This window comes from Terrapene carolina, unplaced genomic scaffold (assembly GCF_002925995.2).
Source record: "Terrapene carolina triunguis isolate 2854851 unplaced genomic scaffold, T_m_triunguis-2.0 Scaffold58, whole genome shotgun sequence".
Classification (NCBI taxonomy): domain Eukaryota; kingdom Metazoa; phylum Chordata; order Testudines; family Emydidae; genus Terrapene; species Terrapene triunguis.
Window position 1 is genome coordinate 50,525,680 of NW_020664409.1, and position 72,089 is coordinate 50,597,768.

The 72,089-nt window shown below is 42.6% G+C and overlaps 2 protein-coding genes across 2 annotated transcripts; one reads left to right on the top strand and one right to left on the bottom strand.

Annotated features, from left to right (window-relative positions):
- Positions 1 to 1,966: 1,966 nt before the first annotated feature.
- Positions 1,967 to 15,394, top strand: UBXN2B (UBX domain protein 2B). The gene is made up of 4 exons (XM_026659670.2): positions 1,967 to 1,989; positions 3,559 to 3,696; positions 12,541 to 12,702; positions 13,619 to 15,394. The coding sequence occupies exons 1-4, from the start codon at positions 1,967 to 1,969 to the stop codon at positions 13,779 to 13,781; spliced, it is 486 nt and encodes a 161-aa protein (XP_026515455.1). The 3' UTR covers positions 13,782 to 15,394.
- Positions 15,395 to 52,680: 37,286 nt separating this feature from the next.
- Positions 52,681 to 67,432, bottom strand: LOC112110645 (cholesterol 7-alpha-monooxygenase). Its single transcript, XM_024205743.1, has 6 exons — positions 67,353 to 67,432; positions 64,101 to 64,341; positions 60,078 to 60,688; positions 58,365 to 58,495; positions 54,019 to 54,194; positions 52,681 to 53,179 (listed from the first exon to the last, which is right to left on the bottom strand). The coding sequence occupies exons 1-6, from the start codon at positions 67,430 to 67,432 to the stop codon at positions 52,880 to 52,882; spliced, it is 1,539 nt and encodes a 512-aa protein (XP_024061511.1). The 3' UTR covers positions 52,681 to 52,879.
- Between the last annotated feature and the right edge of the window lie 4,657 nt (positions 67,433 to 72,089).

A 72,089-nucleotide genomic window follows, 5' to 3' on the forward strand; every position in this document is an offset into this window, starting at 1 on the left:
ACATACACTGTGTGTGAGAGAGAGACGCACATTGCCCCTTTAAGTACGCTGACCCCACTTTAAGTACATTGCCTTTTTAATTAGATCAGCAAGTTGAGACAGCAGCTGCTGCCAGCAAGCTCCCTCCGTCCTGGTGTGTCCCCCCCCTCCCCCCCGCTCTGGAGATAAGGTACAGGAGCGGGGGAAGTGGGGGACACCCTGACATTAGCACCCCCTCTTCCCCCACCCCCCTCTGCACAGCAAGCAGGAGGCTCCCGGGAGCAGCTCCAAAGCAGAGGGCAGGAGTAGCACATGGCAGTGGAGGGAGGGACAGCTGAACTGCCCAGCAGTTGATATCCTGCTGGGCGGCTGCTGCACAGGAAACTTAGGGGAGCTGATAGGGGAGCTGCCGGTCCACCCTGGTTCCAAGCCCTCACCAGCTCGCTCCAACGGGATGCTCTTTCTGCAAGCAGTGGATAAAGCAGCTGCCAAACAACGTTATAAGGGAGCATTGCGCAACTTTAAACGAGCATGTTCTCTAATTAATCAGCAATGAAACAACATTAACCGGGACGACTTTAAGTGAGAAGTTACTGTATATTGTCATAGGGACCTCTTTGCAATGGATCAAAATACAGGTGCACATCTATGCTTTTTACAGTCAGAAGAAAATATCTGAAGTTTTATTATTAAAATATTATGTTTACCATATTTTTATGACGGTTAAACATTATTAAAGCAAATTGTACATTAGTTCAGTCTCTTAGGGCCTATGTACATAGCACCGGCAAAATGTGCCAGAGGGTGGGATTTATAAAATGCTCTAACTACTCCTTGGAGACCTGCTGATTCACTCTAAAAGGTGCCTAATTCTTATCGGACTATGTTAATGTGAACTAATTTCCTTTTAGACTATGCCAGCAGAGTCTACATGGAGGAGTTAGAGTGCAGCATGTTAGAGCACTTTACAAATCACACACCCTGTGATGTGTAGTCAAATGCTAAGATTGAGTCTCCACTTGGCCTGTGCCACAAATAACATAATACTTCAATATGATGGCCACCTCCAGCACTAGGCTCAGAAGTGCCAACTGTGATTCAAAATAATTCACGGCTTATTCACTGCAACAAATGCCTCCTTCTTTTTGAATATTCATATTATGCTGGGTTGAGCAAAACAGGTGTGTTTATTCCTTAACATAAATAATGTTTTAATTAGGGCCGCCAAGCGATTAATTTTTTTTAATCACGCGATTTAATCGCATTGTTAATAATAGAATACCATTTATTTAAATATTTTAGATGGTTTTCTACATTTTCAAATATATTGATTTCAATTACAACACAGAATATAAAGTGTACACAGCTCGCTTTATATTTATTTTAAATTACAAGTATTTGCACTGTAAAAAATCAAAAGAAATAGTATTTTTCAATTCACCTAATACAAGTACTGTAGTGCAATCTCTTTATCATAAAAGTTGAACTTACAAATGTAGAATTATGTACAAAAAAACTGCATTCAAAAATAAAACAATGTAAAATTTTAAAGTCTACAAGTCCTCTCAGTCCTACTTCTTGTTTAGCCAATTGCTAAGACAAACAAGTTTATTTACATTTACAGAAGATAACGCTGCCTTCTTCTTATTTACAATGTCACCAGAAAGTGAGAACAGGCATTTGCATGGCACTTTTGTAGCTAGCATTGCAAGATATTTACGTGCCAGTTGCGCTAAAGATTCATATGTCCCTTCATGCTTCAACCACCATTGCAGGGGACATGTGTCCATGCTGATGACGGGTTCTGCTCAATAACAATCCAAAGCAGTTTTTATATCTCTTATTGTATATGAATATATGTATATATTAGATTGCATCCCTCTTCCCTCCACCTTTTACATATTGATTGTTGTCTGAGACTGTAAAATCTTCAGGGTAGAGGTTGTGTCTTTGTATGTATTTGTACAGCACCTAGCACAGTGGGGCGATGTTACTAATTGAGGGCCCTGGGTACTACTGCAATATAATAATCAAATCAGTTGATTACTTCTCAAGGCGTTTTTCCTCACCTGAATTGGATTATGATCCCTGTTAAGGACTGTGATTGATAGGCAAAAAAAATATATTGCATTAGAGCAGGGGTGGGGAACCTCCGGCCCACAAGCCAGATTCAGCCCGCTACTTAATTTAATCCAGCCTGTAGCAAATCTCCATCCCATGGGCCAGAAACCCTGAGCCTCGGCGCCCTCTCCTCCCACCCACCCCCACAGCTCCCGGGTGGAGTGGCGATCAGGGAATTTCCGCATGCTGCCCCCAGCACCAGCTCCACAACTCCCATTGGCTGGGAACCGTAGCCAATGGGAGCTGTGGGCGCGGCACCTGCGGGCATGGGCAGCATGCTCTGTGCAGAGCCCCCGGCCACCCCTCCACCTAGGGGCCACACATGCCGGCCGCTTCCAGGAGCAGCGTGGGGCCAGGGCCTGCAGGGAGCCTGCCTTGGCCCCACTGCACACCCGACCAGGAGCCGCCTCAGGTAAGTGCCACCCGGTCAGAGCCTGCATCCCAAGCCCCCTGCCACACCTTAACTCCCTCCCAGACCCTGCACCCCAACCCCCAGGTCTCAGCTCCCTCCTGCACCCAAACTCTCCCAGAGCCTGCGCCCCTACCCGCACCCCAACCCCCGCCCCAGTTCAAAACCCCCCTTCCTGCACCCTAACTCCCTCTGACCCCACGTGCACCCCCAACCCCCTTCCCCTGCCCTGAGCCCCCTCCTGCACCCCAAACTCCTCATCCCCAGCCCCACCCCAGAGCCTGCATCCCCAGCCAGAACCCGCACCCCAACCCCCTGTCCCAGCCCAGAGCCCACCGCTGCACCCTGAACCTCTCATTTCTGGCCCCACCCCAGAGAGTAGGGGAAGCCCCAAGCCTCCACGCCCCCTTACCCTCCCCCCCGGCGGGGCTGTGTGTGGTCCGTGACTGATTTTTTTTCTGTGGGTCAGTGGCCCCTGATAGAAAAAAGGTTCCCCGCCCCTGCATTAGAGATTACTTGAGAAAACTTTAAAAATGTTTGATTAGTGAAAAATTATAATATAATATTATCATTCTAGCAACTATTTTTAGACATTATTTCTAAATTCTGTTCCTCTTGATTATTTTTTAAATTCTCAACCAAAATATTAAAAATATCTAAGTATGGGCAATATTCCATCTCACTTTTTTTTAAACACAGAACTCCCCAGTAACTTCATCTGTTTGAACATCATTTGCAAAATGTGGCTATTAAGATTGTACCCTCATTCATTGTATCAGTGCACCCTAGATTTCAACTTGTGACTTAATAATGAACTACATTTATACATCCATTAGTCTTTATTTTTAACTCTAGCTTCTAGAAGAAGTAGGCGCAATTGGATTCCTCTGCATTTTGATACAGATAGGGCACTAGTTTCCACTCTTTATTAAAATATTGTTTAGGCTCTTGTAGGATCCATACTGAAATGTTTTACTGTACTATAATTGGGGATTTCTACTGTGTACTTTAAGGAGACAGCTAAAATGGTTTATTTTTTTGCATTTAAGAGAGATTCCTTTGGAACTTCAACGGTTGGTGCATGGTGGCCAAGTTAACTTGGATATGGAAGACCACCAAGAACAGGAATATGAAAAGCCTAGACTGAAATTCAAAGCTTTCAGTGGAGAAGGACAAAAGCTTGGAAGGTAAAAATAAATTTAACAAATGAATGTTCTCTTCTGTCATGTGCATGTGTAATTTGCAATTGAAGAGAAGAGTAGGGCTCAGGATGGCTGGAAAAGATGCATTTTATTTTTGTAATGTTTTCTATGATGCTATTTGAAATAGTGCTTTCAGACACTGATTTTAATTGAGTCATCAGAGACTTCTGGAGAAGTAACTCAGTGCACTTTCCACTTAACAGTAATTAATACCAGAAATGTTTACTGATCAGTCTTGGTCAGAGAATGTAGTGAAAACAAATACTTTTATTCATCCAAAATATCACAAGTCAAATATGTCAAAACTTAAGAGTTAGACGATCCCAGAATTAAGGTTGCCTTTGCAATGTAATTCTGTCCCATTGTGTGCATGCCTTATTTTACAGTCTTCAAGGCTGCAGAGAGTGTTTTGGGGGTCAGGTTCAAAATCTGAAACTGATGTCCCCATCCAAATAAAAAAAAAAATTACCATGGAAATAAAAGAGTTTAAGAGGAGGGGAGAGGATGGGGGAGAGGGGTCAGCGAGGCCCCAGGCCTGTGTGGTTGCTGCCTTCCCCACAGGAAGGGATGCTCTTCTCTGCATGTAGCCAGTCTTGCCTCTCTCTGAACTCTAGCCCTGCCACTAGCGGGAGTGGTATCCCTGACCTTACTCCTTCGTCTGGGCTCTCAGCATGGTAGGGCGCCTCAAGCCTGGCATGATGATGCCAACAACGGTGACTGTGGGTTCTGGGCCTGGCTGAGATGGGCAATTCACTCCCTGCATTATTGATGGCAGGCATCAAACCTGAGTGGCATTGCAATCCCGTTCACCATGTTGCAACCCCTCTTCACTCAAATTTGGCTTGGCCGTCCCTTTGTCATTTTGTGGGCCCTCTCAAACAGGGGCCCTGGGGCAAACTGCCCCTTCCCCTTCCCCCTCCTCCCATCTCTGGCAGCCCTGCTTAATTACATAATCACATACTCATTTTTGGATAAATTGGTCAAATGTAGGGGGTTTTTTCATGGGAACAGCACAAGCTGCATCCTTGAAACCAGGGTGATACCCCTGCCAAATTTCAAGTCCCTGCTTCAAAGCATGGAGTTTCCATAGTTATAAGATATTTTTTTTAACACTGGCAAAACAACATATTTTACCCTTATCTTTATTCTCATTTGTGGCTGAACAATTTTTGCTAAAATTTTACAAAAAATTCAGCCTGAAGTGGACACCCAGCATAGAACATTTCAGCCTGAATGCTTAACATTTGGCTAAGTTTTATAGGCAACTAAAAACAAGATCTTATAATGGATAGGGTGACCATATTTCCCAAGGGAAAACAGGACACCACATGGGGCTTGCCTGAGCCCCGCTGCCCGGGGTTGACAGCCAGAGCGTCTCTCCCCCTCTCCCATGTGGGGCTTGCCCTAGCCTTTCCCTCCCAGGGTAGGGCTGACAGACCTAGCCCTGCCACCCAGGGCTGGGGCTGAAGCCTGAGCCCCACTGCCCAGGTTTGACATAGCGAGCCTTCCACCACCACTACATACAACCCTCCCCACCCCACCCCCCATGTGGGGCTCACCCCAGCCTTTTCCCCCTCCCCCCAGCACAGGACTGACAACCCTAGCCCCACCACCCAGGGCTGGGGCTGACAGCCCAAGGTCTGACATCTGATGTCGTCACTCCCTCTGCCCACCCCCTCACCCCCCAAAATCTTTTCCTCCGCTTTGGCAAAACTGCATTTGTCCTATTTGCTTTTGTGAGAAATGCACGCTTTTTTGCCAAAAATGTCAGGACATCCTGGATAGGGCTTAAAAAGGGGACTGTCCCAGCCAAAACGGGATATATGGTCACCCTAATAATGGAACATTTTGGGGCAACATTAACAAAGGGTGGTGCTATCAGTTCTGCCTATAATCATTGGGAAAAAATATAAGCAATATGTTAAGATTATTCTATTCAGATTTAAACTTGCTGCTTTATTACTGTTTCTAGAGTATGATGAAGTGGAATTTGACATTCATAGTGGAATGTCATTCCAATCTGCCAGATCAGTTTACCTTGACACTCGATAAATTAATTTATACATAGACCTGTCCTTCCGTTATTAAGGAAATGTAGCTGATTAAAAGTAATGGATTGATTGCCATGCAGATTGAAGCCCTTCTTTTATTGTCTGAATGAGTAGAATGCTGGGAGCCGCGGTATAGGATTCCCCATGCCATCTTGCCAATATGCCTCAACCCTGATCTTGAAGGATTACAGTTTATACATTTAAAAAAAAAAGAAAGAACAAGGAGTACTTAGAGACTAACAAATTGATTTGGGCATAAGCTTTCGTGGGCTAAAACCCACTTCATCAGATGCATGCAGTGGAAAATACAGTAGGAAGCTAGGCATTATTGAGTAAGTCTATAAGGTTGCTCTGGAGCCTATGAATCTGTGTTACATAAAAGCTTGATGACAGAATGTTACAACTGCTCACCATGTTATATAATGTGTATTAATTTTGTCAGCAAGGCAATTCTGATGCCTTTTTGGAAATAGCTTAATTCATTTTTAACTATGTTAAAATAGATCTTATTACAATATAAAATAAATATATAACAGATCTAAGATCACATAAGCAGATTTGTTTAATTACAACAGGCAATAGCTACATGTTGTTGATTCAAAACTCCTCTTCAGTTTCTCACTCTCCAAGTCTTCCTTCTTTGCACTTAACTGACATATTCAAATGAATTTGCTGAAAAACCTTTCATTTGCAGGTAAGGTGTGTGGGATGTAAGTGTCAAAAGCGGATTTCATTAATTGCATGAGTTTTTGATTTGGAGCTTTCAATATAAGCCAGTGGTGGGCAACCTGCGGCCCATGGGCTGCGTGCGGCCTGTCAGGGTAATCCGCTGGCGGGCCGCCCAGACAGTTTGTTTACATTTGTACAGCCGTCTGCAGCTCCCAGTGGCTGCGGTTCGCCATTCCCGGCCGATGGGAGCTGCGAGAATCGGCAGCCAGCACGTTCCTGCGGCCCACACCACCTCCCGCAGCTCCCATTGGCCAGAAATGGCAAACTGCTGCGGGCGGCCGTGCAAATGTAAACAAACTGTCTTGTGGCCCACCAGCGGATTACCCTGACGGGCCGCAGGTTGCCCACCGCTGGTATAAGCTATAATCCATGTCTGATTACTGACAAATTTGAGTAATGTTATCTCTCGCTTTCTCTGTCCCCAGCATCTTTGCACATTTCATGCCATTCAGATATCTTAAACCAGAATGATTTTTCTTCCATTTTAGAAAATACTTTCATAATTTTCATCAAGACTGTCTCAAGCTCTGTGTTTTACCAGCTGTTGGCACCAGAAGGATATTTTTATTCTTCCAAGAATTTCAGATCTGTTTTCCTCCTGCATTGCATCCCCAGTTCTCCTAGCTTCCACTACTTGTTAAGGATTATGGGACAAATTTATCATGTTGTAACCACGTTGACTTAAATGGAGTTCAATTTTGGACTCAGGTTTTATTCGATCTTGATCAGAAAAAATACTCCTCTACCCCGATATAATGCTGTCCTCGGGAGCCAAAAAATCTTACCGCGTTATAGGTGAAACCGCGTTATATCGAACTTGCTTTGATCCGCCGGAGTGCGCAGCCCCGCCCCCCCCAGAGCACTGCTTTACCGTGTTATATCTGAATTTGTATTGGGTTGCGTTATATCTGGGTAGAGGTGTATCTGTAGATAGAAGGGGAAAATTACCTAACGCTTAACGCTCTTCATCACTTCCTAATCCCTGCTACTTCATTTAGTACCAAATTATAGCTGGTCCTGTGCTAGAGGAGGAGAGAGAACCTCTTTGCAGTGCACCACTTTCTTCCCAAGGCAGGTGAAACTTTTAAGAGAAATAAATGGACCTGCAGTGTGGTGTTAGAAAAGCTACTTGTACTTTGGTCTCTAAAGACCACAGAACCTACACTAAATAATGTGTTGTTTATATATGATTCAACACATTTTATTAGGCAGTAATATATAGCAGGAATCTCGATTGTGCATGCACAGTCCATTCCATCATCTTAGTACTGAAGCATGAGTGAAGGAAGAGGTGTGCTAGAGGTGATCTAATTAAACCTCCAGGAAATATTCCATTATAAACACCTATTTCTACATTACAGATTTCCTTAAAATGCTGTCAAGTGAAATTTTTGTATATTGTCAATGGGTAAATTAAGTTAAGTTTGAAGGGAATTGGGTGGGTACTTCTTAAAATTAGACAAGTATAAAATTATTACTTGGGTTAGCTATAGAATCATAGAAATGTAGGACTGGAAGGGACCTGTGCTGAGGCAGAACCAATTATACCAAACAGGTGTTTGTCTAACCTGTTAAAAACCTCCAATGATGGGGATTCCACAACCTGTGTCAGTAACCTATTCCAGTACTTAACTATCCTTCTAATTAGCTTTTCATAATATCTAACCTAAATCTCCCTTGCAGCAGATTAAGTCTGTTACTTCTTGTTCTACCTTCAGTGGACCTGGAGAACAATTGATCACCATGCTCTTTATAACAGCCCTTAACATATTTGAAGACTGTTTTCAGGTCCCACCCCCCCTCAGTCTTCGTTTCTCAAGACTAAACAGTGCCAGTTTTATTAACCTTTCCTCATAGGTCCAGTTTTCTAAACCTTTTATCATTTTTGTTGCTGTCCTCTGGACTCTCTCTCTATTTTGCCCACATCTCTGTTAAAGTGAGGCCCCCAGAACTGGATACAGTACTCCAGCTGAGACCTCACCCGTGCTGAGTAGAGCAGGAGAATTACCTCCCATGTCTTACACATGACATTCCTGTTAACACACCCCAGAATGATATTAGCTTTTTTCACAACTGCATCACATTGTTGACTCATTCAGTTTGTGATCCAGTATAACCCCCAGATCCTTTTCAGCAGTACTAATGCCATGCCAGTTATTCCCCATTCTGTATATACGCATTTGATTTTTCCTTCCTAAGTGTAGTGCTTTGCACTTGTCTTTATTGAATTTCATCTTGGTGATTTCAGACCAATTCTTCAATTTGTCAAGGTCATTTTTAATTCTAATCCTGTCCTCCAAAGTGCAAGCAGCCACTCCCAGCTTGGAGTTACCTGCAAATTTTGTAAGCATACTCTCAAGTCATTAATAAAAATATTGACTAGTACTGGACCCATCATAAATCCCTGTGGACCACACTAGATATGTCCCTCCAGTTTGAGAGTAAACCACTGATAACTACTCCTTCAATACAGTATTTCAATCAGTTTTGCATCCACCTTATGGTAATTTTATCTAGACTACATTTCCCTTTTTGCTTTTGAGAACGTCACGTGGGACTGTGTCAAAAGCCTTACTAAAATCAAGATATATTACATCTACTGCTTTTCTCCTGTCCATTTGTCTAGTAACCCTGTCAAGGGAGGAAATGAGGTTGGTTTGGTATGATTTGTTCTTGACAATTGGCTATTTCTTATAACCCTATTATCCTCTACATGCTTACAAATTGATTGTTTAATAATTTGTTCCAGTATCTTTCCAGGTATTGAAGTTAGGCTGACTGGTCTATAATTCCCCAGATTGTCTTTGTTCCCCTTTTTAAAGATAGGTACTATATTTACCCTTGTTCAGTCCTCTGGGACCTCACTGATCCTCCATGAGTTCTCAAAAATAATCACTAATGGTTCTGAGATTGCTTCAGCTAGTTCCTAAGGTGAATTTCATCAGGCCCTGCTTACTTGAATATATCTAGCATATCTAAATATTTTTTAACCTGTTTTTTTCCCTATTTTAGCTTGTGTTCCTTCCCCTTGTAGTTAATATTGTTTAAAGTATCTTATCACAATTTACCTTTAATGAAGACTGAAGCAAACTATGCATTAAACACCTCAGCCTTCTTGTTGTCATCCATTAGCTCTCCTTTCCTGCTAAGTAGAGGGCATAGTACATATATGTTATGTATGTGGAAGTGGTTTCCATGTGATACATTTCAGAACTATTTTATAAATTTGTTTAATCTGTGTCTGCTCCCCTCACTTATCTTCCATCTCCCTGGACTTAATCTTATATCACAAACCCTTACTCAGCTTTAAATAGCTTTTATTTTTTTAAAATATTAACCTTCCAGCCAAATGATTTCTCTTCCTTTCCTGCAAAATTACACCTGCCCAAGCCCTGGAGAGGCAAGATTTAGTCCTAGGCCAGTAACAACTTTTCTCTCCATAAAAAATGTGATCTTTCAGCCCTGCAGAGTTAGAAGCAGTTTTATATCATTGGAAAGGAGAAACTATCAGCTTCTAGCATTCTTCCTGCCCTTGAAAATCTATTTTAGGTCACTGTCAGATGGTCTGTGGCTTATGATCTTTGGCTTCCTCTGACCCCTTTACACTGTGGACTCATTGTAACAAAGGAATTTGGCTTTCCAGATGGAGGGATATGAAAGGGCCTTACAAGGCCAAATTCTTAACTTGTGTAAATCTGCATAGTTCTGTTGATTTTTAACAGTGATGCCAGTTGACACAAGCTCAGAATCTGGATCATTATGTTTAAAATCGCATGCACAATGTATCACATTGTGATATAAAAGTTCTCAACGCTGGACGACATGCATGTTTTAGAACTCTTGGCTTAACCTCTTCTGAGCAATATGCCCATGCCAAACTCATGCAGATAAAACCTTTCGTACCACACCATTATGTATTCCCTACATATTTTGTGCGTGTGTGTGTGTGTGTAGATACACATATTATATATAAGTAGTAGAATACTCCACATTAGAAAAAATGATTTTATGCTGTCCTTAGATATTTTTTTTTTTTAATGTTCTAATGATGTTAGTTTCCAGTCTTACAAAATTTGCATCTCATCACTCAAGGATGTATAAATAGCTCTTAATTTCTAATACAAAACAGTTTAGTTTGTAGTATGCAAATTTACATTTCTTCATATGTTTAGTGCCTTTTTAAAAAAGCATGGAATTTCTCAAGCACTAAATGGATGGGTTGCACACATGAAGAAAATGTGCTGCTAAGGGCCAGTTGAATTCAGATTTGGCCATTTGCATTTACAAACATTTTGATGGCATTTGCAAACTGATTAATTATGCATAGAAATTGGGCACACAATTGCATTGTTTGTTTTTCTGCATGTAGTTGTATGTACTTCCGATTTTGTGGCCCCTAAGGTCTTAACTCCGTAAACAGTGGGAAAAGGTAATCTAATAGATACTCTCTAATGAATTTTGTATGTGATTAAAAGGCTAACTTGTTTGTCACACAGTGGTCATTTTCCCAAGTTTTCTTTAATGAAGCACCATTTTTAAACTTTTAAGTATAACCATATTGCTGAATAATATTTACATTATTACATTTACAATGGGGGGAGGGATAGCTCAGTGGTTTGAGCATTGGCCTGCTAAAACCCAGGGTTGTGAGTTCAATTCTTGAGGAGGGATCTGGGGCAAAAATCAGTACTTGGTCCTGCTAGTGAAGGCAGGGGTCTGGACTCGATGACCTTTCAGGGTCCCTTCCAGTTCTATTAGATAGGTATATCTCCACATAAATTAAATGGGGCATGATTCCTTACTCCAAATGAGTATGCAATGTAAATTAACCAAACCTAGAATATGAGGCTAGGGAAAGAGAAATCAGTACTAAAAACAAATAAAAATGTAGGTGATGTAAATCACATAAATGTTTAAATTATATACAGACTTATATGACCAAGAGGGAAGAAGTAGAAAGCAGATAAATTTGGCATTAGTGCATTCATTAAAGCACAGCTGCTTGGTGTGTGAAAAATAGTCCAAGCTGTAAACATTACAGTTTCTGAAAGCTTTTTTTCTTTTTAATGTTATCTACTCCACCCTTCTCTATCATGAGATTATAGCACTCTCAGATTCAGATCCTGGCCAGGATGCAATCTCCAACGCAAAATCAAACTCTAGACTACACCTAACCAGAGCCAAAACACTTCCCTTCACCATCTTTACAACAGATTTACCAATCCCTATCCTAATCCGCATTCTTGTGTGTAAAATGCCAAATTCAGAGGTGACTTAAATGGTGGTGTAAATTAAATATCAGTAAATCAGCATAAATAATATCCTGAGAGGGTGAAGAGACTGAGAAAGGTTGTAGCAGGCACAGTCAACGGGGTGTATGAAAGCATAAGCTGAAGCACTTAGGGCCAACTGCCAATGTATAATTTACATAACCACTTACATTATCTCCAAATATGGCCCATAAGGTACAATGAATAAAATTAAAATCGTGCACATGTTGTTTTGTGCTCTAGTATTAACATACACAAAAATGTTGTTTTATGATCCTCTCTCCATATATATAAAATTATGCAATTTGTATTAACCTTCCCTTTTATAGTAGTGATGTGCATTAAATTAGGGATGTAAAATGTTTACCGGTTAACCTGTAAACATTAGTCTTACCGGTTAACCCACCTTAACCGTTAATCCCTGCGCCAGCCCCGGCCCTTTAATCTGTTAACCATTTAAATGAAATATTTTTTATTGTTTAAACAGTTAACTTTTTAAACAATATTTATATCCCTACATGAATTAGTCCTGTATATAAAAAATAATGTACAAGAAATCTCATGTATGGAGAAAATGTTCTTGTGTAACTAAAATGCACATATATAAAATCTTATCCATATATTAATGCAAACAATTTTGACACTTTTCAATACTCCAAGTCAATTAGTATACGGTGCATGATACTGGTTTCAGATAGAAAAGAGAGATAAGAAATGTTCTAGAATGCATCTTTTCAGTTGTGCTTTCTTTCAGTAACACCTATACTTCAATCCTTTAGCCTCACACCTGAAATTGTCAGTACACCTTCTTCCCCAGAAGAAGAGGATAAATCCATTCTTAATGCAACTGTTCTGATTGATGACTCCATTGCAACAACTAAAATTCAGATTAGGCTAGCGGATGGAAGCCGTTTGATACAAAGATTCAATCAAACACACAGGTAAACTAATGCCATAGAGATACAAGTAACCACGCTTCTTTCAGTAAGATTGTTTTGTATCTAGTAGATAGAAAAGGAACTAAAATAGCAGCTGGCATATAAAAAGGCAAGAATGATGGTAAAACAGGTAAAGTGTATAAGCAGTTTATTAATTATGAACGTTTGGGGTAGAGGAACACTAGATGTAGAATAACACTTTTGGAGGTGATCAGATTCAGGCATTTGGTAACTTAACTTTATATAACTTTCATCGTACATACTCGTATTCTGGCTTTTTAGTTTGGATATAGCTTTGAGAAGCACTTTTGTTTGGCTGGTTGATGTGTGGTGTTAGGCAATTACTCATCCGTTCTAAGGGTGCATTTGTTCCAAGTTTGGCAATGTTACGCTGTTGTCACATTTCCTGCTCTACATGTATGTGAGAGCTATGATGGGCAGAGTGAGACAGTTTTGGCTGTGGTGCAATCAGTGAGCAGAGGGACTAGCAATGCGAGGGCTCTTTATTTTAGCCGACATTAATAGTACAACCTCTCTCCTTTCCCAGTATTTGGTTGAGAGCAAGTTGGCTGAAGCTCAGTCCAATTAAAATAATGATGATGCTGGCAGGTTGGGAATAGAGCTGAGCAGGAAACAAATTTCCTGTCCTGTTAAAATTGTTGAGGTTTCAAAAACACTTCCATTCTGCATATGGACAAAACAGTGACATTTTAGGTAGTCGCAAAGAGCCGGAGAGAGATGCACTCCAGAATAGTCAATGCCTGGTGCGTAGGGCACTCACCTGGGATGTGGGAGTGCATGCTGTATTTGCAGTATTCAAATTTTTTACCTTTACTGGTGTTGGCAGCTGATTCCTGTATAAATTAAATCATTAGTAATTTTCAGTGTTTATATAATACCATTATATTTATTCCAACAGGATTATGGATATTCGAGACTTTATTATCCAGTCCCATCCTGCATTTGCAGCAGCTGACTTTGTTCTTGTGACTACATTTCCAAATAAAGAGCTAACAGATGAAAGTCTGACACTACAAGAAGCAGATATACTTAACACTGTGATTCTTCAACAACTAAAGTAATCTTGCACCTGTCAGTGCAATATAGCTTTTGGGGATAGGTATTGTGCCAAACTGTCATCCAAGGATGCTTCCAGTGGTGCAGAGGGAGGGAATCAAATCAACATCTTCTTTCACTTGTACAGATCAGTTTTGTTTTTATTTCTGTTCTGTCTTCCAATGATAGCATATTTGAATCAGATTTTAGAGTGTTTTTAGAGTTTTAAAACTAAGCTTGTATAAATTGATATGTTCCAAAACTCAGCAAAAACTAATAAGCTACTTGAGAAACACAGCTATCACTTTATTATTCAGATATTTTTAGGGCAGAAAAGCAGTTTTTTCAGGGAGTCAGTGTCTTTTTACACACTTGGTAAGTCTTGCACTAAGGAAATGATTTATGCTGCAGTGACAAACAGCCTTTTGAACACTTAACTCAGTAGGTTGAGATATGTTTATTTCCCTTAGCACATAGATTTTCAAGTATTCTCTTTGTAAGTTGACATGTGTACATGCACTAATATGATTTTAAAATATTCTGTTTGTAGTGTTTTGTTGGTGCAGTATAATTATTTTATGTAATTAACCTATAAATATTTTTCCTGTAAATTATCCTCTAACCTTCACTATGAATGGATTAGTAACAAACGAAAAACAAATCTCAGCCTTTCCTGATTATATTTAATATTGTTCTCACTCATATTTAATATTTTTCTCACTCATGCTCCAGTTGTAATTCTCATGTTGGAAAGAATTTACTTTAAACATAAATAGTAGAGAGTAATAGCAACTAATGGACAAACCTCAAGCTCCACATTTTCAAAAGAAATGGCTTGATGATCACATTCAAACACCCATGTTCAATCGAGACCTATGCAGATACACAATTCCATGCGTAAGCAGTTATTTAGGTGCCCAAATAACATTTGTGTGCACAAACACAAGACTTGTTTATGCAGTCACTTGAATACACAAAAGAAGATGTGCAGTTGTGCATGCAGTTTTGTACCTCAACTTTAGCTCTTCATATTTTGTATTTTGGCCAAAAGTGTTATATTTTTAAAGTAGTGCAATGGGGATTTAGTTATGCAATTTTCTTTATTCTCAGTGGCAGCTGCGTGATTAAACCATGGCAATTATTTGAAAATATATTTTTTTCAAAGAGTTTAATCCTGCATTCTGCTGTGCAGATAGAATAGTGTGAAATAGAAAATGAGCTCCTGTACTTACACAGCCACAGATATTATAAATCTGCATACTGTGTGTCAAAAGAGAGGATCAAACCTTAGATGAGGCGAATGGGCTGCATCCCATGTGCCAGTATGTATAGAATGTTATCTTTAATATTATTTCCCAAAAACTTGAAAACTTAGTTCACTATACTTAGCTCACTCTTGGTCAGTAGAATTTATTTTAAATTCTTACCTCAAAGTAGACATTTCCAACTATAAGTAATTTTCAATCATTTGCAACCATATATGAGGTCAAATGGTTTGTAAGACAAATATCTGCATGATTTAAACAATCACAAATACATTGTGTGTGCTAATCAATAAAGAAAAGATTTTAAGCTAAAAATGTCCCAGACAACTTTTTCATATTCTATTATTCTCCTTTATGTTGTGACAAAGAAGCAGTTGTTTGTGTGTTTTGCATGGTGAGTGTTGTGTATTTGGGGTGAGGGAGGAAGGAAATATTATTTTAAATACTAGACCTAAATACTTGGTATATAAAATATAGATTTCCAAGTCAGAGTTCTGATATGGTTCTGAACCACTCCAAACTTTGGGCATGTTTGGATTCAAGGATTAGCTTCACGTCCATCCCTAATAAAATATAAGCAGTGCACAGGTAATAACAAATTAAACAGCTTACTTTGATGCATAAGGAACGGTGGTTACATAAAAGAAATAGGTTTTCATTTTTCAGGGTTGTTCAAAGACATAACTACATGTTGTCACCCTTTCTTTATTTTAAATAGCCAGTGAACTTCTAATGTAAGAGCTTTGTAACATCTGGGTACAAGTCTTTACTTCAAGATTAAAGAGTTCAGAGAAAATACAACATGCATTTGTATTTATTAATTATATCTTTGGAGTATTCAGGCAGCAGTTTTTAAACTTTTTGAGCTGACACCCCACCCCCGAGTTACAATTTTTGATTGCGCCCCCCAACCCAGGCAAAAATAGACACAATACCTGCCCATCCCCCCCCCTAAGGTTTTCAGGCTGGGGGAAGGTGCATGCGATGGTCTCTGGTCATGCATCTGTGCAGTCCCCTGCACAGCACACCTTGATTCTCCTTACCCTGGCTAGCAGTGTGCTTAGCAACATCTAGTCATAGGTGCCAAGCTGCTAAGGAATCCAACCCCCTTTATTATTAGTCTCATGTACTTCTGCTCTGAAACACATTTGGATTAGGTCCTATGTGAGAAATGCCATCTACAGAATCTCACTTTCTCAACCTTGCCTGTTACAGCAACCCGACCCTCTACATACACAAGGGAAAACCTTGGCTGAAAGAAACTCTTTTGAGTTATTTTAAAAGATGGCTGCCCAAAACATTTTTTAAATTTAGTTTAAAAAGCATTTTTGGCATTGTTGGATGGCAATAAACCCTGTTAGATACATTTTGTACTCCAGGCTATACGGTGCTGGTTTTCCACCCTGTGACAGCTCACTTGACAGCTGATACTTAATTTTGTTTTAGTTAATCCAGTAAAACTGGACTTTGATCCCCACTGGTGTGTAAGCAGGGCAAGAGCTTTGCTGATATAGTACTTATTAGATTTCTGTTGTTGCCGATCTAAGCAAATACTGTTCTCAGATCTCAGCCTTAGAGGTGGTGAGGAAGGCTCTGCTTGGTTTTATCCCTTCTTGTAAAACTATGTGGACTACATTAAAAATATAAGTAGATAACTGTTCAGAGCTGTATATTTTATATTATATAATAGGTCAGGCAACCTTTGACAGGAGACAAATTTGAGAGGATTTTGAACACAATACAGGTAAGATATTTCAATAGAAGTTTTACTTTCCAAATCTCTTTTCCATTCCACACTATTTCCAGACATGACAAATATTTTCTGGTGGATATTCAGCTATACCTGACTTTCTGAATAGTCTCAACATTCATGCTGTCTCCATAGATGTTGATCCTGCAAACACTTACGCACATACAAAAGTTGACACACATGAGTAATTCCATTAAAATTGATGGGACCACTTCCATGCATAAATCAGGCATGTTTGCAGGACTGGGAGTTTGGATTGTCAACTGTATGGCCCCACCACCATTGATATCTCTGAGGACCTGGGCCTTTCGACAGGTCTTTGTATGTGTTTGTACAGTACCTACCTAGCACAGTGGTTCTGCTGTTCTGATTGGGACCTCTGGATGCTACTAAAATATAATTATTAAACAATACAGTTTGATAAATTTTTTATTTAGTTTCTCCACCTGTAGCTGTTAATGGGCAAGCAAAATTAGCCAACAGTGTATATTATACTCCAAGAGCTGTCTCTGTGACGCTCTCCAATAAACCAAAATGTTTGTCCATTTGCTTTATTTATTTATTTTTTTACCCTTTTGAAGTGATTGTTTAGCTCAGCCCATAAAAATTCAGAAAATGCCAACCTGGCAAGGTCTGTTTGCCTGAAAGCCTATACAGGCAGCTATTACCCAATCTACTGCGCAAGCAGAGCAGGTAGTGATGACCTGGTGTTAGTGATTTCCAAATGACCTTCAGGAGTGGCCAAGGCGAATTACAAACAAGTTTCATTTTATGACTTTTCCTAGAACTGTGGCATGTGGAGTAGAGTTCTTAAAGCCCCATCTGCTGCAAACTCAGATACTCTAACTGAATAGTCTCTGAAAAGTACAGTAATTAAACCCTCATTAAATGTTGCTGCGATAGAGGTTTAACTCTATCATAGAGAAGTAGATTGTATTTTACTAATACTGAAATCTTTATGCAGAGTATTTACAGAGAACCTTTCCCATATAATAATGACATGACATTCAGTAATACTGTTTCTTGTACTGCATTCTGTATGTTGTATTTCTGTTTAAGGCAATCAAAACAGTATGCTGGTTTTGTAATAAAACTCTCAACCAGGCAAAACAAATCTGGATTAGGGTTTTGTTTCTAAACTCGGTCAGGATTTGCCAAGGCTTGTGCATGTGTTGTTGAAGTTTGGCTAGTTGTCATGCACATTGGGGCTGATTTATGGCTTTGGTTCAAAAAAAGTCAAAATTTGGCTGTTTCGACTGTCTTTGAGTTCATCACTGTGATGGAGCATCTGGGTTCTATCAATAATTTATACTTTGCAGCAATGGAAAAGTGATGGAGCCTTCAGTAAGAGGCCTGGATAAACTGGAGACAACCAGACCAAATAAACTCCACAAGGCTGTACTTGAGTTTGGTGGTTAAGCATTTGAAAGACCGCCATTAGCATCATGCAAGTGTCCTCTTACCCTCACTGGCGCATCCCCTAGACAATGCAGCTGTTCACCAATCCCTAAATTGTATGTCTGTAGCTGGAGAAAACTGGTCTGGGTTAGGAGGGGAGTATCTCTCCAGAATCAGCCATGCAAGGCTCTCAGTTTTGACCAGGGTTGGGTCACAGATAAGACCTGCTTTCAGGACCAAGTTCAATTTTCTTTTCTTCTCTTTTAATGAAGCTAAGGGATGCGGTATATTATATGAATCATTTCTTTTATTTTGATGTGCTTCTCTTTATCTAATAAATCTTGTTTTAAATAAGTGACTGTTGTGTGGGTGTTTCACATAATCCATCCCCAGAGAGAGCAAAGTCTTTTAACCACTAGGGGGAGGTAGAGAAGGTAAAAGTTGTGCCTGGAACCTAACCCACTCTCTTCACTCATTCTTGGTCAAAACAGCATGAAAACCAATGGCCTCTCCCAGTGCAGTGGGTTACAAAAGGCTACAGTGAGTATTAGAGGTAAGGAGCGGGCTTTTACAGACCCAAAAAGGAGACATGAGTTAGCATAGAAGCAGTTGGCAATCAGGCCTTCTCATAATGGAACAGTGCTGTGAGCCCACCCCCCGCACTGATACGAGTGGAGCTTGGGCAGTCAGGGCTAGTAGTTGAAGCAGTGGCAGTAAGAAGCCAGGAACAGCTTCTGTTCAGAGCTGGAATCAAAAACAAGGAGTCTGAGAGCAAGCCAAGAGGCAGGTCCATTGCTATGCTTGGCAGGAAGTCCACCTTGTTGAATGGACACTTCCTGGAACTCCTCCTGGGCTTAAATAAAGTGCCTGGACCTAAGAGAGACCACAAGAGAAGCTGTCAGTCCAGCCTTCTGAGGCAGTACTTCCTGTGGTGTTTGTCTCTACAGGGTCTATGTGGTAATGCATGCAACCCTACCTTGGCCACAGGGTCGCAGCGTGGAGGGGTGAACCATCCCGCAGACCCACGTTCCAGTCCTCTCCCTGTAGGACCTCGCATCACCTTCCCCCCTTTAGGGGCACCCCTAACTGCTGAACCAGGCTTGTACGGTGGTTTTTATGAAAAGGCATCCACAAGGTCAGATGCTTGGATACGGGCAGCTGATTCCCAGGACCATTCTTCAGGGCTGTAACCTTACCAGTCAATGAGATATCAGAGAAGTGTAGGATTGGAAGGAACCTCAATAGGTCATCTAGTCCAGTCCCCTGCACTCAAGGCAGGGCAACATAATAACTTGGCGATTCCTGACAGGTATTTTTCTAATCTGTTCTTAAAAACCTCCAGTGACAGAGATTCCACAATCTCTCTAGGCAATTTGTTCCAGTGCTTAACTAACCTTACGGTTAAGAAGTTTTTCTTAGTGTCCAACCTAAAGCTCCCTTGCTGCAATTTAAGCCCATTGCTTCTTGTCCTGTCCTCAGAGGTTAAGGAGAACAATGTTTCTCCCTCCTCCTTATAACAACCTTTTACATCCTTGAAAACTTATGTCCCCTCCTCGGTCTTCTCTACTCCAGACTAAACAAACCCAGTTTTTTTCAATCTTCCCTCGGAGGTCATGTTTTCTAGAACTTTAATGTTTTTGCTCTCCTCTGGACTTTCTCCAATTTGTCTGCATCTTTCCTGAAATTTTGTGTCCAGAACTGGACACACTACTCCAGCGGAGGCCTTATCAGGGCAAACACCTAGAAGATAATAAGGTGATAAGTAACAGGCAGCATGAATTAGTCAAGAACAAATCATGTCAAACCTGACAAATTCATGCTGACTGTTACTTATCACCTTATCTTCTAGGTGTTTGCAAAATGGATTGCTTGATTATTTGCTCCATTATCTTTCTGGGTACTGAAGTTAAGTTGACTGGTCTGTAATTCCCCAGGTTGTCCTTATTTCCCTTTTTATAGATGGGCATATATTTTCTCTCTTCCAGTCCTCTGGAATCTCTCCTGTCTTCCATGAGTTTTCAAAGATAATCACTAATGGCTCTGATATCTCTTCAGTCAACTCCCTGAGTATTCTAGGATGTATTTCACCAGGCCCTGCTGACTTAGACATCTAAGTTGTATAAGTAATTTTTAACTTGTTCTTTCCCTATTTTATCCTCAGATCCTACCAAGGAGCATATTTACACCTTACGCGCCCCTAAGCACAACCTCTTCAGCACCCTTCCCACCTATAGCTGACCTTGTGTTTTCCATTTAAAAAAAAAATGAAACTTTTAACCCACTTAACTTTTAGGCACCCCTAGAACACCGGTGCCCCTAAGCACGTGCCTACTGTACCTGGAAATCTGGCCCTGATCCTACCTCATTTTCACTGGCATTCACTCTGTTAGACACCCATTTGCCACTAACCTATTTGGTGAAAACTGAAACAAAAAAGTCATTTAGTACTTCTGCCATTTCCTCATTTTCATAGCAGGGTTGGAAGGGATCTTAGGAGGTCATTTAGTCCAACCCCCTGCTCAAAGCAGGACCAATCCCCAACTAAATCATCCCAGACAGGGCTTTGTCAAGCCTGACTTTAACAATCTCTAAGGAAGGAGATTCCACCACCTCCCTAGGTAACTCATTCCAGTGCTTCACAACCCTCCTAGTGAAAAAGATTTTCCTAATATCCAACCTAAACCTCCCCCACTGCAATTTGAGACCATTACTCCTTGTTCTGTCATCTGCCACCACTGAGAACAGTCTAGTTCCATCCTCTTTGGAACCCCCTTTCAAGTAGTTGAAACCAGCTATCAAATCCCCCCTCATTCTTCTCTTCTGTAGACTAAACAATCCCAGTTCCCTCAGCCTCTCCTCATAAGTCATGTGCTCCAGCCCCCTAATCATTTTTGTTGCCCTCCGCTGGACTCTTTCCAATTTTTCCACATCCTTCTTGTAGTGTGGGGCCCAAAACTGGACACAGTACTCCAGATGAGGCCTCACCAATGTCGAATAGAGGGGAATGATCATGTCCCTCGATCTGCTGGCAATGCTCCTACTTATACAGCCCAAAATCCCATTAGCCTTCTTGGCAACAAGGGCACACTGTAGACTCATAACCAGTTTCTCGTCCACTGTAACTCCTAGGTTCTTTTCTGCAGAACTTCTGCCTAGCCATTCAGTCCCTAGTCTGTAGCAGTGCATGGGATTCTTCCGTCCTTAGTGCAGGACTCGGCACTTGTCCTTGTTGAGCTTCATCAGATTTCTTTTGGCCCAATCCTCTAATTTGTCTAGGTCCCTCTGTATGCTATTCCTACCCTCCAGGGTATCTACCACTCCCCCCAGTTTAGTGTCATCTGCAAACTTGCTGAGGGTGCAGTCCACGCCATCTTCCAGATCATTAATGACCTCCATTTTCTGTTGTCTTTCCCTCCTCATTGAGTAATGGGCCTACCCTGACCTTGGTCTTCCTCTTGCTTCATTCATTTGTAGAATGTTTGCTTGCTACCCTGTATGTCTCTGTGACGGGTTGGGTCACAGAAACTCCCTCAGGACTGTCACTAGATGTGCTGAGATACCACTGAGAACAAACCCCTCGCCAGAAAAGGCTTCCCCCCACTCCCGTCTTGCTGAGCTAGACACACCAGTCTACTCCAGCACAGACCAAGAGATTGGCCACACCACCCTGCAGTTCACAAAAACTAAGATTCACTTAGCCCAGGGGCTTCTCAGTTAACAGAGACTTTCCAAGCACTCAGTATTCAGTCTTTCTGGGAGCCTAAACCCTGAATACATCCGTTTTACTCTGTATAAAGCTTATACAGGGTAAACTCAAATTGTCGGCCCTCTATAACACTGATAGAGAGATATGCACAGCTGTTTGCTCCCCCAGGTATTACTTACCTACTCTGGGTTAATTAATAAACAAAAGTGATTTTATTAAGTATAAAAAGTAGGATTTAAGTGGTTCCAAGTAATAACAGACAGAACAAAGTAAGTCACCAAGTAAAATAAAGCAAAAGCAAGTCTAAGACTAATACGTTTAAGAAACTGAATACAGTTAAATCTCCACCCTCAGAGATGGTCCAATAAGCTTCTTTCACAGACTAGACTCCTTCCTAGTCTGGGCCCAATCCTTTTCAGGCCAACATTGTAGTTTATGGCCTGGGTCCAGCAATTACTCACACCCCCGTAGTTACAGTTCTTTGTTCCAGTTTCTTTCAGGCATCTCTTTGGGGTGGAGGGGCCATCACTTGAACCAGCTGAAGACAAAATGGAGAGGCTTACAGGGCCTTTTATATTCTCTCTCTTGTGGGTGGAAACGCCTTTGTTCTTCTGTGCAAAATCACAGCAACAAGATGGAGTTTGTAGCCACCTGGGAAAGTCACATGTCCATGAATGATTCAGCTTTTTAAAGGTAGAGCAGCCACTTCTCACATGCTACCTTGAACGTTCCCAGGAAGGCGCCTCATATGTGGATTGGAGTCTCCCCAGGTCCATTGTCAGTTAAGTGTTTCTTGATTGGGCACTTAATCTGAAGAGTTCCTTCACAATAAACTGGCCAAATGCTTCACTGGTGCTACTTAGAATCAAACACATTGAGATACAAATATATAACCAATATTAATAACTTTAAATATAAAAATGATACATGCATACAAATAGGATGAATATTATTCAGTAGATCATAACCTTTGCAAAGATGTTACATGGCATATCTAGCATAAAACACATTCCAAGTATGTCATATTTACACTCATAAGCATATTTCTATAAAGCGTTATGGAGTGTAGCATCACAGTCTCTAACTAGTTTAATCTCTTTTTGTGCCTAGTTTCCACTTTTTTGTAGGACTCTTTTTTGAGTTTCAGATCATTGAAGATCTCTTGGTTATGCTAGAATGGTCTCTTGCCACACTTCCTAGCTTTCCTACACAGTGGGATAGTTTGCTCTTGTTCCCTAATGTCTCTTTGAAAAACTGCCAGCTCTCTCAAACTGTTTGTTTTTCCCCTTAAACTTGCTTCCCATAAAAGCTTACCTAACAACTCCCTGTGTTTGCTGAAGTCTGCCTTCTTGAAATCCATTATCTTTATTCTGCTTGTAGCCAGGGCCGGCTCCAGCTTTTTTGCCGCCCCAAGCTCGGCGAAGAGAGGTGGTGGTGGGGGGGGAAAGCTGCAATTGGCAGCACTTCGGCGGCTGCTCTAGCGTGCCGCTTCACTCTTTGGCGGCAATTCGGCAGCCGGTCCTTCCCTCAGAGAGGGACTGAGGGACCCACCGCCGAATTGCTGCCGAAGACCCAGACGTGCCGCCCCTTTCTGTTGGCCGCCCCAAGCACCTGCTTCCTGTGCTAGTGCCTGGAGCCGGCCCTGCTTGTAGCGAGGAGGCGCAGCCTCCCGCCCTGTCAGAAGGGAAGAGACCTGAAATCACCCCCTGGTGGACAGAACCAGGCTACCCGTGGTCGCCCCGCCAGAAGCAGAGGGGCAGGACAGGAAGTGGGACTATAAAAGGCCAACCTCCTAGCTCAGAAGGGGGAGAGCTGCCAGAGGAGCAGGATGTTGCTCCTTTGCTGCCAGAGCCCAGAGCTGAAAGAGACGGCTGCCCGACCAGAGGAGTTACCTGAATTGCCGGAGACCAGCAATGCCGATGAACTGCCGGGGCTGCCATTGGCTGTTTACCCAGGGGAGACTGAGGACAACCCAGGTACCCCAAGCTGGGGAGGGTAGGAAGGAGCCCAGGGACACCAAATAGGGTTCGGCTGTAGAATTATTGTGAACTGGCCAGCATGTTGCGGGCGGATCCCCACTGACCTAGTGGCGAACTACCCCGCCACCAATAGGGCCCTGGGCTTGGATGCAGTGGAGTGGGTGGGCCTGCGTCCAGCACCCCACCTGTGAAGAGTGGCCACCTCCCCACTAATAGGCCAGGAGGCCTGAATTGGTCTGGCACTTGCCGGAGCTAGGGCGCCAGGCGCATTTGCTGCCACTCCCGGTTGGGAGCTAATTCCCCACCCTGAACTGCTGGGCTGTGTCGCACAGACTCAGCCTGAGATATAAACTATGAACTGCCCTGAGTGAGGGACTGGGGCGGAAAGACTAATTAAGGCCTGGGCTGATTGCGGACCTGGCCTGCTCACTGCCCTGATTGAGGGATTTGGCAGAAGGACTAACTACTAATGGGACTAATCACCAGGTGGACTCACTGGCTGTGAGCTGCGCCCTGCTTGCGAAGCAGTGAGGAGGTGCAGCCTCCTGCCCTGTCAGAAGGGGAGAGACACACGCACCTCCTTACATTGCTCTTTTCCCTTCTTCTATTCCTTAGAATCATCCTTAGATCACTTTCATCCAAACTGCCTTCCAATTTCAAATTCTCAACCAGTTCTCTCTATTTGTGAAAATCAAATCTAGAACAGCTTCTCGCCTTCTGTTGACAGATACAGTATGGCCCAAGGAACTGGTAGTTTTGTTTGTGGGATGGCCTATCTGTGCACAGGTGTTTTGTGGCAAGGCACACATTTTGGCCTACTGAAAGTGTTGGTCTCTCCCTTCATCAACAGTCTGCATATCACTTTGCTTCCTCAAAGAGGCCTTTAACTCTTCTTGGACATGGTAAATCTATTGAATCCAGTCAGTACCTGCCAGATTTGGGGAAGTAACACAATTGCCAGGTGAAACCCATAATTGGCCGAAAAAAAGATTTGACCCAGTGGAGTTATGGTCAGTCTTATATGTGAATTCTGTGTAGGGCAGGAGTGCAGATCAGTTGTTCTGGTGGTAAATGACGAAGCATCGTAGGTATTGTTGTAATATTTGGCTTACCCTGGCCTTCTGTCTGTGGGTGGTATGCTGAAGAGGTGTAAACGCGGACTCCAAATAGCAGGAAGGCTTCCCGCCAAAAGTGTAAGATGAACAGTGGGCCTCAATACTAAATAACATGGTCCAGGAGCCCATGAAGGCAGATTACATGTTTCTCTGGAAGCTGAGCTGTTTCTTCAGAGACTGGTAGGTGGATGCAGGGGATGAAGTGTGCCATCTTGGTAAGTTGGTCCACAACAGTCAGGATTACTGTGAGGCCAGGAAGTTTGACAATGAATGATGGCCACCCAGGGCCTTGGCAGGATCTCCAGGGGCAGGAGAAGGCCAAGTAGTTTGTGGTGGTGTGTCTTGGGGCGGATGCACAAGTAATAGGAGTCAATGTAAGTCTGTATTGTGGCTTGCATTTGAGGCCACCAGAAGAAATGGAAGACTAGGTAATAGGTTTTAAGATGACCAAAATGCCCCACTTGGGGAAAGTCATGGTACAGATGCATCACCTCTATCTGGGGAACTCCCAGTGGGACATATATGCATCCAGTCACATATATTATCCTATCCTGCATAGAGTGTTGTCCCTTTCCCCCTGCCCTTAGCTCTTCAGAAGAAATCCCCTTCCTTGAGGCCAGTTGAAGGTGATTAGATCTTGTTGAATGATGGTATTCAGGAAATTATGGGGCTTGACAATGCAGGGCAGCTCCTGGCTAGGCTTTTTCTGGGCCTGCGTGATATTCCCCCTTTCAGGATAGTGCCTCAGCCTTACCATTTTGGCCCCCAGGAGATAGGTAGTGATAAAGTCGAAGCGTTAGAAGAATGTAGCCCACCTGAATAGTCTCTGGTTCAGTGCTTTGGCCTTGCGTAGATGTTCAAGGTTTTTGTGGTCCGTATAGACCTGTACTGGACATGGAGTTCCTTCAAGGTAGTGACACCACTCTTCAAAAGCGTCTTTGATTGCCCCGAGTTCTGCATCCAAGACCTCATAATTTTGCTCTGTGGCAGTGAGTTTCCTGGAATAGTAGGTGCACAGATGTAGTAACTGTTGGGAACCGTGCCTCTGAGAGGGCACTGCCTTGATTGCCATGTTGGATGCATCAGCTTACACATCTGGGTGTACCAGGGCAGTGATGAAGGTGAGTTTGAGTTGTGCAAACACATGTTGGGCTTCAGGGGCCTGACAAATCTTCCATTTTTATGGAGGAAGGTGGTCATAGGCGCTATTTGCCCAAAGTCTGTGATAAAACACTAATGGAAATTGGTGAAGCCTAAGAAGTGTTGGAGGTCATCGCCAGCATCGCCCAGTTGTGAATGGCCTCCACCTTTTTCTGATCCATCTCAATACTTTCTGGGGGGGTAGAATAAACCCTAGGAATTCTTTGGAGGTTTGGTCAAAAACGCACTTCTCCAACTTCACGTTCAGGTTGCACTGATGCAATCTCTCTAGGATGGTTCTAACATGGTGAGTATGCTGCTTCTTCAGGAGATGGGATCATGATCCATGCCTAGAGTGAAGTGTTTTCTTTGCGTGAGCAGGCCACTTGTTTCTGAAGGCCCTTATTCTCGGCCAACAGTTGGCCGGCAGTGCATGGTTTTCAGCCTGGAGGTGGGCAACCCACTCCTGCAGTTCTGTTGCTCTTTGTAGTACCCTGGTTAATGGGAAGGCTGCTGCTTCCATTCCCCCAACTGGGGCCATTTCTGTGGGGGAGGTTAGGTGTGGGTCTATGCAAACTGTCACTACTGGAGCTTGGGAGGTCAGACATAGTGATCAGAGCGGTAGCAGTGAGAAGCCGGAAACAGACCTGAAGTCAGGAAGCAGGAGTTAGAATCAAGCATCAGACCTGGAGTCAGGAACCAGGAATCAGAGCTGGAGTCAGCACAAGGAGTCAGGAGTCTAAGAGCGATCCAAGAGGCAGGACCATTGCTACAGCTGACAGGGAAGTTTGCCTTGTTACACAGACACTTCCTAAAACTCCTCCTGGGCTTAAATAGGGTGCCTGGACCAATCAGGGCTGTAATCCAGCCTTCCAAGGCAGTACTTCCTGTGGTATTTATCTGCACAGGATCTATGTGGTAACACACGCAGGTTACCAGGGCTGCTGGGTAGTGGTATGTAGGTATTGGCCATCCTGCACCTCACAGATCCAGGGTTCCAGTCCCGTCCCCACAGAACCTCACACCCAATGCTTTTCTGCCATTTGAGTTTCCCCAACCATCTGAATCCTTGAGGGGCCTCACTCCTTGATTGTTGTTTTGGTTTGGAAGGGTACAAGAAACCTTCAGCCTAAGGGAAGGGATCTCTCTTCCAGTATTACCAATCTGCACAATTTCATTGCAAGTAATGGGGTTTTGGCCCTCACTGGTGCCAAAATCTCCCGCTGATGTAAAATGCTCTAGCTCGTTGTATTTCAGCCTTGCCTGGGCAAAACGTCCTCTGACTGGCTGCTCTTGCCTGGGAGGTGGGGAAGGCAGTCAGTCAGGGCTTCTACATGAAACAAGCAGAGCTGTCATCCCCTCTCAGGAACTGAGAGGAGATGTCAGGGAGGAGGGTGGGGGGAGAAGGAGCAGCCAACACTATTCTCACAGAGCAGAAAGGGCCCAGCAATTCAGGAAGCTCTGCCGCTTCTTCCTCCCTCCTCTTCTGCGAACAATGGGTCAGACTGTTCTCTTCTCCCTGCCCCACCATGACTGGGAAGGGGAGGAGGGGGGTAAAGAACCCCTAGCACTGCAGGAGGAGTGGAGATGCACTGAGGGACAAAGGACAGGGCTGGGGCTGCAGGTGCAGAATTAACTTCTGTGCTGGGGGATGACTAATGAGATGTGGGGCACAGAATTAATTAGAACTTTGGGGCAGCCAGCAACCCCACCTGCAGTGGGGCTGGAATCATGGAGGTCTCTGAATCTGGGAGTGCTGGCCATGCTGTCACATGCACACACCGGAGCTGGGCAGAGGGAGGTCAGAAAGGAAAACACAGTATAATCTTTGGGCCCCAAAGCGTAAGATTTTTTTTTTTTTTTTTTAGTCTCATGATTTTGGGTGGGTGGGGTCTGATTCATGCTTGTTTTAGCCTTTGGGGCTGACAATACTACTCCTCTTCTCCCTCACTGTTTTCTGTGGCAGAGTGAAATTGTCAGCCAGGGACTTCCTTGGTGTCTTCAGACTCGTTTAAAATTCTTCCTTACAATGTCTGATGTAATTCCTATGAGCTCAAAAGGGTGGAGTCAGAATGGGGGTAGCTTCACCCATCTGTGAGCCCCTGGCTTTGATGGGGCTCCCAAATAGGGAGAAATTTCTATTCCTATATAGCCACAGAAAGCTTTTGTGGGTCAGAAGCTACAGAGGCAATTTTATCAGCTAGGAGTACCTTATCTTTATAAACAGCAAACAAAAGCAGTAGCCTAATGAAACAACAATCATTGGGTTTGCTTTTTGATTAGGCCTTAATTTAACTTCTTTTCAGGTAAATTTCAAAGTAAACAAGAAAGATCGAGCCCTGCCTCTGAGCTGTTCCAACCTTTTGCATAAAGGGGTTATCCAAGGTGCATCTCACCACTCTTCAACATTTGTTTTACTTGGACAATGGCTGTGCTGCAGTCATGTAACCTGTGCACCAAAGTGTAATGTCAACCGAGTGGCCTGTCTTTGTTTGTTCTGATGAATCAAGGGCAGATACAAAATTATTAAAAGAATACTGCTCCCAAAATACCTGGGGGTGTTCCTCTCTGTTATTTTTAAAAGAATACAAATGCTACCTACGTTTTTCTGCTAAAGGTTAGAAGTGGCATTTGAAAGAGGGGTCAGTATTGGCCTTACTTTCTTACCATTGAAACCAATGGTAAAACTCCCATGTGGAGCAGAGTTAGGCCAACACAGAACACCCATGGAAAATCCTACCCTAAAGCAGCTCCAAAGCAATGGCCTGTAATATGGCCGTGGAGAAATGTGATGCAGGATCTACATGTAATTCCATATAAAGAAAGGTGTTAAAAGATTGTTAAGGTTGCATGGTTAAACCTTCAGATCAGGATATGCCAAAGTTAATCTTAACTCTCCCTTTGTGTGCACACATTATAATATCCAGTAACATTTTTGAAAGCATCTAAGTGACTTAGGAACCAAAGTATCATCGAAAGTCCATCAGCCTTAGTCTCCTAAGTGCTTGTCACTTGCTGTGGTGCAAGTAGAATTCATTTGTTACCGGTACACTGCACTAGCTAAAGAGGAGGGGGCACATGACCTCCCCACGTGACCCCTCGTGACTCCTCATGTGACCCTGCCCCCAGCCTGGGGCCCCGCGCTCTCCCTCACCCCTCCCCATGATCCATCCCATGTTACCTTGGGGGGGCGGGAGGGGGGCTGGGAGCTCTGTTCTCCTCCCGCTGTGCCAGAGACTTCTGAACCTCAGGGCTCTCCGGATCCGCAGCAGTGAAAGGAGCAGAACGTGGGGCCACCAAGTGGCCCCACACCGGCAGCTTCTCCAGCGCGGCTGTACTGCCCCCAGCCCTTAAACACAGCTGCATCTCCTGTCCTGGCCATGGTCTGTACAGCAGCCCCACTGGAGGACAGGGCTGGGGGGGCGAGGCTATGGGGTGGTACAGCCGGGCCGGAGGAGTTGCCGGCATGGGGCCACCCGACATTCAGCTCCTTTCGCTGCTGTGGTCCCCAAGAGAGCCCTGTCGTTCAGGGCTCTCCTGGGAACCGCAGTGGTGAAAGGAGCAGAATGTGGGGCCGCTCCTCCAGCGCGGTTATACCACCCCCAGCCCTGTCCTCTGGCAGGGCTGCCTATAGACTCCAGACAGGAGACACTAGACACAGCTGCGTGGAAGGGCTGGGGACAGTACAGCCACGCCAGAGGAGCTGCTGGAGTGGGGCCGCCCAGTGGGCCTACGTTCTGCTTCTCCTGTGTCTTTCCGGTATGGCGTACCAGCTATAAATAGCGTACTGGTATGGCATAATGCACTGGACTGCCCTACTTGCACTGCTGGTCACTTGTGAAAATGGGACTTTGGCAAATGTCCCATACCCCTTCATTTCAACATCTTATACTATTTCTTAAATAATATCATGCAATATTTTTATCATATTACATACATGTAGCATCTTATAATATTTGTTTTCATGCATGTATATTTATCCTATTTTCATTGCCATACTCATCCAGTCTATTTTTATTAGCTTAGCCTTTGATAAGTTTATTACAATTTTACATAATATATACAATTCACATGCAAAAAACTATGAAAATGAAGTTAAATCTGGACGTATATATCAGTAATTTAAGGGGAGAAAAAAATCATGAGAATGTTGTAATTCTTCCCAAAAACAATCATAACAAAGGAAATTCAGAGTTAGGGTTAAATGTAAAAGAAATCCAAGCATGTCAGTGTCTGGAAATGAACAGTTAAAGCACCCAGACAATCTTAACTCTGCCCTGTAATGATGCCATGAGGGTAAAAAAAGATTATTTAAAAAAACCAACCCTAAATTGTTTTTAAATGTCAGGTTAATCTAATTTGGGACCATAAATATTAACATCCCTTTATCTTAATCAGATGGTTATTGCATGTTATCTTATTTATGTTATAGTTATCAAACATTTTATTTTTTATACTAAATAAATATTAATAATAATACTTACCTAAGCTGCTGCTGTTAGCTGTTATTTGACAGCCTTGAAATAGAACATATTTTCTGGCAATTATTTATTGGAAAACACCTGCACAAAGGTTCAAGGCTAATTGAAAGTGCAGTTTGTTGTTTAGAGATAGCTGTAGTAGTGGAAGACCTTAACAAATGCTGTTCAAGGCTAAATGCTCAAGGCTGAATTCTATCACCAAATAACTTTGATCCAGAGTGCCAAATCCTGAGTGCTATCATGTGTATGTGTGCATGCGCGCTCAGTCCGCTATGTTTTATTTAGCGCATGTAGCTATTTTGTTTTGTTGACCTAAAAGATAAAGAGATCAGTTCTAACAAATTCTGCTTCACAATTACTAGCACCCTTATTAGTGCTCTTGGAATACTCACAGAGAGGCCGAGAAATGAATGTGCATGGAGACTAAGGGTTAAATCTACAAAGGGACTCAGATGTTGCAATGGTCAGCATTGCAGTGCCTAATTTTTAGGCCGCTTGCTACCTTGTGAAATCCACAGCCCCGAGGTAGGCACCTAGGCTCCCTATACAATGCATGGGGAGAGTTGGGCACCTCAGAATGGGTTCCACAAAAGCCAGCACACTGAATGGGGAGCTAGGGAAAAACAGATTCTGAGGGAAAGGGTATGGCCTAAATCCCACCCCTCTCAGAACTGGGCATCTAAATCTGGGCTGGAGCAAGGTGCCTATCGCTATTCACAATGCACAGCTGTGAATCCTCTCCTGGAGTTAGGCGCTTATGCCATTTCTTGCAAGAAGGTTGGTGGTATATACTTAAACCCCCATAAAACAGCTGGAGTGGGGGAGGGAAAGGAGGCAGAGGGTATCCCTTTCATAGATTCATAGATTCTAGGACTGGAAGGGACCTCGAGAGGTCATCGAGTCCAGTCCCCTGCCCGCATGGCAGGACCAAATACTGTCTAGACCATCCCTGATAGACATTTATCTAACCTACTCTTAAATATCTCCAGAGATGGAGATTCCACAACCTCCCTAGGCAATTTATTCCAGTGTTTAACCACCCTGACAGTTAGGAACTTTTTCCTAATGTCCAACCTAGACCTCCCTTGCTGCAGTTTAAGCCCATTGCTTCTTGTTCTATCCTTAGAGGCGAAGGTGAACAAGTTTTTTCCCTCCTCCTTATGACACCCTTTTAGATACCTGAAAACTGCTATCATGTCCCCTCTCAGTCTTCTCTTTTCCAAACTAAACAAACCCAGTGCTTTCAGCCTTCCTTTATAGGTCATGTTCTCAAGACCTTTAATCATTCTTGTTGCTCTTCTCTGGACCCTTTCCAATTTCTCTACATCTTTCTTGTAATGCGGTGCCCAGAACTGGACACAATACTCCAGCTGAGGCCTAACCAGAGCAGAGTAGAGCGGAAGAATGACTTCTCGTGTCTTGCTCACAACACACCTGTTAATACATCCCAGAATCATGTTTGCTTTTTTTGCAACAGCATCACACTGTTGACTCATATTTAGCTTGTGGTCCACTATAACCCCCAGATCCCTTTCTGCCGTACTCCTTCCTAGACAGTCTCTTCCCATTCTGTATGTGTGAAACTGATTTTTTCTTCCTAAGTGGAGCACTTTAGTCACCCCCAGTTCAATGCTTACCTCTACCTCATGTGAATAAGGGATTTCCTCATCTCTTAAGAGAGTGCTCTAATCACTAGACTCATTCTCACTATGTCCCAACGCATATTTAATTATTTAAACACAATGGAGAAACTTCTACCGGAAAGATTGAGAGAGACCTACACCAAAATATCCTGTAGTCCAATGTCAAGACACTCACCTGAGAGGTGGGAAACCCAAATTCAAATTCCTTCTTCACTTCTGGCAGAGCAGGGGTTCAGCCAGGATCTCCCACACCTTGGCTGAGTGCCCTAACCAGTAGGTCAAAGGTTATAAGAGAAGACACCTCCTCCTCCCTCTCGTCATTAGGTGTGGAGTGCAGTGTGCTTTGGGCATGCCTATCAGATCAGGCCCCACAGACAAGAGAGGCGGGGAACACCTAGCTTAAGAATCCTGACTGCTCTTAGGTGTGAGGTCGGTGCCAGCCATCAGGCTAGAGGCAGCTGTGCACGTGCCCAGTGGCAGAAACTTAGACACCTTGGTGACTTTAAAAGCAGAAATGTAGGTGCCCTAGAGACTTTAAGCACCTGCACGTTAGGCAGCAGCTGAGATGGGATTATAAGGATCTCAGTGGTTGGATTTGGGAGCCTAAAGTGGCAGTTAGGTGCCTAAATCCTTTTGTGGATCTGGTCCTAAATTAAATCATAAACCCAAATGGGTGTCTCCCCCAAGAAGTCAAGCGCCTTGTGGGGAAGTCTGGCAAAGGTGATATTATGCTGTCCTTTCTCCACAGAATCCACACACAGAGCCAGATTTTCAGTTGTTGTGCATTGGCATAGCCACAAGGAAATAGAGCTATGCTGATGTATATTAGCTAAGGATCTGGCCATTGCATTGCATACACGCTTTTTGACTGTGGGACCCACTGGTAGTCAGTCATCTGCCCTTTTATTGTCTCAGAAAAAAATCATTCGCTGAATGCTTCTGCACAAACATGGAGGAAAGCCTTCCAACTCTGGAGCTGTAGCTTTAAATCTGGATTCGATCATTGCCAGTTAAGAGTTTGATCTCAACCTTTGTTACAAGAGTGTTCTGTGTCTGTATATATGTAAATAGATAATGTGCCAATAGAGGGCACTCAGGAATATGTAGCATTGTTTTTAAGGGGTTTGTAGGAGCAATAAAGGGTATTGCTGTTATGCACTACAAATGGCTTCCTTGGAGCAGCTCTTTACATCACCTCTTAAACAACCTTATTCTTAAATTATTTGTCCTTATTTCAAAGCACTCGTGTGGGAGTGACGGAGGGGAGAGAGGTTTCTCTATAGCTGCTGGATGGACTGATAGTTAATCTCTTTCCACTGTCTAGCTTCTGAGGGTACGTCTTCACTACCCGCCGTATCGGCGGGTAGCAATTGATTTATCCGGGATCGATATATCGCATCTCAACGATCCCCGAACGCGCTCACCGTCAACTCCGGAACTCCACCAGAGCGAGCGGCAGTAGCACAGTCGATGGGGGAGCCACGGCCATCGATCTCGCGCCGAGAGGACGCGAGGTAATTCGATCCAAGATACTTCGACTTCAGCTACGCTATTCGTGTAGCTGAAATTGTGTATCTTGGATCGATTCCCCCCACCCAGTGTAGACCAGCCCTGAGTCTCCAGCGCCCTACTCCTGCATGCTGCGTAGTATAAGACAAACATTCATGCACAGCATGGGAGAAGAGACAGAGGATGACATGCTGAGATTGACCTACCCATAGGCCATGCAGCAGTCATGCAAGAATGTCCACAGTACAGGTGGCACAAAGAAACTAGAGGGGAAACTGAGGATCGGGCCCTAAGTAGTGTCTTGGGGACCACTTTAGGCAATCTGTCACCCTGTAGTTCCAAGAGAGGCCGGGGACCTATCCCAGACCACCAGGACTATCAATCTATTGCTACAGAAGGATCAGGGTATGCTCAGCGCCTCTGAAAATGTGTATTGAGATTTGGTTACCTAACTGTAGGCACTCCAGTTTGAGATTATTGGCCTCAGTTACTTCTGAATTGTCCTGATGTTGAAGCAGTGACCAAGAATTGAAAGCCTCCTTATCTCACTGTTAAGCTTCTGAGACATGTTGAGTATGTCTACACTGCAATAAAAGACTCGTGGCACAGCCATGGCTGGCCCGGGTCAGCTGACTCCGGCTCAAGCTACGGTGCTATAAAATTGCAGAGCAGATGTTTTGGCTCAAGCTGCAGCCCGGACTCCCATGAAGTGGGAAGGTCCCAGAGCCCAGACTCCAGCCCAAGCCCGAACATCTATACTGCTATTTTATTGCCCCTCAGCCTGAACCCCATGAGCCCAAGTCAGCTGAGCAGGGCCAGCCACAGGTCTTTCATTGCAGTGTAGACATAGCCTTAGTCTCCTTCCAATCTGCTCTTATACAACATGCTATGGAATTCTAATCACATCTCTCTCTAAATACCAAGGCTTTCAAAAGGTGATTTAATCAACTGATGCACTAGCTTTTGAAATCTTTGCAGGATTTTTCTACCTGCTGTGATTAAGTTCAGAAATGAGTGTTATCTTTGAAAAGAACAAAAGAAATGCTGGGGGATATTTGTTTATCTTAACTGTGAACTACATTATGCCAGTTTTCATTTAAAAATAACATAAAATATGTAGCCTCTGTAGTAAATCAGACTAAGGATGTGCATTCAGACTTGTGATTGCAGCCGGGGTAGCCATACTTGGGCTAACTTTGATTGAGCTAGATCAAAGCTAGCAGGGTGAAGCTGCAGCAGCACAAGTGGTTGCGTGGGCTAACCCCATCCCTCCCAGAACCTTAGGTACATACTCAAGTGTCTATTTGATCTAATTAGATCAAAGCTAACTCGGGAATGTCTATATGTGCTATATTCATACGTACCAATTTCATACACTTACATGCACATGTCAGACATGTGAACCATGAAGAAACTTGTTTGAGTTTGTTTTGTCCCGTAGGGTTGTCAGTCTTGGCAGAAAACAAGCTTGAGTCAACAGTGGCCACTGAAGTGTATGTTTACATTGATATTGGTCCACTTAACAATATGTAACCTTTTCTACATCTTGCACCAAAAGCAAAAGTATTTAAATCTAAAGTTACTTAGGGGCAGTAGCTATTTTTGCCAATGATCATCCTCTCCTAAGCCATCTGAACAGGCGCAAGGAAGATTGTGGCAGACTATTCTGCTCAGGCCAGCATGCATCCAGACAGAGGCGGTGTTAGCCCACTGGGGGCTCTAAGCAGGAATATTTTTGCCCCTCCACACATAACACATAATAAAAACTGAATAGGGGTCCCCCTTGAGCTGCTTGGGACCTTAAACAATTGCTTAGTTTATTTAAGCCGGGTCTGCATCCAGAATAACTCCAATTGCAGTTGCTGTAATGTAAATGAGAGCAGAATTTGGCCCTATGTATAGCCTGCTGGTTGTGTATATTACCCACCTTACAAATTGCATTGTTCACCTGGTTCACGGAGAGTGTGTACCTTTTTACACTGCTATAGATATCTGTTTAAGATCATGGATGCAATTTTCAAATTTTCAAAGGTGGAGAAATGACTTAAAAGCCTAAATCTCGAAGTAGATGGAGCTCAGATTTCTTAGTTACATTAAGTATTTCAGAAAATTTTACCCAATGTCTTTTCCTCATTCCTTCACCTCTGCCACTTGATTATAATGTCAGCATTTTCCTTCAGACACTGTTGTATGAAACAGTTTACCAGTAAGAGACTGTTATCTTCAGAGCGCATATGTGCTAAGTGCACAACTTAAAATCCAAAATAGGATCCAGAGCAGTGGTCCCCAACGCGGTGAGTAGATCTAAGTAGCTGAAGTTGCGTAACTTAGATTGTTTCCCCCCTCCCCCCCCCCCAGTGTAGACCAGGCCTTAGACATCTATGTGCACCCGCCTACTGACAAGGGAGCACCCCGCTGCTGAAATGCTGCCGAGAAGCTTTTCGGTGGCATTTCGGCGGCGACGCCTCTTGATGACGCTGTTTCTCGGCTGCATTTCGGCGGCAACGCTTCTTCGCGTTGCCACTTCTCGGAGGCATTTCGGCAGCTGCTTGTCCAGCGGCCGTGCTCTTCGGCGGCTAGTCGTCAGGTGCCCACCACACTGAAAAGGTTGGGGACCACTGATCCAGAGAAACTAAGGGTATGTCTATACTACCTGCTGGATTGGCGGGCAGCGATCGATCCAGCGGGGGGTGATTTATCGCGTCTAGTCTAGATGAGATAAATCGACCCCTGAACCCTCTCCCGTCGACTCCTGTGAGAGTCGCAGGCAGAGTCAACGGGGGAGCAGCAGTGGTCGACTCACCGCAGTGAAGACACCACAGTGAATAGATCTAAGTACGTCGACTTCATCTACGTTATTCACATAGCTGAAGTTGCGTAACTTATATCGATTTTCCCCTCCCCGCCCCAGTGTAGACCAGGCCTTAGACATTTGAAAGGCAAGTGAAAGATGTGCTATGTATGCTGTATCTGACTAACAGAAATTTAATGAATGACACCCTTCTCTGTAGAATGGCTCACCTCCATAAGAAAATACACAGCTGAGAATCAAATAAACCCTGAAAAAGGACAGGACAGAAAACTCTTCCTTTACTGTTCCCTTCCCACCCACCCCCTCTTTTTTTAACTGCTGGAATGAAGATAAACAGATTCTATGCCTAACAAAGAGGTCACAGCAGATGAAGTTGAATTGTTTAAAACTTACTGGGGTATATAGCCAGCAACATAGCTCTGACTGAAATTAAATGGAGGTACCGTAGGTGGCTAAATACCCTAGACTTTATCTCAACTTCATCAACTCTCACTTTCATTAACAATCTGAGGTTGACACACAGCTCCTAAAAGAGGAAACACACAATTACATAAATTGTATTTACATATACGTAAAAATGAATATTTTTGAATATTTGAAAAAGCTTCAGATGAAGATTTGTCTCAATTTGCTAACAAATAGGATCTGTCTGTTTTTTGCTGATTGTATAGTCTTTAATTATCAGTGAGAGTTATTCTTGTCTACTACAGTAATTCAAATACTTTTTTTAAAAAAACCTACTAGTTCGACTACAAGTGAACAAAACCCAATCTTGCAATGTTATCTGACCATAGCAAAAAAAGTGCTTATTGATTGCTGAAGTATTTGGTTACATTAGCATAGGTGTAGCAGCTACAGACTTTGGACCAGTTTCTGCCCTCACGTCTGTATGACCTCACTCCTCAGAGGCACTGGTGTAACTCAGTCCAGAGTTTTCTCAGCTACTGGAGTAAACCAAAACACAGATGTACCCTCCCTACCCTCTTAGAACAACTCTCCATTTCTTCCTCCTGAAAGTAGCAAACAAGGAGAGAGAATCTCTTCCTCTGTCCTATCACCAGCAATGCATTGCACAAACTGCAGGGTGCTTTTTAAGTATCTTTATCTGGGCAGGGTAGGGCGACCAGACAGCAAGTGTGAAAAATCGGGACAGGGGGTGGGGGATAATATATAAGAAAAGACCCAAAAATCGGGACTGTCCCTATAAAATCGGGACATCTGGTCACCCTAGGGTAGGGTCATGATTGGAGAGGGAATGCAAAGGTAAAAGGGAGTGAAATGTTTTATTACTGAAAATAAGGTGGAATTTAATAGTGTTAAAATTACACAACCCTGAAGTCTAAGGCACCCCACTCCCCCATTCTCCCCTATGTCTGAGCTGTGCTCTGATGTAGTGGGCAGTGGAGGCTGCCAGGAACTAGCTGTCCCTCCTTGATCCCCAGCTGCCCAGCCCTAGCCAAAGCCTTAGCAGCAGGGGCCCTACTCGAACTTCTGCCCTGAGGAATGGGGCATACTGGAGTTCAGCTCTACGGCACTTTTCCAAAGCCCAGCTTGCTCCCAGCCTGAATCTGACATGTGCACACACACCCACGCAGGGGGCAGCAGTGCAAAATGTATTGAGCAGACAACTGAATTCAGCCCGGTAGTTTTTCTTTTTGTAAATTCACTCTAACCTAATAATTCATAATAAAAGTGAAATGGGAAATGTAATTTGGGTTTTGAACCATGTTTCAGTTTCTTAACTAGCAGTATTGTTAAAAGCATACGGTATCGCTTTATCTTGTATAACTTTCATACCACCTGTATCTCAATATGCTTTGTGGAGCCAAATAGTATGGGGTCCTATCACCACACTCTGCTTCCAAAAGCAGGAGGGATTTTGTGATTTGGCAAATCCTGGTGGCATGCATGGAACAATGAAGTGTGGCCTCTGCAGTATTGGTCAGCCTTCTGACCCCACTCCAACTGGCGCTCCATGGAAACTGGGACCTCCACAGACTGGAGAGACCTAGAACTGCAGGACCCCAGCTCTCTGTGGCAGCATGCCCCACATCCACTCACAGATTACTCACTTCAGTTAATTCTGTCCAGCACAACATTAACTTGGGGAGGTCTCCCTCTGCGATTTGAACCACCCCACCTCCCACAAGGTGGCATCAGCTGGTAGGGGAAACCTTCCAAGAACAGATCCATCCTAGCTGTTTTGTCATGGAACTGAGGGAGTGTGAGAGGCAATATAGAGAGACCAGGTGGGTGATGTGATATCTTTTATTGGACCAACTTCTGTTGGTGAGAGAGACAAGCTTTCGAGCTTACCCAGAGCTCTTCTCCAAGTCTGTGAAACGTACTCAGACTGCCACAGCTCAATAAAGATGGAACAGATTGTTTAGCATAAGTAGTTAACTCATATTTCAAGGGACCATTCAAGGTGAAGTGGCACCAGACCTCCCTATGGATGGGCCTGATTTGCAGCATTGCCTCCAAATCCCACACTGGTCTCAGTAGAGCCACAGGTTCAGTGGGGAGAACTCCCACCACTTCCACTTGGCGGGAGAAACCCAATCCAGCTCCCATTCAATCAGACCCTTACTGCTTTTTTTTATTGCTTGTTTTCTCAATCCCAGTATGAAACTAACATGTTTTGTACATGGAAATTCCCTTTTTTCCTTTGTTTTTCAAAGAAAACATTAGAAATCTATTTGACTTGCCATGTCCTGAATGCTGCTATCCTTAGCTGAGTTATCGTAATAGTGGTTCACGGAGGAGGCCTTAATATACCTGTCCTTAACTGAAGTTGTTGTCACAGAAGAGCCTTGTAAAATAAAGTTACCATGGGTTAAGTAAATACAAAAGAATTAATCCAAAGGAGTCCAGAGCTTCAGCGGGTGAACATCAGGCACAGTTCTATTGGCTTCACTGGCGCTATGCTGATTTACACCAGCCGAGGATCTGGTCTGAGGTTACTATTGTCTACTGAGAGCAAAGTTTTGCAATGTATAATTTAGATAAAAACCAAAAATTTGGTGCTCACTTGATTAAATTCTGTTTAACATAAGTACATCTAGGAACAAAAATAGTCTCTCTCTGTCTAGGCTCCTCTGCTACACAACAGCATTTCCCGCAGGGTGGTAATCTTGTTAAGGACACTGGTGCCATTATTTTAAAATTATTAATTTCTCTTTTGGGGTCTGGATAGCTCAGGAGATGGGTAATGGGTTACAAAGTTTTTCATCAATAAATCATCCTTTGAAATCCAGCCCAAATCAGCAGTGAGAGAAAGTTATTACCCTCTGATGTCTGTTCAGTGACCTATGTTAAGTGCTCTCAAACCTGGTCCTAGTGCACACTGCAGTTTTGGTGTATGCGTGTGTATCAGAAAGTATAGGTACAACATGATTACAGTATGACTGTATATAACCCTTGCTCATATACATATTTGCACTTGTTTAAAGGTGTGATTTTAAATCAGTTTTGAGTGTCTAAAGGAATCTAGTTAAATGAAATCAATTTTAAATCAAATTAACAGCATTCACACAGGGTTATGCACTAGTTTAACTAAATTATTTTTTAACTCTTTTAAAGTTAAACCGGGGCAACTTTAAATCTAGACAAGGCCTAGTTTACTGTCCTAAGAGGAATATAAGTCCAGATAACATTCAAATCTAAGTCTGAATTCTGATCCCATAGGTCTAGATCCTCAGCTAGTTCAACGGAGCCACATTGATTTACACCAGCTGAGGATCTGATCCATTATTAAATTATAATAAATAAATAACTGTGGGAACGTTGTCCTGTGTGTTAGGAAATGTTTAGCTTCTAATGGCAACAGCATGTGGTTATATTTTAGGCCAGAAGTAGGCTTATCTTCTGCATATATTGTACAATGATGCCCCATCTACAGTAGGACATAAACGTATTCCTGACAGTGACTGTCAGCAGGCAGTCCCCTTGATGTTGATTTACCTGCTAATATAGATGGAACAAAATCATTTTCATTACTGTTACAGAAGCGTGGTTCCAGAGGGTATGTCTAAACTGCAATAAAACACCCACAGCTAGCCTGTGTCAGCTGACTCTGGTTGGTAGGGCTTAAACTGTGGGTCTGTAAAATTGCAGTGTAGCCATCCGGGCTCGGGCTGGAGCCCGGGCTCTGGGACCCTCCCCCCCGGCAAGTTTCTAGAACCTGAGCTCCACCTAAGCCCAGATTGCAGTCTACACTGCAATTTTATAGCCCTGCAGCCTGAGCCCTGCAAGCCCAAGTCAGCTGACAAGGCCAGCTGCAGGTGTTTTATTGCAGTGTAGTCATACCCACAAAGTCTCAATCAGGCTCCATAATAGTTTTGTCATGTCTGTGTCAGCAGATAAATCATTTTCGGTGCTGGCTCAGTGGGATTCATCTTTGCCAATTGTTGGCAACTGGTCAGTTTCCTAGCATGGACAGAACTGGCCTTTTTTGTGTGTGTTAAAATTAGGTATCAGCTAAAGGTTACGTATTGCAACAGGAGAGAAATAAAACAACTTCTCTATGTTACTGATACCCCCTAAGGCTGTGGCTCTCAACCTTTCCAGACTACTATACCCCTTTCAGGAGTCTGATTTGTCTTGCTTACCCCAAGTTTTGCCTCACTTAAAAGCTACTTGCTTACAAAATCAGACATAAAAATGCAAAAGTGTCACAGCCACACTATTACTGAAAAATTGCTTATGTTCTCATTTTTACCATATAATTATAAAATAAATCAATTGGAATATAAATATTGTACTTACATTTCAGTGTATAATATATAGAGCAGTATAAACAAGTCATCATCCATATGAAATGTTAGTGTGTACTGACTTCACTAGTGCTTTTTATGTAGCCTCTTGTAAAAGTAGGCAAATATCTAGATGAGTTGATGTACCCTCTGGAAGACCTCTGTGTACCCCCAGGGGTATACGTACCCCTGGTTGAGAATCACCAGTCTAAGGGACACTGATAATCTTTGATTAATGAAACAGTAAGTTCTAAATGTCCCTGCCGTCTGTGTCATCTTTAGAGGACATCTTGGTATTTGGAATAAGGGTCTTACAGAGAGCAATGCTGGCAAGGTACTGGTTAACTCATAGGTCTCAAAATGTAACTGTAATCAGGGAATCATCACTGAGTGGCTTTGATGCCAGTGGAGTCCCACAGAGATTGGTACTTGGCCTTACATTATTTAACATTTTTATCAATGACCTGGAAGAAAATAAATTCATCACTGATAAAGTTTGCAGGTGACACAAAAATTGGGGGAGTTTTAAATAACAAAAAGGACAGGTCACTGATTCAAAGCAATCTGGATGACTTGATACCTAGGTGCAAGCAACAATATGCATTTTAATACAGCTAAATGTAAATGTGTACTTCTGGAACAAAGAATGTAGGCTATACTTACAGGATGGGGACTGCTCCCTGGGTAGCAGTAACTCTGAAAAAGATTATGGGGTTGCAATGGATAATCAGCTGAACATGAGTTCCTAGTGTGATGCTGAAAGAACAATGTGATCCTGGGATGCATAAGCAGGGGAATCTTGAGTAGGAGTAGAGAGGTTATTTGACCTCTGTATTTGGCAGTGGTGTGACAGCTGCTGGAATACTGTGTCCAGTTCTGGTGCCACAGTTCAAGAAGGGTGTTGATAAATTGGACAGGGTTCAGAAAAGAGCCATGAGAATGATTAAAGGATTAGAAAATATGCCTTATAGTGATAGATTCCAGGAGCTCAATCTATTTAGCTTCACAAAGAGAAGGTTAAGAGGTGACTTGATTATAGTCTACAAGTATCTACATGGGGAGCAAATATTTAATAATGGACTCTTCAATCTAGCATAGAAAGGTAAAACACAATCCAATGGCTAGAAGTTGAAGCTAGACAAATTCAGACTGGAAATAAGGCATAAATTGTTAATGGTGAGAGTAATTAACCATTGGAACAATTTACCAAGGGTTGTGGTGGATTCTCCATCACTAACAATTTTTAAATCAAGGTTGTATGTTTTTCTAAAAGCTATGTTCTTGGAATTATTTGGGAGAAGTTCTATGTCCAGTGTTGTACAGGAGGTCAGGCTAGATGATCACAAGGGTCCCTTCTGGCCTTTGAATCTATGAAGCTATAAGAAACTTTATTTCCTGGTCCCAGTCATGTCACTTGGTTCAGTCCTCCAAAGCTAAATACCTCTGTCATGTGACAGGTGTGTGTATTTAGCGGCTACTATTACAGGATTCTTATGAAGTGCAAAAGATGAGCAGACATGGAGAAGCCTGGAGAGTTATCAGCAGAAAAAATGCTCTGATCCCAATGGATCATGGCATGAAACATTTGTGAAGTCTTATATTGTGGCTGTGATGTAAGTCTTCCTTTCCTCCGATACTGTGACCATAAAGTCTGGATCCGAGGAACCATTCCAGGCATTGGAAATATTGGTCAACTCAGTCTGCCTCCACTCAGATACAGAGTGGAGTTTTGCTCATTGTGAAAAGCTTCTATCTACTTCATAGCTATGATTCATCGGATTCGGAACAGATTGGCTGGTTCTGTGGTGTCAGTAATATTTCAGAGCAGGGGCAAATATGATGCTTTTCTCACTGAGTTTTGGCCAATTTCACTTGGCAAACTTGAAGTTACAAATTGTAATATGAAGACATGTCCTTCCTGGCTAGTTAAAGCTAGATAAAAGTATTTGGTCCTTTACTGATGGAAACAGTTGACCTGTCCATGAAGGAGGACAACATGCCACCATATTTCAGACAAGTTATTATTAGGCCCTTGGTTAAAAAAAAAAAAGTCTCAATTCTGTTAATCTTGTCAATTTTAGCCACGTTTCCAACCTTCTTTTCTGTGATGTTTATGGAGAAGGCTGTGGCGAAATATCTTTTCCTCATCAAGAAAAATCTTATTTCCTGGCTGAGTATGAAGCAGAACTAATAACTATGGCTTCAAACTGACCCTCAGAGTATGTCTACACTACAGCGTAAGCCCAGAGTTAGTAGAATTCGAGTAAACAGACCTCAGGTTTGTTAAGCTAGGACTTGAATGTCTTCACTCATTTGTAACCCCAGGTTAGTAATTGTTGAATCCTGGGTCCCAACCTGGGGATCCAGAGTCTACACTGTATTATGTGGGCTTGAGTTCAACCACCCATATCCCAGACTTCCTAGTGCCCTCCCAAAAAGTAGCCACTCTAGCTCTTTGCTCATCATGCTGTGTGGGAAAACTTGACTGTCCATCAAACTTGGATGTCCAGAGGGGAAAAAACATTGTCCCATAGGATTGTGGGATATTTTTGATGGCTTCCCAGAGCATGAGGTCAGTGGGGCTGTGTCTACACTGCAATGTAATTCAGCTTGAACCTTCGGTCCTGGCTTGACTCAGGCTCAGACCTTCCACCCCCTGTGGTACCTGGACCCTGGGTTAGTGAGATTTAGTTGTAGACAGAAGAGGGGTTAGGCTTGAGCTTGAGTTCAAACTCTGGGCTTACACTGCAGTGTAGACATACCCTTAGAAAACGTCAGGAACAAATTTTCAAAAGTGATCTTTAATTTTGAGTGCCTTCTGGACCATGAAGGAGGCTGAGTTACAGAGATGCTAAACACCTACAGCTTCCAACTAGAGTTGTGACTGCTGAGAATAAGTGAAAATCAAGCAACAGGTGTCCAAGGTGTGGCACCCAGAAAGAGAAATACCCAACATTAGAGGATATTTTTTGAAAATGTGGGTCTCACTGTATAACATCTGCTGCTAAGAAGTCTTCATTCTACCAGCATTATCTGCATATTTAAACTACTGCACCATTTCACAATCTACATATAAAATGATTACTTGAAAATATACATCACAGCTAATCTATTTACACCAACATATTAATAATACTGGTTTTTACCTGAGGCCCTAATCCTTTAAACACACATATGCAGCTCTTTTATCACATGAGTAGTACCGGTGAAGATTGCGGGTGGGTAAATATGAAGTACCAATAGCCCAAGTTTTTATATGTATCAAATATAAAATACACTTTACGGGTGTTCTTTGTTTGGCTACTCAAGTTGTTCTTGACATCAATGTGAGTTAAGTGTCTAAATGCCTTTGAGGATCTAGGTCTAATTCAGGGATCGGCAATTTTTGGCACACGGCCCGCCAGGGTAAGCACCTGGCAGGCCGGGCCTGTTTGTTTACCTGCCGCTTCCGCAGGTTTGCCGCTCCAGGCCAATGGGGGCTGCGGGAAGCGATGGCCAGCAGATCCCTCAGCCCGCGTGCCAAAGGTTGCCGATCCCTGGTCTAGTTCTATTAGGCGCTTCTGAAGAATCTCACCTATGTCTTACCCTTTGGTTGCAGAGCAAATTCTGAGTGCTACTGTCCTATAAATAAATCATAGACATTAATTACAATAATTTAATGTCTGAAAAGCATTTTGAAGATGAAAAGTGCTGAGTGTTATTATTATGACTGAAAAAAGTATAAGAGCATTGTATGTTCATAAGTTATACAGCATGCAACATAGGGTCCTGATCCTGAAAAGAGATTCTTCAGATGTAATTGTCTGGTTGTGTGGATCCTTGCACATTTTTGGCTGATGCAGTTTTTGAGCATTAAATCTACAGCAGGAAAGCATCATCTTTTTTTTTTTTTTAATGTTCTTTTTTCACTTTGTGCTTGACCATTTTGGACTCTTCCATGCTTGGTCTTTTTTGTGAAGACTTTTAATTACAAAACTTTTGAGTTATTACTATATACAAGCTGGTGGCTGTGCATGCTCAATAACATTTCAACAGCATTTTACAATATGTAAATTCATACTCGTATTATGGGACTGCCACATTACATGAATTGAGAACAGAGTTTGCCTTTCAGAAATAGTCTGGAGGCATACATGATGAAGGGGAACTTACCAATATTTCAATGGCATCAGACCAGTGTGTTATATTATAAATCCTATTTACTGTAATCCCATGGTAGCAAGGAGTCAGTTGAGGCCATGTTGTCAGCCTGGAAGCATAGCGTTATCTATGAGTATCCTTGCTTTTACAGGTTTAAATCAAGCATGTATCATTAGTGATGTCAAGGCTGGATCCCCACTTTGAACTTTAGGGTTCAAATGTAGGGGCCTGCATGAAAACTTCTAAGCTTATCTACCAGCTTAGCTTTGGTCCGCTGCCACCATCACAAGAATTCCCTCCCTGGGAAGCCTTGAGAAACCTTTCACCAATTCCCTGGTGAACACAGATCCAAACTCCCTTGGATCTTAAAACAAGGAGAAATTAACCATCCCCACTCCTTCCTCCCACCCTCCTTTCACCAACTCCTGGTGAATACAGATCCAAACCCCCTTGGATCTTAATACAAGGAGAAATCAATCTGGTTCTTAAAAAGAAGGCTTTTAATTAAAGTAAAAGGTAAAAATCATCTCTGTAAAACCAGTCTGGAAAATACTTTACAGGGTAATCAAACTTAAAGAGCTCAGAGGACCCCCCTCTGTCTTAGGTTCAAAGTACAGCAAACAAAGATACACACTCTGGTAAAAAGGTACATTTACAAGTTGAGAAAACAAAGTAAATCTAAGACGCCTTGCCTGTCTTTTACTTACTAGTTTGAAATAGGAGAGACTTGTTTAGAAAGATGGGGAGAACCTGGATTGATGTCTGGTCCCTCTCAGTCCCAAGAGCGAACCACACCTTAAAACAAAGAGCACACACAAAAGCCTTTCCCCCCCCCAAGATTTGAAAGTATCTTGTCTCCTTATTGGTCCTTGGGGTCAGATGTCAGCCAGGTTACCCGAGCTTCTTAACCCTTTACAGGTAAAAGGATTTGGAGTCTCTGTACACAGAGAGCTGTTACCCTTCCCTTTATAGTTATGACAAGTGAGTTATGGGCTTTTTTAAATTAAGTGAATGTCTCCTTCATCTTCTCCTGAAGGAGCTATTTATAGTCTGAGACTATTCTAGCGTTTAGAATTTTTTATTAATACAAACTGAATGTTCTACTTTTGCTTTGCATACATAAAATATTTGTGAACAATACAGACAAAATACAAAGACATTCAAATAGTGATTAAGTTCTAAAGCTATCTATTTGCAGAAATTTTATAAAATAGCATCGGGATAATGTTGCTTCAGAACACAGAATAAAAGTATGTGTGGAAGGAGGATGGTATAATTATGAAATAAATTCCAGGATATATAATATGTGGATACTGATTATAAATGTGTTTCAGGACATCATGACTAAAGTTATAATCCACTTCTTCTTTCGTATGTCAATAGTGGAACACTGAAAGCAATGAATTCAGAAAGTGAGATTGAGTATTTACAAAGTAATTTACAGGAAAGATTGGCTGGGAAAGGTTCTGAAAGGTGTGGTGAGAAAATTTTAGCTAGGACTTGAAATCAGGATAGAACTGGGTTCTGGTGAAACTCATGATCCATCAGTCCAGTCCATTAATATTCTCTGATCAGGTGTAGTGCAGTTTGTATAGTCCTACCCAGCTGACCCAGAAAATTTTCTAGCTACTGCACAAGAGCACTATGGGACACTATCTGCTTCTGCCACAGCAGTGTCTCTGGGCTGATTTGTAGGACCTCAAACCACAATGCATCCCATTTGCCTCTGTTTGATTTCCAGTTCTTCTAGGACAAAAGTTCAATTTTTTGCCAAACTGTGCTGTTACTGCATTGGGCAGGAGTCAGGCAGATATTTCTTCTCTTTCCCCGCTTGGCAGAGTACAGCATTCTCTGTGCCACAGGCATTGTCATCTCCTATGCACCATCTGTGTTCCCTCTGAACTGAGCAGGAGAGCCTCTGGCACAGAGAGCCCTGACTGTACCTGCTGGCTAGGAGGTTGGTACAAACAGCACTCAGCCTGACAGCATCAATATTGTCCCCTGGGGAGTGTGGCCCTCAGCTGAAGCCTAAAAGTGGGAGTCTGAGATAGGAAGAGGGAGGGGCTTTAAGAAAAGGAAAACTAAAGGAGGGACAGAGTGAGGAGGAGAAAGGAGGAAGGCAAAGAGGAGTATAAATAAAGGAGAAAGAAAACAAGAAGCCTGAGAGAGGTGGAGCGAAATGTGAGTTATATTTGAAGAGAAGGCGCAGGGCTGACATTTTACCTTGGAAGACAATCAAATAGGTAGCAGGGCATTGGTCCTCCTCACAACGGGGCAAGAGATAAGGGAAGCTGGACTGGGCTGGGGAGGTGCCCTGTTTGTTCAGAGGAGGCTTGTGAGGGCTGGCTGGTCTGATGTGGTTGAGAGATGCATCCAGACTTTTAGTAGGGTGAGCTGGTTAACATTTGAACAGCACTTTGAAGAGGCAAGTGCTATGGAAATACAAGTCACACCAGCCACGCAACCAGAATTTGCCTAAGGAGAGAGCGCAGAGCTCTCCCTCCTCTGCCTTGCAACCAGCCCCAAGCTCTCTCCCCCAGTACTTTCCCCCTGCACACTCCCTCCCTGCCCCCACAGCCTCTGTACCCAGACCTGCGCTCTGTCCCCTGCATCCAGATCTACACACGCTCCCCTCCTGCTGCCCCATACCCAGCTCCGTATTCTACCCTCCACATTGCCCTGCACCCAGCTCTGAGCTGTATCCGCTGCACCTAATCCCAAGCCCTTACCCAGAGGCGCAGTCAAGCTGAAGAGCACCATCCCCACCAGGGGCCAGCAGTTCTGAGAGCCTCCTTCTTCATTTCCACTTCTCCAGGAGGTACCAAAAACCCAGATCCAATCCTCCCACCCTCCTGGGAACTGGAAATGCGCCCTGCTCCATTTCTCCCAGGGTACTGGGGGTGCCTGGTGCTCATGGACACCAGAAAGATTGCAAAAGTGGGAGGGGCCAAGCCATTCCATGGGGTTGCAGCGCCACTATTCCACTGGGTTGCAGCCCAGACACTCCTCTGTCATAGAGGGGGAGAGGAGGGCAGTGGCTGGGCCAAATTTGAGTCAGTGTCATTGCAACATGGTGCACAAGGTCACAGTGCCTCCCAAATTTGGCCCAACCTTCCTTCCATCTTGATGGGGGTGCGGCCTGCCCATATTTCCAGCTCCGGCCCAGAACCAAGGGGGGGCGAGGACTTAGTCCCCTGCCCCCCCCCCTCATTGTGCCATGAATAACAATATCATTCAACAAAATAGACCTTTTTAAAATAGTGTTGGCCAGAATAGGTAAGTCCTTATGAGAGCCCTAAAGATTTAGTCTCAGGCTAGAATTTTATTTAACAACCTAATTTTTAAAACAAAGTTCATGGATACAGTGACAAGAGAGAAAACTGCAAAGCCACAGCTTCTAAATGTCTTGGGAGTGCTAGCTGCCTTTAAGCCCCCTCAACCATTTCAGCCCCAATGCCAGCATAGATTCATTCTAGATTGGATCTGGATTTAATATAATTCCTTTTTCACTCAAGGCCTTCTCTTCCTTCAATGCTTTGTATGTTATGGGGACTCATTTTTAGAGCAAAGTTATCTAATATACAGTATTGTTACTACTTTGGACCCAAGTGGGGAGCCCAAATTGTGGTGCTGTGAGTTGTTCCAGATAGGAGGAGAACCTGATGAGAGTCAGGTATTTCTTTGATGCAGTTTTGTTTATTTGCAAAGAATTACAAAGCCCCATTTGCCTGAACAAGGAGGAATTGAACAATGGGAGACAGTGTCCTTGCTTACAGGTCCAGGCCTTTTTCAGCCAGCATCCCAACCCAAAGCCTCTCTCTAGGCTTCTCCCAGGGCCACATGCTGTGCTTCCAGGCTGTGCCTGCTTGGTTTTCTTTCCGCTTCTCTCTGTCTTGCTCTTTACCCCCCCCCCCCCCCCCCCCCATACCCTTTATCCAAACACCCCCACACACACACACACGCACACACACCCACACACCCCTTACTCAAACAATGTAATGGCCAGCAAACGCCCTTAGCCAGCATAGTTCAAATTTCTGAGTGAACTCACATATGCTTTTGTATTAGGTGAAGGGGGTTTAAATTGTCTCTTACAACTATCTTCAAGGGCAGTGGTTATGCATGACCCATGACAACAAGGTTCAGCCCAACTCACAACTGTATGAATAAAAATCACACACACAGAGAAATCACATATTTACAACTATTTTAATTAGAACGATATTTTTTTTAAAGTACAATTCAGATTATTTCCAGCACAAATGTTGGAGGGCATATGAAAGTTGCAAGGAAGCACTTTTTCATCTAGATTTTTAATAATAGGTAGCAACAGCTATTTTAGCATTTGAATCGGTATCAGACATATTCTAGTTCATTAATAGTACATTTAATGTGTTCTTTATAATGCTTTACTCAAGTGATGTTCATTTTCCTTAGTGTCCAAGCTGCTGATACTACGGTGCCAATTTGAATATGTAGGTTGTCTCTGGTGTATTCTGCTTGTTAAGGACCTATCCAAAGCTCACTGAAAGCAATGGGCATCCTTCCATTGGCTTCAGTGAGCTTTGCATCAGTCCCTAAATGGGGAACATGAGCTCTCTTAGGGTATGTCTACACTACAGGATTAATCCGAATTTAGATAATTCGAATTTGGGAAACAGGTTGTATAAATTCGATTGTGCACGGCCACACTAAGCACATTAATTCGGTTTTTAACCACATTAATTCGGTGGTGTGCGGCCACACTACCCCATTTATTTTAATCACATTAATTCGGTGGTGTGCGGCCACACTAACCCTAATTCGAATTAACAAAATCGATTTTGACGCTACTCCGTTCGTCGAGGTGGAGTACAGAAATCGATTTAAAGCGCCCTTTAATTCGAATTAACTGGCTCTGTAGTGTGGACGGGTGAAGGGTTAATTCGGATTAACGCAGCTAAATCCGAATTAAAGTCGTAGTGTAGACCAGGCCTAAAGTGCTAGAGAAGCACTAGCAGAAGGATTTAAGAGCCAGCCCTGAGGTATGGGGTGGCTAGATTACTTATAACTGAACTGTTATGTAAAGTGGTACTGTACAGTATGTACGGGGCAGTTGGTTGCCTCTGTGGCACCACACCCCATCCCCAAACCCTAGGCCGCACTGTTTATTGGGACAGGTACCTAAAAGGAGGAGAGAAGTAGTAGGAGCTGGCAAGCTGGAGAAGAAGTTGAAAGACTGAGGGAAAGGGTGCATCACCCTCCCATGAACATTACCCAGAGACATTATCCAGAAAAGATAATAGACCCTTGGGCTATGCTACCTTAATGCATACACCCTCTGTACAGTGTGAAACTCCTGTAAGAGGGGCAGGCATGGTCAGGGGAAAGCCCGATAGCTGTCTCCAGTGGAGCTGCACTTCCAGGAAGCAGTGGAAGGGGAAAAGTTACTAGGTCCTCAGAGCTAACACAGGCCTTCGTGCCTCTTGTAGATTCTTCGCAATCAGCAGAGTTTGGGGCTAAAATCAATACCCATTCCACAAGATGCAGACCCTGCACCTGTCTCCCATGGAATTCTGGGAGAAAATTTGTTCTTATGTTCTCCTTCCCATAGGTATCTCTGTGGAAGGTGGTGATGTAGGCCAACATTAGCAACTGTTTAACACTTCCAAGTTAGTTTTCAAAATACAAAGTGAACTGAAAGTAGCATGTTAGGCCACAAAGTGTTGCTGAAAAGACAGCTAAATTAAAGGAGATAGGAGAAGGAAGATAGAGGCTAAATGTTCCAGGGAACCTGGAATAAAGTAAAAGTAAAGCAAAAATAATTTATCAATAAATATATTTAAAATAGTAGAGGAAGTGTTTTCATAGTCTTTCCCCATTATTTTTTGTTTTCATTCTACTAGTTACCACTTTTCATAGTGGAAGAATATGCTGCACACCATACCCAACTACCTCCACCAACTTCAGAACATTGATTTTTAAAAAGTTCTTTTTTAAAAAAGAGGAAAGGAGCCATACTGTGAAAACAGCAAGTCCCGTGAGGCTGTGAATGAATAGCATACTATTGTACTTCTAATGCACTCTAGGTGGGAGCAGCAATGTATGGTAAATGGATTATACATTATACATAAATATGATTGACAAAACTACGAAAATAATCCATATTTGAAGGTTACAACCATATCAGCTACAATAAGAAATTAAAATATATTTACATTGTACATAACAGTTAAAACACTATAAGTAAGTCATGAAGTGATGGTGTCATTTTCTGCTTTTACCAGTTCTCTTTTGAAAATGAAAAGTGAGTAAATAAAATTAGAAGACAAAATATGGGTAATAAATAATTACAAATAGCAGAATCTTTTCTTTTTCTTTGTACAGGAATACTTAAAATAAAGGCTAGTGAGAAGGGAAGCAGATGGAAAAGCTAAAGCAGATTTAGGGCTCAATCCCAAATTCTTAATTTAGGAATAACTTTTACTAGTTGTGATGGAATATTTGCCTGTATATGGAGTTTGGAAATGGCTAAGTGCTCTTTATGTGATCTCTTCCTGGACAGGGGTTACTCTCATGAGTAAGGGTTGCAAGATCAGACCTTCAATCCCTAAAAACAAGGAATGGGGAAAACTAACTATAGATTAGATTCTCATTTGTTCTTTTCATTGACAGATGACCACAAAACCACCTCTTATACCCTGAAGAAATTTTCCTAAAAAATCAATCCAAATTTAATTGCTCGTGTATGATGTTAAATACCGAGTGTTTGGAACACTGAAATGAATAAAATTGTATAGAATAGCAAAACAAATCATGGTTGACCTCAGTGCTTTATGACATTGGACTGTTGAAAAATGACAAAACAGCAGACAACTGAGAGAAGCATTTCCATCAGTCAGTATGATTCACACCCATGTGGTTAGAGTTTTGTGAAAAGATTCTCACACCAGGAATATAGTACAAGCTGGTGCAGTTTCACTAAAACGTGAAACATTTTGTAGGTTTTCCTCAAAAATTGTGCTAGTTTTTCATGAAAACATAAAGCATTTTCCACAGGCACAAAACAAAAATGTCCTGCCATTATACAACAAAAATGTTACAATAATGAAAAAAATAAGACCTTTCATCTGTGAAAATGGCAAAAAAATTGTTTACAAGCAAATATGGGGAAATTATTTAACTCAGAGGGCAATATTCTTACTCCATTCACAGGAAGAAGTTGTGTTTGCTGGCAAAAAAGAAAATGTATGCCTGATTCCCCAATACAAAAATCTCAGTTTGCCTATGATAACCCTGGTGAAAGGAAAAACAACCATTTCTGTAATCCCTACCAGCACTGTGTGATGTTCACATTGCATTAGCATTATGGTGTAATCTGTTTAGGGTTTTTAGATCAATGATAATCTGAATACTGATTTTTTTTCCCCTATAGGTAAAATGTTTTATATATTCACAGACATTTTAATCTGTACTTGAAATGAATGTCATTAGTTGGTTGTAAAATACCCAGCCCTGCTCGGGATTGGTCTAAAGAAGGACATGGCACATTGCTGTCAAGAAGCTCGATTTCAAAGTATGAAAGTACCAAAGTCAAAAACTGTTTGATTTCATGGACAGCAAATAATCTTCCAGGACATTTTGCTATTCCTGATCCAAATGGCATGTAATAATATCTTAACTTGTGACCGTTGCGATAGAAGATAGTCTTTTCTTCTCCATTCTCATCGAGATAGCGATCATACTTGAATGTCTGTAATGAAAGTTGAAAGTTTAATGTCTATTAGAGCCAGATTATGCAGGGCGGGGGGGATGTGCAACCGCACTGACACAATGCCTCTTGGGAAGAGCACCCAATGCACAGTATGCTCCTCCTCTGTAGCTAGGGTGACCAGATGTCCCGATTTTATAGGGACAGTCCTGATTTTTGGGTCTTTTTCTTATATAGGCTCCTATTACCCCCTACCCCCATCCCGATTTTTCACACTTGCTGTCTGCTCACCCTATCTGTAGCTGGCCATGCCTCCAGTCCGCCAAACCCTTTTGGGAGAGGTTAGCCTCTGCAAGGCCCCTTACCCTGAGCAGCTCTTGCAATTGGGGTAGCAGAATACCAGCCCCTGTGCAGGGGCATCAGTGTTGGAAAGCTTTTCACACCTCTACTTGTCTTTTACTGACCCACACAGAGGACAGCTACAATCTAGCTTTTTGTACATGTGTCCAAATTGGAAGTCTTTCCCACTTCCCTCATCACCACTGTATGTCCTTAAGGACTTCCCCTTCTCTTGTCCTCACTTGAAACATCACAACATGGTGGCTGAGGAAGGTTGAAGGGAACTGCCTTTAAACCTATCAACACTACTTTTTTTCTCAGCCAAAGAATTTTCTGCAGAGTGATGGAAGGTCAGTGCTGATTTTGCTGCCTCCACTGCACTCCCCATCCCTTCCTGTTCAGGGAGTTCCCAGGCATAAATCCAGGACCTGTGTGGTAGAGTGAAGCACGGGGGCACTGAGGCCTTATTAACCTTATGCCTTATTAACAGGCAGTTAACATCTCCTGGAACAGGGAGTTTGTATGTCCCTGTAATTACTCACCAAGGGATCAGCATAGATGTCTGGATCAAAGTGCAGCAGCTGAGGATAAAGAGCTACAATGTCATCTTTGCGGATGTTGTAGGAGTCGTTATCCAAATGCAAAGTGAAATCCTCCTTAGCAACTCTGACAGTCATGGATGCACTGGACAACCTCATTGCTTCCTTGATAATACTATCTGTAGAGAGAGAAAAAGAAAATGATTAATATGAAAAAAAATTATGTATCCCCTTGAGGGGTGGGGGGGAGTTGCACAGTTTAAATTGCCTGTAATCTTCTATAACATGCAATATTATGGAGAGAAGGAAACTGCTAAAATGAATAGAGCAAAGAAAACAGCGTAAGAGGTTGATAAAGAGAAGAATTCCCCTAAGTTTTATTTGCAACCATCAAATTTCATTTAATATGGAAACTATTTTATTACTAATATGGAAATTATGCATCTTCATATATACGTATATGAATAGCACATTTGCATTGATTTTATTTATACACACACACACACACACACACACACCAGTTCTAGCCATTCATATTGTTTTGGAGCATAAAATGTACAGGTTAAGTATCACCAGAGCCTGCAATACATAACAGACCACTAACTGGTGAAGCACCATTGTTGGACAAAGCACTGAGAATATAAAGTAAGGAACACTGTTGCAGTGGCATTCAGAAAGGAGCAGCTCAGCTCAGTCTGGGCTGACTGAGGGAGGAGAGCAATTGAGTGCAGCAGTCTCCTACTGAGAAGTCACCAGAACTCCAAGCTGTTGGGACCAAGCCTCCTAAGCAAGCTGCTGGAAGCCCATCAATTACAGGAGCTGAGGGTGACAACTCACTGTCACCATGGGAAGAGGCTCCGGAGATGAACTGGGGAGGATGCTAAGGGAGATCCCAAGACTGAGTTGTGACAGCAACGGAAGTACAGGGAACAGGGGTAGGAAATGACCCAGGGGGCATGAGTAAGTGTACCAGATCCTAGGCCACATATATGGTCCCTGGGTCAGGCCCCAGTGGAGTGGGGGGGGCTGGGTTTCCCTACCCCCTCTCCTTTGGGACTATAGCCAGTAGGCAGAGCAGCCCTCATCTCTCTGGGCAATACTGCTGTGATCTGTAGCCACTAGGCAGAGCGGCCATAGACACTTGGCACTAGGCATTACTGCCAGTCTAGGGCACCCAGGCAGCCCTCAACAAATGGTAATAACATTTCCCTAACTCGATTAGAAGTAGCTCACCTATTGCATCCTAGGACTGAATTACCCTTTTTCATGGCCGCATCACACTGGCGACTCATAGTCATCCTATGATGGACAAATACTCTGTTGCTTCCAACTGATAATTCTCCATCTTACAGCAAAATCTCTTATTATTCCCAAATTCATGATCTTGCACTTTGCACTATTACATTTCATCCTATTTCTATTACTCCAGTTTTCAATGTTGTCCAAATCTTCTTATATGATATCCTGGTCCTACTCTGCTTTGGTAATACCTCCCAACTTTGTGTCATCTGCAAATTTTATTAGCACACTCCCACTTTTTGTGCCAAGGTAATTAATGAAATAATAAATAAGACTGGTCAAGACCAATCCTTGAGGAACTCTACTAGTAACCTCCCTTCTGCCTGACAGTTCACCTTTCAGTATAACCTGTTCTAGTCTCCCCTTTAACCAGTTCCTTATCCACCTTTCAGTTCTCATATTAATCCCCGTCTTCTTCAATTTAACTAATAATTTCCCATATGCAACTGTATCAAATATTTTACTGAAATACAGGTAGATTGGATTTCCTTTTCCTAGAAAACTGATTGTCTTTGCAAAGAAAGAGATCGGGTTGGTCTGGTACGCTCTACCTTTTGTAAAACCATGTTGTGTGTTGTCCCAATTTCCATTTATCTCTCTGTCTTTAATTACTCCCTCTTTCAAGATTTGTTCTAAGACCTTGCATACAACTGAGGTCAAACTTAGCAAGCCATAGTTTCCTGGCTCCCTTTTTTTCCCTTTCTTAAGTATAGGTACTATATGTGCAATTCTCTAGACATAGGGTACGACCGCTGAGTTTATTGATTCATTAAAAATCCTTGCTTTTGGTGTTTGCAATTTCATGTGCCAGTTCCTTTAATATTTTTAGATGGAGATTATTCAGCCTCCTTGATTTGATCCCATTAACCTGTCTGAGTTTGGCTTCCATCTCAGATTTGGTAACTTCTACTTGCATATCCTTGTTTCCATTAGCCACCCTGCCACTGCCCCAGCCTCGTCAATGCCCTTATTAAAAACTGAGGCAAAGTATTCACTTAGGTGTTGGGCCATACCTAGTTTATCGTTAATCTTCACCCTGTCCTCAGGGTTTAGCAGTCCCACTTCTTCTTTTCTTGGTTCCTTTTTTATTTATGTGGCTAAAGAACACTTTACTATTGGTTTTAATTTCCTTTGCAACATCCAGCTCTGCTTGGCTTTTGGAAGTTCTCGCTTTATCCCTACACTTTCAGACTTCCAAGAGGTAAGAACATAAGAATAGCCATAATTGGTCAGACCAATGGTCCATCGAGCCCAGTATCCTGTTTTCCGACAGTGGCCAGTGCCAGATGCTTCAAAGGGAATGAACAGAACAGGGCAATTGAGTGATCCATCCCCTGTTGTCCAGTCCCAGCATCTGGCAGTCAGAGGCTTAGGGACACCAGATTATGGGGCTGAGACCCTGACTCTTTTGGCTAAAGGTCCATCAATGGCTAATCTTCCATGAATTTATCTAATTCTTTTTTTAATCCAGTTATACTTTTGGCCTTCATAACATCCACTGGCAATGAATTCCACACATTGACTGTGCTTTGTGTGAAGAAGTTTGTTCTAAACCTGCTGCTTGTTAATTTCATTCAGTGACCCCTGGTAGCTTTTCTTGCCAAGCCATCCCTTCTTCCATTCCTTGTGGTCTTTCTGCTTTCTCTTAACCCATTTCAGATGCTTGTTCATCCAGTTTGGTCTGCAACCTTTCCCTATGCGTTTTTCTGAAGTTTGACTTCAGTCCAGTCAACTTGCCTAACTAATTCTCTTAATATTTTAAAGTTTTCCCTTTTGAAATCAAGGACCCTAGTTTGTAGACCTATTTTTGTTTATCATGCCAACTTCAAGTGTTTAAAAGACAATTTGATCCTAAAAAGAAAACTGTGTCCTGGATCACTCTTCCCAGGGAAACAAACAAGGAAAGGGGCTGGATAGGGAGAAAACTGACAAGATCCCTTTGTGGCCTCCCTCTAGAATTATTCTTCAGCAGGATTTTCCTCACCATTGTGGAAAAAGAACAGTTCCACCACCTGAAATTGCAGGTCCCTCAGTACGCAGCTCCTAGCCCTACCTTCAGCTCTCCCCTACCCAACCACTCTCCAGCTGTGGGCTCCTACTCCCCTGGAGGATTTTGGGGATGGGAGGATACTGCAGCAGAGGTGGCTGACATCTCTTTGCCCTATGAGGGAGTAGTGAGATCTGTTCAGAGGCAACACTCTGTGCTGATCATCTTGGGAGGACACTCCACTTTCCTCCCAGGGAAACGTTAGAAACTGGAGGCACAAAATACTTGAGACTGGGGAATGATCCTGCACTGAGATGTGGAATGGAATAAAGACGATGGAGAAAGATGTGGAGAAAAAAAATCAGAATAGTGTGGCAGTATCTTCCTAAGCCTTAGTGCTCAAGGGAGGAGAATGATATTGACAAAAAGGAACAATGCTTCTAAAAAAAGTTACATTGAACCTCCCCACACCAGTAATTATAGGGCAAAAATTTCAATAGCTGTAAGGCCCAGATCCTCACAAGTATTTAGGCTCCTAACTTTCATTGAAATTAACAGGGGTCTAAGTGACTTGGGGGTGAGCTCCTCAGTCACTTGGGTGCTTTGGAAAATGTTACCCATATTTTAAAAAATATGCATCATAATAATAATGCTTTTAGTCATGTTAGAAATTCATTGTTTAACATTCCTCAAGCATTAGTTACAACTCCAAATATGATAAGATCCTTCTGTTTGATCTTAGCCCTTTTAAAAAAACAAAAACAAAATACAACCTTACTTTGACTTACCTATAGATCACTGGTGCTGCATGACATAGTACTTAAGCATAACTCATACATGAAATTATATGGGGAAAAATGGGATTCACTTCAAAATTATGATAATCCCCACACCACAGACCTCAGGACTGCTGAGAAATTTGGCCTTTGCTAACTAAGGATATAGTGTAGCTTTATTATCCTGCTGTTGGATAGTCATTTAGCATTTCATAGCAAATGTTTTATTGACTATAGATAGAAAAATATCTGGGTGTTCCTGGTAGTGTTACATGTGATGACCATACCTAATACTGGCATATTATCCAGTTGTTTTCGATTCAAGGAGATACATTTGCCATCTAAGTCGATCTTTTCACCAGCATTTCCCAGTGTTTTTTGCACCTCTTCAGTAGCTGCTTTCATTGCTTCTGGGCTCCTAAAATCAATATACCAGAAACAAAAATATTTCTTACTTGTAACTTAAGTAACATACAAAAGGTTTGCTGTTAAATATGATATTCATTTTTTCCTGTCTACAGTGTAGTTTGTTAATCCATGGATGTAAACCTGGTAAAACAAAAAAACTACGTAAAAATCTAGAGTAAAAATATAAGTATACTTATTATATTGGAAAAATCCTGGTTGTTCAAAACACTGAAAAGATCTTCAAAGATTTGGTTCAGTATCCAATTTTGAGCAAGACCAAATTAATGTGTATAATGCTGTTAAATAATGACATCTCGGTTAAGCAATGCCAAGAATAAGGAATATAGCGATCAATCCTAGATTAGGAGATAGCCCCATTGCAGCTAAAAATCTAGGAGAGAGATCATAGATCACATTCACATTATCAGCTGCCCTGGCGTGTATCCAGTTGGATAATTACATTCTGCCTACCAAAAAATAAAAATAAAAAAAATACCTCCCCGTAGTTTAAATTAAATAACGTAGCCTTCACTTTCTGGTCTTCCATACAGATATGGCAGATGTTTGTAATGGATGACATGATTTTAAACAGATATACAGGTTGTAATCCCACAGTCCTTGGGGGGGCACAGAACTTCCATGGAAATCAATGGGTGTGCCCAATGACTTCAGGATCAGAATTTGTAAAATTAATAGACCCCTTATGGATTTTTGAATGAAATGTGCTAGTTAAAGCTCAATCATTATCATTAGCAGGTAGGTATGGTGTTCTTTAATTTTAAGTCAATTTATGACAGAAATGTAGGCAGGCGGTGTAAAGGCTCATCTTGAAAAGTACAGATTTAGAAATTTAGCCTGAGATTTTTTTTAAGACATGTAGGGGATTTGGATGCAGTGGAGTTACATCAAAGTGAAAACAGGGTAGCAGAGTGAAGAATTAGGACCTATTAGTCAGATCCTAAGATGGTGCAAATTGGTATAGCTCCATTAACTTCAACAGTGCTACATCAATATAGGCTCTGCAGAAGCCTAGCTTTTTTTTTTCTGTAAAGCAGCCAATATATATCTGTGAATCCAAAAGATGGGCAGATAAACAAAAGTGTGCAATAAAACCTTGTCTATTCTAGGGAAACGATCTAAAAATGTCCCGCTGGACCTAATGTTGGGAGCCCTAGTGTAATCAAGGCTTCCACAGCCACTGGTGATTTTAATATTGTGTTGTTTAGATTTGCTCTGAAGGTTTAATTGACATAGCGTTAAAAGCATCTGTGGCTGCAGGAGTCTTGTCTATACCAGGGCTCACAGCATTGGACGAGACATTTTTAGTAAATGTCTCTAATGCAGAAAAACCCTATGTGGGACCATCTCCTTCCCTGGGCTGCATGAGCGGGGTTTCTGTGGGGGTCTTACTCATGCAGGACAAAATCCTGGGCCTGCAGAAATCTATAGGAGTTTTGCCATTGACATCAGCGGGACCTGGATTTGACATTCATCCAAGAGCAGAATTTGACCCTTAATGCTGAGACAATTTCTGAGTGGCAACAAAGCCAAGAAGTTATTTTACTTCGGAAACTGCAAACACAGCTACTTACCTAATAAGATAGAATAAGCTCCAGAAAGTAGCAGGTATTGTGTTAGCTTGTGAAGCCCATAGTACAGCCAGGTGGGTTTTTGCTTTTTCCTTATCATCAAAAGTCGACAGAGTGTCATTTAAGAACATACGGAGAGTGACGAGCTCAGAGATGTTGTTCCTTTTTCTGAGGTTCTCATGGAACAGAGCCTCTGCCAGCTTCTCCCGTGCATTGTGGGCGCTCTTGAACACATGGATAGGCACGCCTGCGACAAGGGCTGGGAAGATTTTATCAAACTCCTTGAAGTTTTCAAGAGCATTTAGAATAAGTGCTCTCTGGGTTTCCCGCTGAGATAGATTCTTGTCTTGGGTTGAATTAAACTCTGTACCAAAAAGCGTTAAAAAGCCAGATTCAAACATCACCCGGCAACAGAACGCGTAAAGCCCATCTGTTACCCAGTTGTTGGAATGCAGTTTAGATGTACTTGATTGCAGCATGACATATTGTAGGTTTTCCGTCATAGCTTCAATGAGGGAATTCAGGGCATTACCTTGCAGGGTTCTAATGAAAGTCTGGTGCATATTTTCAGTGGTGTTTCCATCACGTGGGTCAATACTCCCATGTCCAAAAGCCTGCCACCAAATAAATTGCATGTAAGATAAATGAGGATCATCACAATCTTGGTAAATAATCATTTACAAGGGAAATCATAGCCAATATGTCATCTTCATAATTTAACACAGGGACATATAGTAAGAACCGTCAACTCTGTAAAGTGATAATTGGCCACAAGTCTTCGTAAGTATTAAATAAGCACACAAAAATAGTCTATGATATATGCTTATACATAAATAAGTACGATCACTTAGGGTATGTTTGCACTCCAGTAAAACATCCACGACTGGCCTGGATCAGCTAGCCTGAATGTCTACACTGCAGTTTCATAGCCTCACAGCCCAAGCCACGCAAGCCTGCCATGGGTGTTTTATTGCAGTGTAGACATATCCTTAGGGATTCAGTTAGTTCCCATTGGGAATCTTTTCACTGACTTCAATAAGAGTTTGATTGGGCCCTTAGTTGACCAGATAGTTTTTAAAGGGTTAGGGCCTAATTCTCCAAAGTGCTAAGCATCTCCTGAGAAGTGCTGAGTGCCCTCAATTTCCATTGTCATTAAAGGGAGTGAACACACTCTGCAGCTTGCAAGATAGGGACCTTACTGGATGAAAGCACAGACAGAAAATGATGTTAAGCTGCAGTTAAGCTTGAGAGTACATTTCAGCAACTTAACGGTAAAAAAATTACAAGGATATTGTATTTGTCCCCAAAACAAGCATTACAAACCCAGGCAATTGAGTTGAAGTTTAATTCAAAATAAAACTAGACACATTAAGGTATGGTAATTCACAGTGAAGGCACCCAAGCAACCTGAACTCTGCTGTGTAGTGACACCATGCAATAGTCACATAAGGTATGTGTACACTGCAATTAAAAACCCACAGCTGGCCTATGCCAGCTGACTTGGGCTCATAGGACTCGGGCAAAGGGTCTGTTTAGCAGCAGTGTAAACATTCCAGCTTGGGCTGGAGCCCAGGCTCTAGGACTCCGTGAGGCCGGGGGGAGGCGTCCCAGATCTCGGACTCCAGCTCAAGCCCGAACATCTATACTGCATTTAAACAGCCCCTTAGCCATAGGTGGCACGTGAGAAGCTCCCTAGCAGTGGGGGGGCCCACCGGCGCCTGAACTATGGCCCCGGCCTCCACTCCATCCTGAGGCTCTGCCCCTGCTCAGCCTCTTCCCCGCGAGGCTAGGGTGACCAGATGTCCCGATTTTATAGGGACACTTCTGATATTTGGGGCGTTGTCTTATATAGGTGCCTATTACCCTCACCCTCTGTTCTGATTTTTCACACTTGCTATCTGGTCACCCTACCTGAGGCTCCGCCCCCACTCTGCCTCTTCGCATCTTCGCTCTGCCTCTTCCCCTGAGGGCCCTGCACCTGCCACTCGCTCCTCTCCGCCCCCTCTCCCAAGTCCCCCTGCCCCCTGTTCTCTGCCCCCTCTCCCAAGGACCCCTCTCCCAAGGACCCCGCCTGCTGATTGCTCCTCTCCGCCCCCCCTCTCTTGAGGACACCCCGCCTATCACTGCTTGTCTTTCTCTGCCCCTATTCCCGAGGGCCCCCCGCCCACCACTCGCTCTTCTCCACCCACTCCCCCGAGGCCTCCCGCCCACTGCTCACTCCTTTCTGCCCCCTCCTGCCTTAGGGGCAAGCGACAGGGGCAGAGAGAAGCAGGCAGGGGGCTTTTGGAGAGGAGGCAGAGTGGGGGCAGGAAGAGGCGGAGTGAGGGTGGGGCCTCAGGGGGAAGAGGTGCAGCGCCGGTGGGGCCTCAGGGGGAAGATGTGCAGCGCGGGTGGGGCCATGGGGGAAAAGGCCAAGTAGGAGCAGGGCCTTAGGGCAGAGCATGGGAAGGCCACAGTCCAGACACCGGTGGCGCCCCCACTTCTCAGAAGCTTCCAGCAGCAGTGCTCCAAAGGCGGCTGGCCAGCCTGACTCCAAAGGGAGGTGTGTCGCATCCATCATTTCTTGCCCTGTTTGGGGAGGCTTAGTCTCCACAAGCCTCTTATACCTGCTGCCCATGCCCTTAGCCCAAGCCTCACGAGCCCAAGTCAGCTGGCATGGGCCAGCCACAGATGTCCAACTGCAGTGTAGACATAGGGTAGGTCTACACTTACCCAGTAGTTTGGCGGCAAGCAAATGGAACTTCTGGGTTCGACTTATTGCGTCTTGTCTGGACGCAATAAGTCGAACCCGGAAGTGCTCGCCGTCGACTGCGGTACTCCAGCTCGACGAGAGGAGTACGCGAAGTCGACGGGGGAGCCTGCCTGACGCGTCTGGACCGAGGTAAGTTCGAACTAAGGTACTTCAAACTTCAGCTACGTTATTCACGTAGCTGAAGTTGCGTACCTTAGTTCGAATTGGGGGGTTAGTGTAGACCTGCCCTTAGCCTGAGTTATGATTAAGGCATTTTAGTGTTTGTGGTCTGAGATAAGATTAAACTGATTTGTAAAGACACATTCTATTTTATAGAGGTATATTTGCTTCTCAGGGTGTCATTGCAAGGCAAATAAAGGAATAAATCAATAGTGACAAAAGTCATTACCACCTAAGTGTTGTTTGAGGTCCTCAGTGAAATGAGTGTGTGGATTAATCTAGAATTTAGATTCTAGGACACAGGCTTCCACATTACACAGCCAACACCATAACTGTTATTCTGTTGGCAGAAAGGCCAAGATTTGAATGGGCCTGAATGAGACTTCCAGAGGTGATCCCTCCAACTAGTGACTGAAGAACAATGCTAGGCTAATGGGAAGAAACTTGTACTGATGGGAGTCTATGCCAGATCTGCTCTGTGGATATACAGAGGATTTCAGTTTCCAGGGCTGCTAATCTGGCATCTTTCACAAGCAGTACATTTGTTTTTAAAATTAGTCAATTCAATATAAATTCACAATAGTGCAAACCATCTTGTGCTGTACTTTTGTTCTAGTATTTTTGTGAGATTACATAACTAAATAATGTCATTCTTGGATAGGGTGACCAGACAGCAAGTATGAAAAATCAGGACAGTGAGTGGGGGATAATAGGAGCCTATATAAGAAAAAGACCCAAAAATCGGGACTGTCCCTATAAAACCGAGACATCTGGTCACCTTATTCTTGGATAACCTAAATCTGTTTTTGCAAAACCCATTGTTATTTATATTAAGGAATAAAATATCTGACACATTGCCATGGCTGGGATGATTTAGTTGGTGTTGACCCTGCTTTGAGCAGGGGATTTGACTAGATGACTTCCTGAGGTCTCTTCCAACCCTAATCTTCTATGATTCTATGATTTGAGCCAGGAGACAAACTATCTTTCAGACAGACAGACATACTGAAAAGTCACATATAGATTAACTAGGTACAGAATGACTTGACCATGTTGATTTTTTCATAGTAAATATTAAAATATATTAAAATACTACAGTTATTGTAAAGCAGTACCTTTGCAGAAGCAGCGAAGTGGAACTTTTTCCAGTCCAAATGCCTTCCTTGGCGCATCACTGAATGGTATGAAAAAGGGTCAGTGAGAAAATGAACATATTTTCCAGCCACTTTGCAAGTGAAAATGTGCCCATATTTCTTTTGTCTTGCTTTGAGAAATTCAAGAGGGTTGGCACCAAATTGCAAAGCGCAGCCCAGATATGGAAGTAGCCCATTTTCCACTGGCGGCTCACCTGGACGCCTACAAGTTACAAACAAATGTTACAAATTAGGGTTATAAATTAAGACCTGTCCTTCAGTTTGGCCAGCTAAATAAGATTGTGATACCAGTTTATTTATAACATTCAGTTTCTATCAGTGTTAATGGGAAATTGCCCTCCTTTTCATAATAAATCCATTATGAGGTCTATAGTATATTAGAAAGAATGATCTTAAGCCTACAGAAGCCTTATTAGAATCCAATAATAACAAAAAATGTACTTAAGCTATATCATTCTAGCTTTTATTTTTTACATTTGGGTAGGTTCTTTTTCACCATTTAAAATGTAACATTCTATTCATTGCAAGCAGAATTGTGCCTTAAATAAATACCCCGTCCCAGCAGTTAATATTGCCTGGGATATTCTTGTTGTTGGAGCCCATCCCAGTACTTTTCAGGACCTGTGGCAAAGCTTGCTCAGTACAGGAGCTCTCCTACCTGAACTGATTTCTCAGGACAGTCTGCCAGAGCCCTAGTTTGGCAGCTTTCATGGCATGATGAAAGGGCCATTTATTTGCTTTATCTTTTGGTTACTCAGTTTTTGTTTGTTTTTTGTCATTTTATTTGCTTTTTCCTGACAACCTGTCTGCTGATATTTCTGATTTGTAGGTAACCTGCTGTAGGGCCCAGTCTTACCAACCCATTCTGAGCTGAGTATAGAGAGCTGGTCTCCCAAAAAATGGTTTTTGAAACAAATGAAAATATTCAGGAAAAGTTTCACTTTTGGTAGAAACTCTCCAGTTTTTCAACAAGAAATTTGAAACCTGAAAAATTTCTCTGTTTAAAAAAAAAAATAAAAAAAATCTGTGTTAACAAACAAATTAAGATTCATTTTTGGGGACACTAAAAGCTTATACTAAAAACCAAAATGTTTGCTGTACGTGGGTTTTGAATATGAAAAGTGTTTGGTTTCCAGCTCTTCAGTGGAAACTATATAAAATTTTCATGGGAAAGTTTAGACAACCACTTTTTTGAAAATGTGTTGTGAAAAATAATTGCCAATCTCTTCCTTATAACATGCAAGTAGTCCCACTGACTTCAATGGGATTATTCAGGCAAATAGGCAATCCTCATGTGAGTAATGCTTTGCAGAATGAGGTCTAGAATTTCTGGTTTGTAGTTTCTGTAAGTAAGGATCCACACTTGCTCTCATTAAAGTCATTGGCTCAGCTCTCATTGACTTTATCAGGCAATGAGCACCTAGGGCCTCATCCTGTTCCAGCAGAAGTCAGTGGCAAAGCTCCTTAAGTAGCGTAGGTTCAGCCCCTCTAGAGCCTGATCCTAGGAGTTGCTGAAGACCTGATAGTTGCTTCAGTGTCCTCAATACCACTTGGGAGTTGAGGATGCATGGCACTTTGCAAGAATCAGCCCCTTAGTTGCTCTGCAAATTCTAAAATAGATAACATTACCTCAAATACACACTCAATTAAGACTGTATAAAAAACAAACTTATTACTAACAGTTCTAATGGACAGAAAGAAAGGAGGAATTGAAGATGGATGAACAAACATCATTTGGACCTCCAGAGACACGAAGATGGGATTATTTCATTTATTTGGTCGGTCTTTGGCTTGCAAAATTCTCTAGCACACTGAATGCTGAGCCCTTTGAACCCACCAAAGAAAGAGTATTACAGCATTGTTTGCACATTCTACTTGGATCTGATCCTGCACCATTGAAATCAATGGGAGTTTTGCCCACAGGCCCCATTTCAACAAAGCACTTAAGCACATGCTTAAAATTAAGCATGTGATCAGGTGCTTTGTTGAACTGGGATCCAAACAACTATATTCCTGGATATGGACACCCACAGTAAGTCACTAATAACTTTTAAATACTACGTGTCAGAGTCATAGAGTTTAAAGTCAGAAGGGACCACAGGGCGGTCTGCGCCGTTAAGCACCTGCAGCGCTAGGGAGCAGCAGGCTGTGGTTTAAGGAGAAGCCCAGCAAGCACGTGTTGGGAACTAGCTGATCTAGCTAAGCAGCAGCTAATGACTGGATCTGATTCTCTGCTGGATCAGCTGGTTCCCAAAAGCTGCCTGCTGGGCTTCTCTTTAAGCCACAGCCTGCTGCTCCCTAACTCTGCAGACCCTTAAAGGGGCAGACCATCCTGCTACAATCACCTCTTAATCTAACCTGTATAGTATAGGCCACAACACCACCCAGCACCTGTACACTAAACTCAACAACCAAGATGAAGCCAAAGTATTACAACTTACAGAAGATCACTATTCCCCAGATCAAAGATGCTGCTAACATTTCAGGCAATCTGAGTGAAATTTCAGGAGTTTCAAGTGGAAAGGAGTAGCTAACAGTTTGGTACACTTTAAAAACAGAGCGTGATGCAAAAGACAAGTCAAAGAGACACTTTTTATAGTAAATATATTCATGAATTTCTTTGTTTCTGTACAGAGCACATGCCAGTAGGATAAAGGCTTGAGAGTATTTACTCAATACAGTAAACAAGCCAAATGGTAATCAGCATTAAAAGTAGGAGTTCAATATTGCTACAGTCCAGATTAAACTACATTGATACAGAAAATAAAATGGAAAAAGGTACAAGGAATAAAACAGTCATCTGTACATCAGAAGCATAAACATGTAGGATCTGATTTCTCAAAAATAGTGAGCACCTGCAAATCCTATTGATTTCAACAGAAGCTGCACATACTAAGCACTTCTGAAAATCAGACCCAAATTATGATTATTTATAATGGCATTTACAAATGGATTCCTCTCTCTTTGTATCTCTGTCTTCTGTTAGTCATGAATATGGATTTGCATAGCCTGCTTGGTTTTTGTTTTTTTTTAATTTATGTACACAAAAATGCCATTATAATATAAAGATTTCAAAGAACAAACACCAGCATCACCACTGTTATCCTTTACTTATCAATCTGCCAATGTTCAGACAAGTTTTATCTCAGCTATATACACACACTATCTTTTTACAGAAATTAGCGTTGGGATATGTTTAAAAAGAAACCTTACCTCCTTCTTATTCCCAGAATAAACCAAAAACAACAGCATAGTATCACCACTATTCCCCAGATCAAAGATGCTGCTAACATTTCAGGCAATTACAGTGAAATGTCAAGTCAAAACGAGTAGCTTGGTACACTTTAAAGACTGAGAGTGATGCAAACGACAAATCAAACAGCCACTTTTTATATAGATCAGGGGCACCAATTTACTTAATTGAACTTAAATAACCTAGGCAAGCTATTAATTAACCATTTCTGGACAGAAGCTATTATGTCTTCATTCTGACTGATATCTCCATAAAAAAAACTTGAGAGGATTAATCTATACAGTTGCAGAGATGGCCTTGAGCTGGTATCAGTAGAGGTTCCAAAGTAATCAAAGAGCTGTAATAGTTGATAATTTGAAGGTCTCTCAGGTGTGTTTTGATCTGTCATGTAGATTTATCAACTATAGTTTATAGTTCAAGTTTAGCAATACATGAGCTGGTGCCCCAAGTACTTACCATAGTTCCCTGACTCTTCTGCCACGGTACCCTACTCACCTAATGCTCACCCTGCAGATTGACTAAATTTTCAAGGGAGTCAGGGGAAGATTTTGGCTAGGAATGAGAGATAAATGGGAAGAAAAAGACTGTTTTCCCTCTCCAATCATCTATCACTGTCAAACTGAAAAGCATTGACACAGTTATAGCAGAGGGCAGAGGTAGGAGAAAACAGCATTAGCTCATTTTGCTGTTTCTGACTAGTCTCAGCCTCCCTCTCCCTCCTCCAGTCTAGCTCTTACCTCCTGATCTATCTTCTTCCCCCCTGTCTGTACACCACCAATTTAGTCAAGATCTTGGCTGGATCTGGGCACTCTGGTCCATTCTCTCCACTCACCTACACTCAATTCTGCCATTTCCCTCCCCTTTCAGAAACTTTGACCCCATCAGATTCTCCATCTAACCTAACCCATTCCTGCTCAGAAATCTCCTTCAGCCTGACCCCACAATATTCCAGATCTTCTTTCCCCTTAGCTCAAAACCTAGAACTCATCCTTTCCTACTCATCTCACATATAGCTCTGAAGCCCCTCCCCCTTTGACCTCACTCTTCCCTCTGGCTCAAAATCCAAGGTCCTGTTCATCTAAACGTCCAGGCTCAAAACCTTTTCCTGTGCTACCTACTTCACTATAGACGCAGAACTTCTGGAGCTCAGAAACATCCTTCCATCCCACCTGACTCAGAAACTGTTCCTCTCTCATCCTTACCACTCTGTACCCACCTACCCCTCACACACACACTATTAGAACCTGTCTGGGGCTGCTGACTGATTCTTGCTGGCTCACTAGCACCATCTTGGATAAAAATAAGTGGGAGTGGCTTTCTGGGCAGAGGTGACTAGGGTCTGAGACAGAGAGGTTCTGGAGGGAATTCCTAAGAGCAGCCTAGCTTATTCTGTTATTATTATTTTGACTCCCAATAAAAGAAGAACCCAGGGAGAAGGGTCAGTCTGAGCACTAATCCAGTATGTGTGCGTGTGTGTGTTCTGATATCAGGGTACTCCCTCTGCTTAGCGAGGGGTAAGGATTCAGAGTAGTCACCTACTCTTTGCATTCTTTAGTGACTCAATGGTAGGTTTTAGGGGCCTATTCTCAAGAAATGGAAATTCAATCTAATCTTAAAGGGAATTCCACTGAGAAAGGGCTACTTGATTATATGACCGTGTCATTACACATCTGCTTTTTCTTGTCAATAGTCTGATTTCCGAGTGATATATTACAAGACCAAAGGTAGAGTAGTTTATCACAATGAGGACACTGGATCTCCAATGCGGAAAAGGGAGTGGCTGTAATATTGCTGTTATAATACAACTGTAATCAATAAAAATTAAGCTTTGATTGTAGTTCAGACTCTTGCCAATAGGAGCTCAAATCTTGGCATCCCACCAATATCAGCAATGGCATTTGGACAATTTAGAAGATTCAGATAGTAAGTGATATCTCATCAGTCATTTGGGACCTCACTTATTTTTTTTAAAAAAAGCTGAAGATCTACAGTCATTTTGTAGGCTCACCTCTGTGCTTATTTTTGCATGTGCCCTTACAGTAAATGAACATGAAATTGGGTACATGTGAGCACTTTATCCCAGCTCACTATATGGTGATTGTCATTAAAATGCCAACATTTTCCAGTAGTTCTCAAGCTTTACTGTCTAAGACACAACAGTATTTCCCTCTACTTAGAACATGTGTTGAGAAATAGCCCTGGCACTAAAATGTTTTATAGCAATTATCTGGTTTGTATGTAAATGGAAATTCCTGATATGCACTTGCAAGATATAGTTAGAAGATATGTGCTTCTAATGGTTTTGCAAATTTATGCAAATGTATACACATTTACAATCTACTACCATTTTGTTAGAGGGTATCACAGGTGTGGTAGCTGTTCACAGTATAATTATTGGATGTAGCAGAGGACTTAGCCCACCAGCTTCATATCCTTCCATAAAGTCCTAATTGACTCAGAAACCCTGCTAACTCTTCTCCACCACATGAAAAGCATCCCAACCTTCTCATTCCCACCACACCACACAAAAGTGATGAGTTGGTTAGAACTGTGTAAAACTAGTGTGGATTTTAGGAATTTTTGGGGCGATTCATTGTGTGGTTTTTAATATTCATCTAATTTTGTGAACCATGAAATTTTGAGGACCCAGAGACTTTTCTTCCTTTCTAAATATCATGTTGTGCAATTCACTTCTATGTGAAATTTCCCACTCAGGAGATTTGCTCCAGAAGCATGGTGGAAATGTCAGTGGGAGTTTTCCTTTTGTAAAAGTACTGCAGAATTTGGCCCTTGGGCAAAACTCCCAGAGCAAAGCCAGAGTCAGCAGACTGAAAATCTGATGGATAGAAATCTCCTTATCCCACGTCCCCTTGCTCCAAATTCCAGGCAGGCTGTGGGGCTGCAAATAGCCCTTAACTATGCTATTGTATTTGAGGCAATTTTAAATTTTCTTTAACAAAGAAAAAAATCATTTAAAAAAAAAGAGTTCCCTCTCTCTGTCTGAAGGCTGTCTCCTTCTGCATGTCAGCTGAAAGTTCGATCTCACATCCCTTTGTAACTAAGCTTACAGGCTACTCCTTATATCCTCTTCTGGCCACCACTTTGTATGACTCATGTTCCTTACTCCCACTCTACCAAGCTGGTAATTTCCATTATGGGAAATTTGCACATTGAGCAATAAGATAAAACCCTTTCAATTCTGGATGTCACTTTATGCAAAACAATGTCTCTCTTCTTCCCATGTACAGGTCTTAGTCTTTTGTTTAGCAAAACATTTTTCAATAAATAAGGGGCGTGTCTGCAAAAATTTCTGCCTCCTATGAGCTGGAAGGTCATCTAGCAGTAATAGGATTTATTCATATAACAGATATTGACCTATTTTATTTTAAGATCATTGGCTCACGACAGCATAATACATACATCTAGATAGTTCTGTCACACCTGCTCCTTATTTCCTGACTTGTGTAGGTACAGTACAATGCGATAATGTCATTATGCCTTTCACAAACTGGATTCAGCTACTCCAGAAGAAGGAGCAGCAAGTCTAAAAGTAGCAGCCTTTTGATTTCTCCATGTACTATAGAAATCAAATTGTGCAAGGCAGGGAATTATGGAGAAACTTGATGCCAGTCTGTCAGGAATCAGAGCCTGCAGCAGAGCCAGTCTGGAAGAAGGGCTGGGAGCTGAGAGTCTCCAGGCAACCTAATAAACGCAGCTGGCCTATAACAGGCTGTCTCATTGGCTTCACCACCTGATTGGTTTGAAAGAGTCAGGAGACCAACTCTTAAGCCCAGCAGCAGCAGCAGTTCACTGGCTGCTCAAAGCATTTGCCCATGGCTGTGGTAGCTCCTACTTCTGCCTAGCATCACTCCAGGTAACTAGGCACAACCACCCATATCCTGGTCACTGGCACCTTGAGGAGTTACCTTGATCTGGTGACTCTGGATTCTACAAAGGACAATATCTCTCTGACAGAGATAGTGGAAGCCCTACAGACCTCGCAGGCCCATGTTGCCACCCTGCAGGTGCAGAATGGAGTCATGCAAGTTCAAGCCAAACCTCCTTCAGTTCCAAACCCCACTGCCAGTGAGCCCAAGCTCCCCATACCTGACAAGTTCAATAGCAATTGCCACACTGGGTTTTCTGGGTTCCTAAATCGGTATCTGCTCCTATTTCTACTGTGACCACAGTTGTACCCCACTGACCAAGCCTGAGTGGAATTGATTATGAGCCTGCTTACTGGGGAGGCCGTGGCTTGGGTGTCTCCATTCCTGGAAAACTCAAGCCCCCTTCTGGGACAATTTGAAGACATTCTTTGAGTTTTGGCAGTGATCTTCAGTGATCTGAGACATGAGTATATGGCCGAAGCCACACATCAGGTGCTACCGCAGAGAGGCTAAATATGCAGCAGAGTTCCATGCTTGATAATAGATACCAAGTGAAATGAGGCTGCCTGGCATTATCATTTCCAGCTTGGCCTAAATGATGATATTAAAGATGAACTGGCCTGGGTGGAATCCCCGTCCAGCCTGGATCCCTTAGCTGAACTATGCATCAAGATTGACAATTACCTGACTGAATGCAGCCAAGAAAAAAGATGGTCCTCCTGGCTCCTGCCAGCCTTCTGGCTCTGCACTCCCATCACTACTCCCTTCTCTGTCACCTGAACCCATTGAAGTTGATCCTCAATTTTGGCA

Excerpts from the sequence above, each read along its gene's own strand:
- UBXN2B (XM_026659670.2), top strand. The coding sequence starts at position 1,967 with ATGTTACTAATTGAGGGCCCTGG. Across the intron at positions 1,990-3,558 it reads TTACTAATTGAGGGCCCTGG|AGAGATTCCTTTGGAACTTC; the intron begins GTACTACTGCAA and ends TTTGCATTTAAG. Across the intron at positions 12,703-13,618 it reads AGATTCAATCAAACACACAG|GATTATGGATATTCGAGACT; the intron begins GTAAACTAATGC and ends TTATTCCAACAG.
- LOC112110645 (XM_024205743.1), bottom strand. The coding sequence starts at position 67,432 with ATGTTAGCAGCATCTTTGATCTGGGGAATAGTGGTGATACTATGCTGT. Across the intron at positions 58,496-60,077 it reads AGCTTATTCTATCTTATTAG|GAGCCCAGAAGCAATGAAAG; the intron begins GTAAGTAGCTGT and ends TATTGATTTTAG. Across the intron at positions 53,180-54,018 it reads ACATCTATGCTGATCCCTTG|ACATTCAAGTATGATCGCTA; the intron begins GTGAGTAATTAC and ends CTTTCATTACAG.